The 72,089-nt window shown below is 43.3% G+C and overlaps 2 protein-coding genes across 8 annotated transcripts; one reads left to right on the forward strand and one right to left on the reverse strand.

The window, feature by feature from the left end:
* Window positions 1-4,022: 4,022 nt before the first annotated feature.
* On the reverse strand, window positions 4,023-34,596 carry LOC309857443 (mitochondrial ornithine transporter 1-like). Of its 7 annotated transcripts, none has more exons than XM_082750146.1 (8): window positions 33,942-34,594; window positions 31,665-31,789; window positions 14,704-15,080; window positions 11,656-11,825; window positions 10,547-10,705; window positions 9,321-9,476; window positions 4,693-4,760; window positions 4,027-4,194 (listed from the first exon to the last, which is right to left on the reverse strand). In XM_082750146.1, the coding sequence occupies exons 3-4, from the start codon at window positions 14,907-14,909 to the stop codon at window positions 11,705-11,707; spliced, it is 327 nt and encodes a 108-aa protein (XP_082606272.1). In that variant the 5' UTR covers window positions 14,910-15,080; window positions 31,665-31,789; window positions 33,942-34,594; the 3' UTR covers window positions 4,027-4,194; window positions 4,693-4,760; window positions 9,321-9,476; window positions 10,547-10,705; window positions 11,656-11,704. The 7 variants fall into 7 exon arrangements, 5 of the variants coding, with proteins under 5 accessions (XP_082606272.1, XP_082606274.1, XP_082606273.1 ...); XM_082750148.1 differs by having other exon boundaries at window positions 31,495-31,789; XR_014307718.1 differs by lacking the exons at window positions 4,027-4,194; window positions 4,693-4,760 and adding an exon at window positions 5,442-5,559 and having other exon boundaries at window positions 8,242-9,476; window positions 33,942-34,595.
* A 4,167-nt stretch (window positions 34,597-38,763) lies between these two features.
* Window positions 38,764-48,759, forward strand: LOC309857442 (thrombospondin type-1 domain-containing protein 1-like). The gene is given in 3 exon segments (XM_082750145.1): window positions 38,764-39,005; window positions 45,690-46,597; window positions 46,601-48,759. Coding segments are annotated over 3 exon segments (1,545 nt in total). The 5' UTR covers window positions 38,764-38,827; the 3' UTR covers window positions 47,060-48,759.
* The last annotated feature ends 23,330 nt before the right edge of the window (window positions 48,760-72,089 follow it).

Genomic DNA, 72,089 nt, shown 5'->3' on the forward strand with positions numbered 1-72,089 from the left:
GAAGTCATTCGGGCGCCGCACGTCAGCTGGGCGCCCCCCCCCCCCCCGGGGCCTTGAAGGGCATTGTGAGTGCCCGCACCCGATCGCCGCCAGGAGGCATTCCACAAATGGATTGCAGCGAGGACAACGCCCGTGGATCCTCGGCCTGCAGGGGTCCCATCCCTGGCGCTCTACCATGGGGCCAGGCCCATCACGAAGTCCGGTCTGGAACGCTCGCCTGCTTCCCCAACCTTCTGCCTCCGGGGTACTATCCCTCATGGCCTCCATATCGGAAACCCTTAGTCCCGCACCCACGCATCTCCCAACCACGCAGTCTCTATCGGCGCCACCTGGTGCTTCGGACAACGCTCAGAGTGAGATAAACCTGTATGACCAAAATGAGGTCATCCCCATTCTTGGCCGCCCCATCTACCTGAAAGACGTAGGCACACACCAGGCCACCTACCGTCCTTCAACTCTGATCCGGAAAAGCTTTCCTGCGCCGGGGATCCCGGGTGCCCCGTGTCTTTTCCGTGCCATTTCCGGCGGCAGCAACATGCCCTGGGCGAGAAAGGGCCCTGGGCCATGGAGAGCAGGGCGGTCCGCAGGGCTGCCCTACGCCGGCCAATTCTCACGAGCGTTCTGCCCAAACCAATCCTGGTTTGGGCAGAACGCTCGTGAGAATTGGCCGGAAAACGCCCGGCGAAGTCATTCGGGCGCCGCACGTGTGCTGGGCTGCCCCCCACCGGGGCCTTGAGGGCATTGTGAGTGTCCACACCCGATCGCCGCCAACAGGCACTCCACAAGATGGAATGCAGCAAGGACAACGCCCGTGGATCCTCGACCTGCGGGGGTCCCATCCCTGGCGCTCTACCATGGGGCCAGTCCCATCACGAAGTCCGACCTGGAACGCTCGCCTGCTTCCCAAACCTTCATCTTCTGGGGTCCTGTCCCTCATGGCCTCCATATCGGAAACCCTTAGTCCCACACCCACGCATCTCCTAACCACGCAGTCTCCATCGGCGCCTCCTGGTGCTTCGGACAACGCTTAGAGTGAGATAAACATGTATGACCAAAATGAGGTCATCCCCATCCTTGGTTGCCGGCTTACCTGAAAGATGGTGGCGCACACCAGGCCACCACCCGTCCTTCAAATCTGCTTTGGGAACGCTCCACTGCGCTGGCGTGTCCGGGTGCACCGTGTCTTTTCCGTGCCATTTCTTAGCGGCAGCAACATGCCCTGGGCGAGAAAGGGCCCTGGGCCATGGAGAGCAGGGCGTTCCGCAGGGCTGCCATACGCCGGCCAATTCTCACGCGCGTTCTGCCCAAACCAATCCTGGTTTGGGCAGAACGCGCGTGTGAATTGGCCGGAAAAGGCCCGGCGAAGTCATTCGGGCGCCGCACGTCAGCTGGGTGGCCACCCCCCCGGGCCCTTGAAAGGCATTGTGAGTGCCGGCACCCGATCGCCGACAGGAGGCACTCCACAAATGGATTGCAGCGAGGACAACGCCCGTGGATCCTCGGCCTGCAGGGGTCCCATCCCTGGCGCTCTACCATGGGGCCAGGCCCATCACAAAGTCCGGTCTGGAACGCTCGCCTGCTTCCCCAACTTTCTATCTCCGGGGTACTGTCCCTCATGGCCTCCAAATCGGAAACCCTTAGTCCCGCACCCACCCATCTCCCAACCACGCAGTCCTTATCGGCGCCACCTGGTGCTTCGGACAATGCTCAGAGTGAGATAAACCTGTATGACCAAAATGAGGTCATCCCCATTCTTGGCCGCCCCATCTACCCGAATGACGTAGGCACACACCAGGCCACCTACCGTCCTTCAACTCTGATCCAGAAAAGCTTTCCTGCGCCGGGGATCCCGGGTGCCCCGTGTCTTTTCCGTGCCATTTCTTGGCGGCAGCAACATGCCCTGGGCGAGAAAGGGCCCTGGGCCATGGAGAGCAGGGCGGTTCGCAGGGCTGCCCTACGCCGGCCAATTCTCACGAGCGTTCTGCCCAAACCAATCCTGGTTTGGGCAGAACGCTCGTGAGAATTGGCCGGAAAAGGCCCGGCGAAGTCATTCGGGCGCCGCACGTCAGCTGGGCGGCCACCCCCCCGGGGCCTTGAAGGGCATTGTGAGTGCCCGCACCCGATCGCCGCCAGGAGGCACTCCACAAATGGATTGCAGCGAGGACAACGCCCGTGGATCCTTGGCCTGCGGAGGTCCCATCCTTGGCGCTCTACCATTGGGCCAGGCCCATCACGAAGTCCGACCTGGAACGCTCGCCTGCTTCCCCAACCTTCAGCTTCTGGGGTCCTGTCCCTCATGGCCTCCATATCGGAAACCCTTAGTCCCACACCCACGCATCTCCTAACCACGCAGTCTCCATCGGCGCCTCCTGGTGCTTCGGACAACGCTCAGAGTGAGATAAACATGTATGACCAAAATGAGGTCATCCCCATCCTTGGTTGCCGGCTTACCTGAAAGATGGTGGCGCACACCAGGCCACCACCCGTCCTTCAACTCTGAATGGGAACGCTCCACTGCGCCGGCGTGTCCGGGTGCACCGTGTCTTTTCCGTGCCATTTCTTAGCGGGAGCAACATGCCCTGGGCGAGAAAGGGCCCTGGGCCATGGAGAGCAGGGCGGTCCGCAGGGCTGCCCTACGCCGGCCAATTCTCACGAGCATTCTGCCCAAACCAATCCTGGTTTGGGCAGAACGCTCGTGAGAATTGGCCGGAAAACGCCCGGCGAAGTCATTCGGGCGCCGCACGTGTGCTGGGCCGCCCCCCACCGGGGCCTTGAGGGCATTGTGAGTGTCCGCACCCGATCGCCGCCAACAAAATGTTGAAGTGCCTTGGACTATCCTAAAGCAGTAAGAAGCTTTACCAGGTCTTAAGAAATACAAACCCTCCAAATTCTCTCTCCAGGTTTGTGTCTCTTCTCCTATTACTTCCCCACCACCACCCCTTGCCCTTTGTCCCACGGAAGGCACGCACCCAGACCCGATCCTTGACTTCTGTTCTTATCTCTGCACATACTCTACTCTTGGTTCTGCTCATCCATTCCCCTGCCGCAAACTATTATTTTTTCTTCCATCCGCTCGCACAGACTTATGAGCAGCCCCCACGTGGTAGGTGCAGGACACCTACCTAGACAGCTTCTGCCCCAACGATGGAACTGTGTGTGTCAATCCAGATTTGTCAGATGAGCTTTCCCTCTGCTTCTGCAAGTGACACCAGAATTCTCTCACTGAGGCCTCACGATGTAGAATCCTGGAGTCTCTCCTGGCCGTGCCCCCAAATCCAGTCAGCACTTCCTATTGATTTTACCTTGGGAATCTCTCCCCCACTCTCTCCATTCCTTTCTGTTCCCATTGTCACGCCCAGTCCGGCACCTCATTTGCTCATGCCTGGATTTCTACAGTGGTCTCCCTACCTGTCCCTTCTCTTCATGCTATACAGTGTCGAGAGACCGGCAATATGCAGGTCTTCCTCTGCTCCTACTTGAAAAGCAGTAAGTGGAGCAGAAGAACAATGCACTCTGTGCCTCTAGTCAAAGCCAGTCAGTATCTTTGGCTCAGTATATCTGCAAAATAAAAACCACATCTCCCGGGTTGTGAGGATTAGGTTAGATAATGTATGTGAAGTTGCTTTGTGAGCTATAATCACTGTTATAGGTGATAACTGTCGGGCCACTTTGTCACATAGGAATTGCCCCACCCCCATGCTTCCACAATTTTTCTTATTTCCTGGCTCTTGAACCTTTTAAGATATTTTCCTATCATACCTGAGACCTGAGCTTATTTCCTTCAGTAACTTGACCTACCGACTCCATTCCAGGTAGACGGGGTGCCTTCTGGCCCTTGGGACTCAACACTCTCATTTCTGTTTCATGTGTTCCATGTCTTTCCTCTCCCTCCCCCACACCACCCAGTCTGCACAGCGTTCTCTTTCAGAGCTCCTCGTGTATACAAATCCTTGCACACACACTTGCACTACTGTGCAAGGGCCAATCAGTTACAAAGAAATACTCAGGATAGCCCCAAAGTCCTTCATTCCAGAAACATGGCCAATCTTTGGTCACTCCATCCAGTAGTTGGCTATGGACAAGGCCTATGAGACCATCAGCAAGCACCTTTTTAATAAAACATGACCAATCACATACTGTTTTTTGAATGTGAATGCCAACTTTAAAACTGAGCTTCGTAGTGTGTCCTGGCATCTGCAAATCAAATGACACACGTTCAACAGTGACATTTAAATTCTGAAGGAAAAGGGAATATTTCACTTTTCAGCAGTGCAGTACCATACCCTCCAAACATGTTGGCCTTTTAAAAATGTAAACAGTATTCCAACTTAATAGAAACAATGATTCACATTTATTTATATGTGTAATGGCTGCACTCTGAGACCAAGTGTAAATGATAAATCCAGGAAGCCGCAATAAGCAAACTAAACTTCTCCATTTATCCACCCATTAGCTAGGGTTACGGTTCTGAGTTCCGTGTGAACATTCAGAGATCATTCTTGATGCGGAAACAGCATGACAATCCATGGACTTTGAGGATAAGGCCACAGTGGTTCTCAACACTAACCCTATATTTTACATAATGAAGAATGGGGGACTTGAGGATTTCTTGGTTTCTATAAATTGAGGGCAGGAGTGCCATTCTGCCTTACACAGATCTTGGAGATTAAGCCATTTCTACTAGAGCCATACCTGTTATTTTGTACAAAAGATGTATGGAACCAAAAGAAAAATGGACAGTTGTCATATTTAGGAAGATCCTAAAATTAAAAAAAAAAAAAAGTTAACTTTCGTAGTAAAAATGATACTAAAAACTAATTCCAAAGAGATTAAAATTTCTCCTTTTTCCTCCTTTCTATATATGTTGAACAATTAGAGCCCTTAGACACACAGCACTTAACCTCTATAACCCTCCGCTCACGACACAAAGGAGACTTTAAGAAATGGCTTTTTCTTGCCATTCCTATCAAAATTTAAGGAAAGGTGTTTTTTTTTCTATATAAATTAGACAATAGTCCTCCAACCTAGTTTACATCATGCTGACCGGAGACCAATGCCACTTTATGTCCAAAGACCTCATCCATTTCTACAAGCAGCAGTTACACTGATAGTTGACTGTCAGTATTAATGACAAGAATACCCACACATGAGAGAGTTTTCATCTCATGGCCCTTGAAAATCACAAAATTAAGCAACACTGCTCAGGCCAGTACTACTTGTAGTGGAGCTCCTGCTTCAGACCACTGACTGAGCGAGTGTTCAGACCGGCTTCAGGGATCAAAGGGGAGCCATCTGGTATGGGAACCACCGAGGTCACTTGCTTCCACACACATACCATTTCACTATTGAACAGATTCTCCCATAACATGGAGCAAGCAGGGGATGGAGGGGGGCACAAACTTTAACTTGATCAATACTGTTAGTTGTTGGGAGTTTTCAGCTCAGGTCACGATCCCAGGGTCTGGGGATCCAGCCCCACATCTGGCTCTCTGCTCTCTGCTTGGCAGGGAGCCTGCTTCTCTCTCTCTCTCTGCATGCCTTTCTGCCTACTTGTGATCTCTGTCAAATAAATAAAATCTTTAAAAAACAAAATCAATAGTCTCCCATTTCAAAATAACTTTCTAGTGACTAAACTGGGAAATCTTTTTTTTTTTATTATTAACTAAAGATTATTATTCCAGAGAAACTTCTTCCCTATCTAAAAATTCGTTCCTGAGTCTGGAAGTTCTCTAGAATTCTAGTTCTCTAGTACTTGAAGGAGGACTGAGTTAGTGGGAATAGTAGAAATAGCCGCTGAGGACTATGGGTCTTGCTTGTGGGGGACAAGAGCTCTCTTGCAGACTCTGCAGGGAAAAGGATATCGGGTGTCAGCAATACAAACACAGCTCTGTCAGAGCCACGCCACTTATTTAGGCTTCGGTCTCCATGAGGGAGTTCCTTGGGACGGTGGGCTGCTGCAAGCTGTGGATACCGCGGTGCATGGAGATGGTGCGACCTCTCTGTGAACTGGCTAAGGGAGGACTCACTATGGTAGAGTGGACAGCTGAGGCAGAAGGAGCATTTCGGGAATTACAAACAGCCTTACTGACTGCCCCAACATTGGCCATCCCAGATGTTACCAAGCCCTTCCACTTGTATGTGCCAACGGAGGCACAGGAGAGGGACTAAGACTAACCCTGGTTGGCCTTCTGTGCTTGAAACATGTTTCTTCTTTCCTAGGCTTTACCTTCCACGAAATGAAATCGATAATCCCCATGAAAAAAAAAAAACATGGAAAATCTACCGTGAGGAGTTTGCAGTCGAGCTGTATTTTGATGAAGTGAGATACTAGAATCCTGTTCTCCACCATCCCTGCCACACATTTAGGTCTCCTAACCGTCCTTCCTTGCATGTATACTTACAGTACATTTACATACACATTTTTGACACCTTAAGTATATACATTATAAAAGGTTAGTGGTCCTTTTTCTTTCCTGAAGGATGTATGCCAGAGTTGAGAGAACTACTGTTCCTGGGGACTGTGTGCCAAAGTTAAGAGTTCAAAATAACATTTAAAATGATTCCTCACAATATTGCATGAGGTTTATTATGTATTTTTGGGTAAGTAGTCCCTGCTACTTAGTCATTTCTAAGCTATTTAACAAACCTCCGATTGGCAAAGTACGAGGCTTGAGCCCATAGGAACGTTCCCATAAACAGTCCCTGCTGAGCTTGTGATACAAGGTTCAATTACACAGGCAGTCCTTGGAGGACAAGAGAATCTGGGTAAACATAAGCAGACATTACAGCAGATTCTTTCTCTTTGTAACATCACCGTGAAGTCAAAGTAAATGTCTGCCTATTAAAGTACAGCCCCTGACACAGACTCTGCTCCCAGCCAACTTCACTTAAATGTAGGGAACTCTGTGAAGATCATCTTTTCACTATAAACACTGGTTAGTCCAGTGTCCACAGGGAATCCTATGCTCTACGTTGCTGTATGTTGTTTTATTCTAAGTACCTTAACGTCATTATGTATATGCTTATATATTTATATATTATATAAATAAAATATCCTTATTTATGAACATGCCTGGATGCAGGTGCTCTTTTTCCCTCCAAATAGCCCTCAAAGGGTCTCAGCTACCAGTGCAACAGCCCATGTAAAGGCTCTTTAGGAAAAGCTCTGACTACATTACTTGCTGTAATTCGTGTTACAGAAACACATGTTGCCGCTAAACAGTTTGTACTGTTCCCTTGAACATGCACGCAGCCATAAGCCAGAGGGGCAGACCAGGTGGCAGACTTATGGACAGGGGGCAGGGGTGGGGGGTAGATACTTAGCTGGCACTAAGGAGAAAACCCCAATTTTCAAGACTTGCTTTTTGAAAGAAGATTACAGTTAGGGTTCCTCTTCCCTAACCCTCCAAGATGCATCCAAATTCCTGGCCATTGAGTTGCTACACTCTTATGCTTTTGCTCACATAAGGACAATTTACAGGCTTGCCTCCTTACATCCTGACATAAATACTTCCTTGAACAACTCGAGAATCTTACATCATGGTACATCAGAATGATACTGTTTTGTTTTGTTTTGTTTTCAAATAGATCGGACTACCCTGGAATAGAATTATCCAAAACATAATAGGAAATATAGCTATTTTTAAAAAATAGAACAGTTTCCTGCTACATCAACCCCATCCACACAACCAGGCAGAAGAAGAATGCTGCTGGTGGGCCAACTTGCACAGCTGCAGTATACAGAAAGAGCAGCTGCTCACTGCCCCGACCCTCTGGCTTCTGGCACGTGGGCTAGAGTTAGCACAGAGCCTCTGCAGAGAACAAAAAGCTTCAGGAAACCAGAGGTTTCACTCGAGGGGGACACTGTGCCAACAAGGACAGACACACACGGGACAGATGTTAGCAGAGTCAGCCTGCTTAAGAACACTGGTTTCTGAGAGAGCCCTAGCTGGTCTTGGAGCAGCACAGTGTGACGAGGCTTGCCTAAGTGGGGACAAGAAGGGACCCTCTTCCACCAGGTGACCTGGAGTTTTGTGGTGGTGGTTAGTGCATTCGTATGGCATAGCTAAATAAAATTACTTGGCTTGTTTCATTGCTTTGTAAAGTCACCCCCTATATACAGTCCTGAAAATCCACGGACTGCCAGTACCAAATGTAAAAGGCTCCAACCCAATAAGAAACATGGCAGTTAGCGATCCTGAGATAAATGTAAACAAAGGGGTCACCCCAAACATCACTCACTGTGGAGGACAAGCCCTCGGTTCTGTCCAGTTCCATCTGAAAGAGAACCTTGCCCACGAGCACTCTCCTTCAGTCACCAGACAGGGAACAAGGGCTTCTCTTGGCTTTGGCACTCTGCTCCCGGGAAGGGTTTCTGGTCGGTGGAGGCAGTGAGTGAGTGAGTGGGCCAAAGTGCATCAGCAGGCCAAAAAAGGTCCAAAGAAATAATCTGCAATCCTACCCAGGCCAGGACCCAGAGACGGAAGAAGCAGGCCTGCTGGCGGTCAGGGGCCTTCACAAAACACAGCAGCAGGGCCCCCTCCCCTCAGCACCTCCCTCAACCTAAGGCCCAGCAGAGGGGGAGTTCTTTGGGAGAGAAGGGGAGCTGGCACAGGTGAGGGGCGTGCTGCTCTCACCACACCTCACAATGTGTCAGGGGTCAAGATGATCCCACCTAGGAAGTGAATGGCACTATTTTAACAGTACAACATCTTGGGAAAGTCCAAGAGGCTTACTCCTAACTTAAATCGTGAACATGGAAGCCACACCAGTTTGCGGATATGTTCTCCTCTACAAAATCTACACAGATATTTCAGTTGTCAAGCACCACAGAAAAACTGAACTTCAGCCACATAGCACACAGTGCATGTACTAAGGTTCTAAATGAGAGCCTACATCTAGAGTAAGGAATCACTCATAGTCATCTTCATGAAACATGGTTACCTCAGAGTTTTTCTGGTGAGATCTGAGAATTAAACATGGAACCAAATGACGCCTTACTAACATGTAACCATGCAAGCTGCACGGACACATACAGGTTTACGAAAAGTCCTGAACGAACTATATTTAGCCTTTCAGATCCTGTGCAAAGCCGGCGGCTCACCCTAAATGTCCCACCAAATCCAAGAGCAGCAACTGAGTTCAATTTCAGTACGATTATGGGCAGAAATTAATAGGATAAAATGGAGGCCCTTTTCACAAAGTTTAAGATTTAGAGTATAAGGGAAGACCAAAAAAATAGAACTCCTATGAAACCAAACTAATTCCCCATTGGTCTTGTACTCCATGAAACCCTGAGAGGAACTGTCATGGTCACGTGCCTAGACTTGGACCTCGTTTCGCCAGGACACTTCAGTAGGCTTCGAACTGGCTCATCATCAGCTTCCTGCTGTATTCGTAGGCCAAAAAGAGCGCCCCATTGGCAGGGAACGCTCGGATCATTGTGGGTTTCAGTCCAGAATATAAGGCCGTTATTCCTAGAAGACAAGAAGTGATCAAAGACTGAGATGCCCCTTCTCAGAGAGACCCTGTGAAGCCGCAGAGCCCAGGGCTGGACACCGACAGATCCAGACAACACACTGAATGCCGACAAGGGACGGAAGGCTTCTGTCCAGGTGTCCCTGGACGAACGGGAAGGATGGAGGCTCACGGCAACGAGGCCAGGCATCCAGTGTTCCAGCAAATCTTGGCGACGCTCAGGTACCACACACGAGTCCCGGACTCACTCCTGGTACATGGACCAGGCAGCACGAGGCCTCACCTGGGCAGAGAGAAGCAGCCCCAGAACACAGGAGGGCAGCAGCCTCACAGATTCATTCGGGAGGACAAGGATCACAAGACACTGGGCCAAAAGCACAGTCCTGTGTCCACAGCTGGCACTGCCCAGACTGTTATGAAGATCCAAGTGGATGAGGGAGGCATAAGGGCTCTGCACAACTTTGAGGCTTTATGCAACTCTGGAGTATGAACTGAACCGTTTCCACACCCTGTGACCGCTCTCTCGGAAAATCAAGCCCGAGAAGTTCACATCCTGAGGTGAAAGATGTAGAGCGGATGCTGAAAGGACAGGTCTCTACTCACCAGAGGCACGATCCGGGCATTATACAAACATCTCCTAGAAAATCTTGATACTCCTACGTTAACTCTCAAAATTCAGAGCCAATCACCTTCAGGAAGTCTGAGCATTATGGACTTGCAGCATGTTCTTTTAAGTCCTTTAGTGGTTCTGTTAGAGATCCTTTTCTGATACTATCTATACTCTATGGAACAAGGGGTGCTGAATTCCAAGCATTTGTCCCCTTAGGCACAATCTGGAGTTTTAAAGTTCCCTCCGGGCTATTTAGAACAAAGAATCCTGGCCCAGAAGTGAGGAACAAGGACAGCAAACATTCTTGAGGATGGAAGCAAGCGAAGGCAGGGGCGCTAGAAGAAGGACAGGGGGCAGGGGAAGAGAGCAACCACACACACGTGATCGACCTCCACGAGGGTTACAGCGAAATGACCGGTCTAGACATACCCACTCCATTTCTGCAATGAGCAGACTCACCTTCATTTTTCACAATGCTTATAAAGGTTCCGATAAATCCTGCCTGTTTTCCAGACACGGAAAGAACTTGAATTCTGGATTTGACGCAATCCATTGGGTATACAGCAAGCCAGAGGCAGATCCCACCAACTCCACCGCTTAACATCAAAGGGACAGGGCCTGGAGGAGGAAAGCAGCCAACAGCATTTTTGTCTCAAGGACAGCATTTCCAGAGGTCAAGGTGGTAGTGGGTGCAGGTAGATGCAAATAAAAATGCTGATACTTCGGGCACCTGTGGTTCAGTCAGTAAGGCATCTGCCTTCAGCTCAGGTCCTGATCTCAGGGATAGAGCCCCCTTTGGGCTCTCTGCTCAGAGGACACAAGGTTCCATGTGGCACTCTGGGTCTGCCCCTCATCACAGGACCAGATCAGTGCTGGTCACTGTGGCGCTGTGGCCCTGCTGGCCTGCCCTCCGAAGGACTGGCCCACACAGAACCAGCAGGCCCCCAGCAACATGGCAACCCGCCCCCCACCCCATGGGAATGAGAACAGTGGCCACTGAAACACGGGTCACGTTTTTTCCAACACTCTCAGTCTGCAGTATTTCATTATGTTAATGCCCCACAGCCCTGATTCTTCCTTTACCATGAAAGACAAAGTTGTCTTATTAAACACGACAGTTAAGCCTGGGAGCGTGCCTAACCCCAGAATAAGCCAAAAACACTGAAGTGATGTGTTTGAGAATTAACAAGTAATCATTCATGCAAGCCAAACATTGACATGATTGCGTCAAGCAGGTACACAGGACAAGCTAGAAAGAATGACACTTTTCAGTCCTCTGGAAACACACTCAAGATTTGTTACCAAGTTTTATGCTTATTGCAAAATGCTTTACAGGTGATTTCCAACAGGAAAGTAATTTCTATATTCTCCCCTAAAATGTTACTCCAGTAAAGAAGTCTGGGATGCACAGCTTCACCCTCGTAGCAAGGACATGAGTTCACCCAGAGGAAGGTGCCAAGGTCCTTTCCAAACCTCCAGAAACCTCCGTGCCTAGCAGACCCCCACAGCCTCTGCAATAAGCAGGCCAGTGTGGGGCCCGGCCCGGCCCAGCCCAGCCAAATGCTTACCTAGCTCATCCTTCCATCTTCCTGATGCAAAAAACGACCTGCTCAGCTCTCAGCCACCAAAGAAGAGGAAATAGCCAGGCACCTCTCGGAGTAAGGTGCTGGAGAGGCCGTGGTAGAAGCCCAAGGGGCAGTCCTTCCTGAGGACGCTCTTCCCCATGGACCAGACTGTGCTGCAGGGAGACAGGGAGCTGTGCTTAGGGCAGGGGAAATGGGGGGCTGGGGATGAGGCTGGCACTTCCACCCCTGTGGCAGGCTTGGCTAAACCCTGGGCAGGCAGGGAATGGCTGATTCTAGAAACTCAGGGGCCCAAATTCTGAAAATGAGGCTTCTGCAGGTAGGAAATCTCAGAGAAGCACAGATCCTATTACTTTAGGACAACTGTTCTCACCTGAACTATCCAACAGCTAGGAAATATCATTAAAGTGTGTATTGATAGAGACTTGTGTTCGGTCACAAGAGCCCTGCTGGCACCCGGGACTGGGCAGGAAGAGTGAGCTGCTCACAGGATGACTGGCTCCCTGACTCTCACCTATTAAGCCAGCAGCCTGCATCACCTAACCACCAGGACACCACACCCCCGTGAGGCAACCCTCTCCCCAGCTACGGAGATCCCCTCCCAAGCTTTCCCCAAACCGTGAGCAAAAGCCTTACAGACCGAGCACAAGCAACTGTCCGGGGTTCTTTTAAACCGTCACACAAACGGACATCAGACAGGAAGAGAAAATCAAGGGACGCCTCCAATCTCAGCCCCAACCTTCTGGTCCCCGGTGACCTGGCATCGGGGCCATGGGTAGACGGAGGGCAGGCCCAAGCCTGTCTGCTTCCAGAAGAGTTGGTGGGGAGCGAGGCTTTCTTCCAGGAGGGAGACCCTGCTTGTGTTCCAGACTTGCTTCTCATTTCAGAGAATCGGGTATGAGGCCATTACCCAGTGACATGCAACTCTGCTGGTGCTCAGGTTCTAGCGAATGGAAACTGTCCAACATGGTTCACACGTACCCAGCGGACTGTCAAGACCAAAGCTTCAGGTGGCTTCTGCAGTCTTTCAGCCAGCCTGCAGATCCAGGCTTCATTTCCCTCGGGCACCCTTCATCAATTTGCTGACCAGCAGCCAGAACGGCCAGGTTTGTGGGAACAAAGATGGCATCGATCGGTGTGGAAGCCCTTCAGCCTAAGAGTCGGGGGCCTGAGTATGAGCACGCTGTTCTAGTGCAACATCAAAGTCAAAGCACACCTGCAGTGGACTCTGAGTCCTTTCCCCTACCTGGGCGCCCAGTGAGGCACGTGGGGCCCCAGGCTGCACCTGCAGGAGAGGTGTTAGACCCAGAACAGAAACCACAGCGGACACAGGATGGGATTTGGTAAGAATCGGCTGCTTATCTCCCATTCAACAAACATGTAACTGAACCCTCCTGCTCTTAGGACCCCATGTGGACAAAGGTCAAAAGAGAACTGAACTCGAGGAGGCATTCAAGCCAAGGACATGCAAATATTTACGGTATCATTGCTGAAATTCATCGTAGGCTCTTCCAAGCAGGGCTTTCCTTTCATTGCCTCTACTGACCAGGTCTTCCTCTAGACCTGAATCCTAACACAGTCCAGATCCCCGACTCTGGTCTTACGGCAAGAGTACTGGACGGGGACTCGGTCTTGTGCTCAGTTATGAGCTCAAGTAATAGGGTCCTAAGCCAGTATCTGCAAATGGGAGTCCCCACCTTTAAACAGAACAGTAGGGGCTCTGCTGCTCTCACAGATCATGAGGAGGGATGAACAAAACAGAACAGGTGTGGGTGCTCCAGCTCCATCAACTCTAAGGTGGCCATTCCCTGCCAGGTAATAAGCAAACACTGTTCGTTCTGTGGGATGAAGACGCAGCTCCCTCCTGCCTCACCAGGACGGGAGAGGAGGGTACGGGGTGAGACCACATGAAACAGAATGGCTTCTTGGCTGGAGGACTTCCTCCAGGACCTCATGTGGCTGCTTCCTACCTCCATCTTCTCCATAAGGCATCCTCCTCTGGGAATGTCGCAGGGGACCTAAATGTCCCATCTTGTCCCAGAGAAAGTGTCCCCCTCTAGCAGGAAGAGTGACAGTCGCTACAGTGTTCTTTCTGTCAGTCTCTAGCATGAGATCCCACACTCTCCTGGTTTCTCTCCTGCTTATTTCTTTACTTCCTCCTCCTCTTCATGACCCCTTCTGTGTGGAAGGTCCTGGAATCCATGTGCAGCCCTCTATAGATGCTATCTCCCTGGGTCATTCCACCCAGTCCCAAGCTATTAAAAAACACGTTCCATCCATGAAGACAAAACTCCTGCGAACAAAAGGGCACGTCTTTGAGATCACTAGGCGTCTCCAGAGAACACTTCTGCACAAAAGGGGCCTACAGTCGGGTGGACCGGAGTTGCAAATGGGTTTCCAGTTCCTACCGAAACAACCCATACAGCTATCTGCCCAACCATGAACCTGATACAATTTTCAATGACTTAAAATAAATCAACGTTCAAAAAAGGAAGGGCTACACATGCCAGTGGTTCCTGAATCCTCTATGGTCTCTGTGTAAATAAATATGCAAGGGAGGACGCAGCACAAGCCGAAGTCTGATGTTTGGGCTGACTTGGCCAAAGAGTCAGTCCATCCGCATCTTCACAGATGCTTCCAGCTCCTCCTAAAATTCCAAGTTGCTCTCCAGCCTGTCTGGCTCAGGCAGCTTCTTCCAGTCCTCTGCACTCTGATGAAGGGGAACCCAAAGCTCGGCTCACAAGTTGCACCTGTGGCTCCCGTCCAGCCCTGGTGCCCACAAGAGAAGCAGTACCACCAGGGCATCTGAAAAGCATCTTCCTGAAGAACACCAGCACGTAAGGGCACCTCCTTATTCACGGTGCATTACTGACCAGCATTCTGCAAGTTTTACATGACAACTTCACAATCAGAAACAATGTGGTTATTTTAAAAAAGGAAACACTCTTCCCATAAGGTATCATACAAATTTTGACTGGGCAACAACGTTTTCTTTATAAACAAAGGAAGAAATTGTTAGTACCCACAAATCACCTCAGCCTGGCCTGCTTCTCCAATCCAACCACCTTCCGCACCACCTGTTGGCAGAAGCCGTAGCACATGAAGAGGACCGAGTTCTCAGCAATGTTGGCGATCAGCGCTGGGTTGGTCCCCTTGTAGAAGCCACGGAAGCCCACCTGGGAGCAGGTCTTCAGGCAGCAGTCGGTGAGGCCCCGGTACAGGTCAGGGAACGTCTGCATCTTCACTTTCAAGGTGTCAAAGAGGTGCCCCGTCAGGCACCTGGATAGTTCAGGTCCTGATCCCACGGTTGGGTCGAACCCCTCATTGGGCTGCTGCTCAGTGGGGAGACAGCTTCTCCCTCTCCCTCTGTCTGCTGATCCCCCTGCTTATGCTCAGTAAATAGATAAAATCTAAAGGAAAAATAAAGTAAAAGAAAAAAATTTGAAGAAACTAATTACTAGTAATGACATTGAATCAGTAATCAAAAAACAAAACAAAAACCTCCCAACAAACGAAATTGGACTAGATGGATTCACAAGTGAATTCTATCAAACACAAAGGAGAGTTAATCCCTATCTTTCAAACACCATTCCAAAAAAAATAGTAAACTTCCAAATTCATTCTAGGAGGCCAGCACTACCCTGACCTCAAAAGTGAAGATAGTAGAAAAAAAATTACAAGCTAACTTGTCTGATGAACACAGCTGCAAAAATTCCCCTCAATAAAATAACAGCGAATGGCATTCAACAATACAGGAAAAAAAATCCTTCAGCAAGATCAAGCAGGCTTTATTCCAAGGATGCAAGGGTGGTTTCAATATTCTGAAATTGATCAGTGGAATGCACCAATTAGCAAGAGGACAAAAGCCATATGATCATTTCAAATACAGAGAAGCATCTGACAAAGTACACCATGAAATGGATGGATTTCAGCAGAGTAGGTTTAGAGGGAACACAACTCAGCATAATAAACCCACAGCTAACATCATACTCAATGGTGAAAAGCTGACAGTTCTCCCTCTATGATTAGAGACAAGACAGAGATGTCCATATTCACCACTTATTTAACATGGTACTAGAAGTCCTAGCCACAGGAATCACACGAGAAATACAAGGCATTCATGCTGCTGCCCCTCAGAACAATTTGTTACTTAAACTGTAACCCCTGGAGGATTTTACTAGTTACCAAGCACATTTAGATATGGCCTTAAGAAATACATATACTGACAACAGGTCTTTGGGGAGAAGGACGATATACGACCATGAAGCTGGGCAGCTGGGATGCCCGGCTCGCTCAGGGTGGAAGGCCGCCCCTTCACCAAAGCCGGGCAGCTGGAAACGCCCGGCCCGCCCAGGGCTGAATGCCGCCTGCTTCAGGGAAGCCTAGTATCCGGGAACGCCCAGTCAGCTCAGGGTGGCACGAAAACGCCTGCTTCCCTTATCCCTTGTCGCTCCTTTCTCTTCCCAGAAGCGCCCGTTGTTAGTTAGAGGAGTCCTATGAATGTGCTTGGTTAACTATAAACTTTACCCTCCTTCTTGCTTGTCTGCAAGACAAGATTAACGTTTGACCTTCATCAATCCTATTGGCTATTGTTTTCTATCCAATAAAAGTGAGACTGTGGAGTTGCTCGGGGCAGCAGTCCTTTTCCACTGCTGTCCCCTGCTCCCAATCTTTTGCAGTGACTTGTTTGTGCCTAATTCTTCTCTTGTCGCCAACTGGAAGCGGCACATTCAAATTGGTGAGGAAGAAGTTATGCTGTCACTATCTGCACAGGACATGATAGTACATACAGAAAACCTTAGGGGCACCAGGTGGCTCAGCTGGTTAAGCATCCAACTCTTGATATCAGCTCAGGTCTTACGCTCATGGTCATGAATTCAAGCACCTCATTGTGCACCACAGTGAACATGAAGTCTACTTTAAATAAAACTTCACAAAAAAGAACTTCACAAAAAGAAGACTTCACAAACAACAACAACAAAAACAAAAACTATTAGAGCTGATAAATGAAGAGGGTGCCTGGGTGCCTCAGTCATTAAGCATCTGACTTCGGCTCAGGTCATGACCCCAGGGTCCTGGGATCCAGCCCCATATCAGGCTCTCTGCTCAGCAGGGAAGCCTGCTTCTTCCCCTCCCATTCCCCCTGCTGTGTTACCTCTCTTGCCACGTGTCTCTCTCTGTCAAATAAATAAATACTGATAAATGAAGTAATTTGGAGGATACAAAATATACAGAAATCTGCTGCATTCTTTTACACTAATAACAAAGTAGCAGAAAAAGACATTAAGAAGACAATCCCACTTATAATTGCAACAAAAAGAATAAAAGACTTAGGAATAAACTTAACCAAGGAGGTAAAGACCTGTTCTCTGCAAGTTATACAGCAATGAGAAAGAGATTGAAGACAGCACAAATGGAACATTGTACCATGATTATGAATTAGAAGAACAAACATTGTTAAAATGTCCATGCTACCCAAAGCAAATCAATGGATTCAGTGCAATCCCTACCAAAATACCAGCAGCATTTTTCAAAGAATAGACAAATAATCCTAAAATTTGTATGGAAGCACAAATGTTGTTGAGTAGCCAAAGCAATCTCGAGAAAGAACAACAAAGATAGAGCTATTGCAATCCCAGATTTCTAGATATACTACAAAGCCTTTGGCGCAGGGACACGCGTGCGTGTGTATGTGTCCTCAGGCTGGATCCCTTTTTGAGGCACTGAGACACAGTTGTGCTGAAGACAAATACTGCTCTGCAAATAACTTCCTTGAAGATGAAGACTCTCACTGGATGATATGTATATATAGATGTATATAATATTTTTTAGTTTGGGAGAGTTGAGCGGGCCGGAAAAAACAAAAATTACTCTTCAGAAAAATAAAATACTTCTGTTTTGAATACTTATCAACAATGTCTCATGTGCAGTCAGAAATTGCTAGACTTGGCATGCCTGGTTGGCTGTCAAAAGAGCATGCAACTCTGGATCCCAGGGTTGTGAGTTCGAGCCCTACATTGGGAAAAAAGATTGCTTAAAAGTAAAATGTTGAGAGGAAGGAAGGAATTACTAGACTTTCACAAAGAAATAGGAAAATATCACCATAGGGAAAGAATTCGGTTGACAGAAAGTGACCAAAAGATGGCTCAGGTATTAGACTGAAAATGCAGAGACACGTCAGTAGTTGTCATGAAGAAGTTTAAAGGCTTGATAGAAAACCTGGACTTAGTGGTTGAAAAGATAAGACAATTTCTTAAAAATGACATGAAGGAGGGGAGACTAGGTGACTCAGTTAAGCATCTGCCTTCAGCTCAGGTCATGACCTCAGGGTCCTGGGATTGAAGCCCACATCGGACTCCCTGCTCAGCAGATAGCCTGCTTCTCCCTCTCTCTCTCTGCCCCTCTTGCCTCTCCCCCCACTGTTTGCACTTACACTTGTGCTCATTCACTTTTTCAAGTAAATAACTTAAAATCCTTTTTAAAATAGGACCTGAAGGAAATTTTAGAATGAAAAATCCAAAGAATTCTTGTACCAAAAAGGAGTAGTAACAAATAAAAGATATAGTCACATAAAAAACAGGATTAAGAAAACAGAAGCAGCACACTCTAAAATAGTTGAGGATATTGAAAATTTGATTTTTAGAAGAAAAAAAGTAACTAGCAAATTAGATGAAGCTAAAGCATACAAGACAAACCAAGGCAAGGAATTACCCCATGATGGATCACAAAAACACAAACTCATGGGAAGTGGGGAAGAAGCCATAAGCAATACAGTTGATGGACGCAGAGACAGAGCATCCTACAGAAGAAACAGGAGAGAAGAGAGACATTGCAGAGGATGAACTGGTCAAAGCAAAGATGGGAAAAATATCCCTCTCAGTTTAAAGAATAAAGCAAATATTCTACAAACCTCCAGAGAAGCTGAAGGAGCAAGACTTGCATTGGCAGCAGACTTTTCATCAGCAACACTGAATATTAGTAAGCAATGGAGTTAATGTCTTCAACATTCTAAGGGAAAGTGATTTTGAATTTAAATTCTATATCCAGTTAAATGAGAATTTAGGCCTTAAGGGTGGTGAAGGACCTTTTCAGATATGTAAAGCCGCATCAAATTTACCAGCCAGAAATCATTTATGAAAGAATTACTGAAAGATACACTCCCACAAAATGAAAAAAGGAAGGAGGAAGATACAAATTCAAGAAAAAGTAGATAAAACTAATAAGCTCAAAGCATGGAACTGAGGAGGAAACTGGTGATGGCTTGAGCTATTTGTTAAAGAGGTAAAGGTTGCTGAGCCAGAGGAGCTGAAGATCTTAGAGACTCAGGAGGAAGGATCTTCAGTTGGAAGGAAAAACAAACCCTCAATAGGAAGACGGCTCAGAGTTAGAAGAGGAGGGAGGAAGGAGGCTTGAAGGCACGGAAGAAGGGAGAAGAGGTGGCTTTGGAATAATGTGAGGAAAGGATTCCATCTTCCAATGCCATACTGTGGTAAATATGAAGCATGGAGTTGAGGGAATGACCAAAGATGTCTTGGAGGTTATTGTAACTAAAGAAGTAGAAGATTCTGAGCCAGAGGAGGAAGAAAGTTCAGGGTCGGAAATGGAAGTAGGTTTATAGGGGGATGAAGGAGAGGACTCTGAAGTAGAACATGTAAAGACTTGCCTTCCAGACTGAGAAAAGAGAGGCCTCCAATGGACTTAAAGAAATTGCAAAAATTATGTGGCTTGGGACTCAGATGAAAATTAGTGAAACCTTGGATGGAACAAAAACTCCAGAATAAAGAGGAAACAGATATGCTCATAAATCAAGGAATTGGGACAGTCTGTCTAACCTTGTGTTTGGCTTCTCCCTCAAAGTCACTAGAGATACGTTCTGGTAAGCAGAATAGGCATTTATGTACAAATTTCAGTACTCCCATGAGGAATCACCTGACTCCCATCAGGAATTACCATAGTTTGAAGGAAAACAGACACAAAATTCTGCAAACAAAGGTGCCAACACCTAAAGAAACAGATAATATAAGAGAAGAAAATTTTAGAAGAAGTGGATTAATAACTTCAAAGAGATAAAAGAGATTAGAAATATTAAAAATTATCATCCAGATGTCTTCGAAATAACTCCATAGATGCTCTGAATAGCAGAAGAGACATACTTGAAGAGACAAGGAATGATCTAGAAGATCAACATGAAGAATGTTCTAAGGTTACAATGCAAAGGGCCAAAGAGATAATAAAGAAAGATCCAGAGATAGAGGAGAGATCCAGAAGCTCCAACATCCATTTGACAGGAATTCCCGGAAAAGATAATAAAGGGAATGAAGCAGAGGAAATAATTAAGAATGGAATAAAACTTCCCAGAGCTAAAGAAAGATTCAAGTCTTTTTTTCTAAGGTTTTATTTATTTAAGAGAGAGAGAGTGCATGAGAGGGGGGAGGGTCAGAGGGAGAAACAGACCCCCTCTGAGCAGGGAGCGGGACGTGGGACTGGATCCCAGGACTCCAGGATCATGATTTGAGCCAAAGGCAGTTGCTTAACCAACTGAGCCACTCAGGTGCCAAGAAAAATTCAAGTCTTGAGACTGTCAGTGCTTATCAAATACTCAGTAAGATTGATGAATAGAGACTCCTAGATATCTGGGAATTCCAGGGATAAAAAAAATCATAAATCCCTTCTTGGCCATCAGCTCCAGACTTACCCCATCTAACCTCACCTATATTCCCAAACCCCATCACTTTCACAGTCAGTCTTACTGGAGTTACAAAGAGCCAAAGAGAAAGGGCCTGTTTTATATCTTCTAGATCTCTGTAAAAATTGAATATGCTAATGCCTGGAAAGATGATAGTTGAGGAATTTGCACTGTCATGTTCCTGAACACTGCATACACGACCTACAAATAAGGGAAAGTCATATTGTTAAAAGTTCATTTCTTGGAGGAGGAGTCAAGATGGCGGAGAAGTAGCAAGCTGAGACTGCTTCAGAGCCGGAGATCAGCTAGATAGCTTATCTAAAGATTGGAAACACCTGAAAATCCATCGGCAGATCGAAGAGAAGAAGAACAGCAATTCTGGAAACAGAAAAACAACCACTTTCTGAAAGGTAGGACCGGCGGAGAAGTGAATCCAAAGCGACGGCAAGATAGACCCCGGGGGGAGGGGCCGGCTCCTGGCAAGCGGCGGAGCAACCGCGCACAAAATCAGGACTTTTAAAAGTCTGTTCCGCTGAGGGACATCGCTCCAGAGGCTAAACAGGGGCGAAGCCCACGCGGGGTCAGCGTGGCCTCAGGTCCCACAGGGTCACAGAAGGATCGGGGGTGTCTAAGTGTCGCAGAGCTTGCGGGTATTGGAACGGGAAAGCCAACTGCAGAGACGGAGCCGACAGTAAGCTCACAGCTTGGTGTTACCTTGAACCGATCGCAGGCTTGGTGAGCTCGGAGCGCGGCCGGAGGTCAGGCAGACGGGAGTAACTGGGCGCTGTTCTCTGAGGGCGCACTGAGGAGTGGGGCCCTGGGCTCTCGGCTCCTCTGGGCCGGAGACCAGGAGACCGCCATTTGTGTTCCCGTCCTCCGGAACTCTACTGAAAGCGCTCAGGGAACAAAAGCTCCTGAAAGCAAACCCGAGCGGATTACTCACCCCGGCCCCGGGTAAGGGAGGTATAATTCCGCCTGGGGCAAAGACACTTGATAATCACTACACCAGGCCCCTCTCCAGAAGATCAACAAGAAATCCAGCCGAGACCAAGTTCACCTACCAAGGAGTGCGGTTTCAATACCAAGGAGAGCAGCAGAATTCCAGAGGAGGAGAAAGCCAAGCACGGAACTCATGGCTTTTTTCCTGTGATTTTTTTTTTAGTCTTGCAGTTAATTTAATTTTTTCTTTTTCATTTTTTTTTTCTTTCTTTTTCTTCTCGCCTTCGGGTAAAATTTTTTTTTTTTAACTGTTACCTTTTTCTTTTTTAAAGATTTTTTACTAGTTTATCTAATATATATATTTTTTCTTTTTTACATTTTTCTCAGGTGTTTTCTTTTTTTAAAAATTTTTTTTTCTTTTCTTTTTTTTTTCTTTTCTTTTTTCTTTTTTTTTTTCTTTCTTTCTTTTTGAACCTCTTTTTATCCCCTTTATCCCTACTCACAATTTTGGATCTCTTCTAATTTGGTTAAAGCATATTTTCCTGGGGTTGTTGCCACCCTTTTAGTATTTTACTTGCTCCTTCATATACTCTTATCTGGCCAAAATGACAAGACGTAAAAATTCAACGCAAAAAAAAGAACAAGAGGCAGTACCGAAGGCTAGGGACCTAATCAATACAGACATTGGTAATATGTCAGATCTAGAGTTCAGAATGACAATTCTCAAGGTTCTAGCCGGGCTCGAAAAAGGCATGGAAGATATTAGAGAAACCCTCTCGAGAGATATAAAAGCCCTTTCTGGAGAAATAAAAGAACTAAAATCTAACCAAGTTGAAATCAAAAAAGCTATTAATGAGGTGCAATCAAAAATGGAGGCTCTCACTGCTAGGATAAATGAGGCAGAAGAAAGAATTAGTGATATAGAAGACCAAATGACAGAGAATAAAGAAGCTGAGCAAAAGAGGGACAAACAGCTACTGGACCACGAGGGGAGAATTCGAGAATTAAGTGACACCATAAGACGAAACAACATTAGAATAATTGGGATTCCAGAAGAAGAAGAAAGAGAGAGGGGAGCAGAAGGTATACTGGAGAGAATTATTGGGGAGAATTTCCCCAATATGGCAAAGGGAACGAGCATCAAAATTCAGGAGGTTCAGAGAACGCCCCTCAAAATCAATAAGAATAGGCCCACACCCCGTCACCTAATAGTAAAATTTACAAGTCTCAGTGACAAAGAGAAAATCCTGAAAGCAGCCCGGGAAAAGAAGTCTGTAACATACAATGGTAAAAATATTAGATTGGCAGCTGACTTATCCACAGAGACCTGGCAGGCCAGAAAGAGCTGGCATGATATTTTTAGAGCACTAAACGAGAAAAACATGCAGCCCAGAATACTATATCCAGCTAGGCTATCATTGAAAATAGAAGGAGAGATTAAAAGCTTCCAGGACAAACAACAACTGAAAGAATTTGCAAATACCAAACCAGCTCTACAGGAAATATTGAAAGGGGTCCTCTAAGCAAAGAGAGAGCCTACAAGTGGTAGATCAGAAAGGAACAGAGACCATATACAGAAACAGTCACCTTACAGGCAATACAATGGCACTAAATTCATATCTCTCAATAGTTACCCTGAATGTGAATGGGCTAAATGCCCCTGTCAAAAGACACAGGGTATCAGAATGGATAAAAAAACAAAACCCATCTATATGTTGCCTCCAAGAAACTCATTTTAAGACCGAAGACACCTCCAGATTTAAAGTGAGGGGGTGGAAAAGAATTTACCATGCTAATGGACATCAGAAGAAAGCAGGAGTGGCAATCCTTATATCAGATCAATTAGATTTTAAGCCAAAGACTATAATAAGAGATGAGGAAGGACACTATATCATACTCAAAGGGTCTGTCCAACAAGAAGATTTAACAATTTTAAATATCTATGCCCCCAACGTGGGAGCAGCCAACTATATAAACCAATTAATAACAAAATCAAAGAAACACATCAACAACAATACAATAATAGTAGGGGACTTTAACACTCCCCTCACTGAAATGGACAGGTCATCCAAGCAAAAGATCAGCAAGGAAATAAAGGCCTTAAACGACACACTGGACCAGATGGACATCACAGATATATTCAGAACATTTCATCCCAAAGCAACAGAATACACATTCTTCTCTAGTGCACATGGAACATTCTCCAGAATAGATCACATCCTCGGTCCTAAATCAGGACTCAACCGGTATCAAAAGATTGGGATCATTCCCTGCATATTTTCAGACCACAATGCTCTAAAGCTAGAACTCAACCACATAAGGAAGTTTGGAAAGAACCCAAATACATGGAGACTAAACAGTATCCTTCTAAAGAATGAATGGGTCAACCGGGAAATTAAAGAAGAATTGAAAAAAATCATGGAAACAAATGATAATGAAAATACCACGGTTCAAAATCTGTGGGACACAATAAAGGCAGTCCTGAGAGGAAAATATATAGCAGTACAGCCCTTCTCAAGAAACAAGAAAGGTCTCAGGTACACAACCTAACACTACACCTAAAGGAGCTGGAGAGAGAACAAGAAAGAAACCCTAAGCCCAGCAGGAGAAGAGAAATCATAAAGATCAGAGCAGAAATCAATGAAATAGAAACCAAAAAAACAATAGAACAAATCAACGAAACTAGGAGCTGGTTCTTTGAAAGAATTAATAAAATTGATAAACCCCTGGCCCAACTTATCAAAAAGAAAAGAGAAAGGACCCAAATAAATAAAATCATGAATGAAAGAGGAGAGATCACAACGAACACCAAAGAAATACAAACTATTATAAGAACATACTATGAGCAACACTACGGCAATAAATTTGACAATCTGGAAGAAATGGATGCATTCCTAGAAACATATAAACTACCACAACTGAACCAGGAAGAAATAGAAAGCCTGAACAGACCCTTAACCAGTAAGGAGATTGAAACAGTCATTAAAAATCTCCAAACAAACAAAAGCCCAGGGCCAGATGGCTTCCCGGGGGAATTCTACCAAACATTTAAAGAAGAACTAATTCCTATTCTCCTGAAACTGTTCCAAAAAATAGAAATGGAAGGAAAACTTCCAAACTCATTTTATGAGGCCAGCATCACCTTGATCCCAAAACCAGACAAGGATCCCACCAAAAAAGAGAGCTATAGACCGATATCCTTGATGAACACAGATGCGAAAATACTCAACAAAATACTAGCCAATAGGATTCAACAGTACATTAAAAAGATTATTCACCACGACCAAGTGGGATTTATTCCAGGGCTGCAAGGTTGGTTCAACATCCGCAAATCAGTCAATGTGATACAACACATCAATAAAAGAAAGAACAAGAACCATATGATACTCTCAATAGATGCTGAAAAAGCATTTGACAAAGTACAGCATCCCTTCCTGATCAAAACTCCTCAAAGTGTAGGGATAGAGGGCACATACCTCAATATCATCAAAGCCATCTATGAAAAACCCACTGCAAATATCATTCTCAATGGAGAAAAACTGAAAGCTTTTCCACTAAGGTCAGGAACACGGCAGGGATGTCCTTTATCACCACTGCTATTCAACATAGTACTAGAGGTCCTAGCCTCAGCAATCAGACAACAAAAGGAAATTAAAGGCATCCAAATCAGCAAAGAAGAAGTCAAATTATCACTCTTCGCAGATGATATGATACTATATGTGGAAAACCCAAAAGACTCCACTCCAAAACTGCTAGAACTTATACAGGAATTCAGTAAAGTGTCAGGATATAAAATCAATGTACAGAAATCAGTTGCATTTCTCTACACCAACAGCAAGACAGAATAAAGAGATATTAAGGAGTCAATCCCATTTACAATTGCATCCAAAACCATAAGATACCTAGGAATAAACCTAACCAAAGAGACACAGAATCTATACTCAGAAAACTATAAAGTACTCATGAAAGAAATTGAGGAAGACACAAAGAAATGGAAAAATGTTCCATGCTCCTGGATTGGAAGAATAAATATTGTGAAAATGTCTATGCTACCTAAAGCAATCTACACATTTAATGCAATTCCTATCAAAGTACCATCCATCTTTTTCAAAGAAATGGAACAAATAATGCTAAAATTTATATGGAACCAGAAAAGACCTCGAATAGCCAAAGGGATATTGAAAAAGAAGCCAACGTTGGTGGCATCACAATTCCGGACTTCAAGCTCTGTTACAAAGCTGTCATCATCAAGACAGCATGGTACTGGCACAAAAACAGACACATAGATCAATGGAACAGAATAGAGAGCCCAGAAATAGACCCTCAAATCTATGGTCAACTCATCTTCGACAAAGCAGGAAAGAATGTCCAATGGAAAAAAGACAGCCTCTTCAATAAATGGTGCTGGGAAAATTGGACAGCCACATGCAGAAAAATGAAATTGGACCATTTCCTTACACCACACACAAAAATAGACTCAAAATGGATGAAGGACCTCAATGTGCGAAAGGAATCCATCAAAATCCTTGAGGAGAACACAGGCAGCAACCTCTTCGACCTCTGCCGCAGCAACATCTTCCTAGGAACAACGCAAAAGGCAAGGGAAGCAAGGGAAAAAATGAACTATTGGGATTTCATCAAGATCAAAAGCTTTTGCACAGCAAAGGAAACAGTTAACAAAATCAAAAGACAACTGACAGAATGGGAGAAGATATTTGCAAATGACATATCAGATAAAGGACTAGTGTCCAGAATCTATAAAGAACTTAGCAAACTCAACACCCAAAGAACAAATAATCCAATCAAGAAATGGGCAGAGGACATGAACAGACATTTCTGCAAAGAAGACATCCAGAGGGCCAACAGACACATGACAAAGTGCTCCATATCACTCGGCATCAGGGAAATACAAATCAAAACCACAATGAGATATCACCTCACACCAGTCAGAATGGCTAAAATCAACAAGTCAGGAAATGACAGATGCTGGCGAGGATGCGGAGAAAGGGGAACCCTCCTACACTGTTGGTGGGAATGCAAGCTGGTGCAGCCACTCTGGAAAACAGCATGGAGGTTCCTCAAAATGTTGAAAATAGAACTGCCCTATGACCCAGCAATTGCACTATTGGGTATTTACCCTAAAGATACAAATGTAGTGATCCAAAGGGGCACGTGCACCCGAATGTTTATAGCAGCAATGTCCACAGTAGCCAAACTATGGAAAGAACCTAGATGTCCATCCACAGATGAATGGATCAAGAAGATGTGGTATATATACACAATGGAATACTATGCAGCCATCAAAAGAAATGAAATCTTGCCATTTGCGACAACATGGATGGAACTAGAGCGTATCATGCTTAGCGAAATAAGTCAAGCAGAGAAAGACAACTATCATATGATCTCCCTGATATGAGGAAGTGGTGATGCAACATGGAGGCTTAAGTGGGTAGGAGAAGAATAAATGAAACAAGATGGGATTGGGAGGGAGACAAACCATAAGTGACTCTTAATCTCACAAAACAAACTGAGGGTTGCTGGGGGGAGGGGGTTTGGGAGAAGGGGGTGGGATTATGGACATTGGGGAGGGTATGTGCTTTGGTGAGTGCTGTGAAGTGTGTAAACCTGGTGATTCACAGACCTGTACCCCTGGGGATAAAAATATATGTTTATAAAAAATAAAAAGTTAAAAAAAAAATCATAAAGTCTTCCAGAAAGAGGAGCGTGAACCTACAAAGGAACAAGAATCAGACTGACAGCAGACTTACTGGACACTCTGGATGCTAGAAGGAAATGGGGCAGTAACATAAAATTTCTGCAGGGGAAAACATGTAAACCTCGAATACTACATCCATCCAAAGTGGCATTTTATTTTGAAGGAAAACAAAGACATTTTTGGATATGAAAGAATTCAGTTTGTTTCTTGCATACCCTCTTTGAAAGAATCACTGGAGGATATACTTTAGCAATCTAGGGTGACTATAAACACATACACAAAATGTAGATTATCTTTCTCCCACATCAAAAAAGGAAAACAGGAAAATAAAATGCCACATTTCTACTCAGGAAGATGAACAGCTAACAGTGCTCTTGGGGAATATAGGAAAAGAAGGTTACGGATACTACCTAGATGTTAGTAAAGTTAAAGAGTGTGTTAAAATGAATTTAATCATTGTAGCTTATGTACAAGTCTAGTTTCTAAACTACTGGGGATCACCTCTTGGCCTTTTGCTAAAGATTGAGTGTAAACTACTGCGGAGATGGAGGGAATCCGTCAATACGATCATAGACAGGAGGAGATGGGGTGAAAGTAACAGAAAAACACAGGGAAAAATATGGCAAGAAACGTTAAAACGAGAAAGGCAAAAGTTGAGCTCTTATCAAGAGAAAGGTAACTTTATCATTTATATTGATGTGAATCTTAAATCTTTATATTAAACCTTTTCCTTCTCCCCCCCCCAAAAAAAACCACCACGAAGCAGTAGTAATCAAAATAGTACAGTACTGCCACAGAAAGAGACACATAAATCAAAAGAACAGGATTGAGGCCCAGAAATAAACTCACACTGGGCACTGGGTATCTCAGTTTGTTGGGTGATTGCAGATTATGGTCCCGGGATCCTGGGATCCAGTCCCATATCAGGCTTCCTATGTTCTGTGAGGAGCCTGCCTCTACTCTCCCTCTGCCTGCCACTCCCCACTGCTTGTGTTCTCTCTCTCTCTCTCTCTATCAAATAAATAAAATCTTTTAAAAAAATTTTTCAGGGATGCCTGGGTGGCTCAGTGGGTTAAGCCTCTGCCTTTGGCTCAGGTCATGATCCCAGGGTCCCAGGATCAAGCCCCGCATCGGGCTCTCGGCTCAGCAGGGAGCCTGTTTCCCTCTCTCTCTACCTGCTTTTCTGCCTACTTGTGATCTCTGTCAAATAAATAAATAAAATCTTTAAAAACAAATAACTAAAAAGTTTCAGAAATAAACCCACACTTATAGAGTCAATTATTCCACAAGAGAAGCAGCAGCCATATGCAATGATGGAAAAGAAAGTCTCCTCTATAAATGGTATTGGGAAAACAGCACAGCTACACTCAAAAGAATGAAACTTTTTTCCACCATCCACAAAAATAAACTCAAAATGGATTGAAGATCTAAATGTGAGATCTGAAACCATAAAACTGCATAAAACTGATCATAACACAAACATTAAACCATAAAACTGAAGAAAACATAGGCAGTAAGACTTCTGACACTGGCCTAGCAACGGTTTTCTAGATAGGTCTCCTGAAGTGAGGGGGGAAAAAAAGCAAACTATTGGGACTACACTAAAATAAAACTCTTCTGCAGAGTGAATGAAACCATCAACAAAACAAAAAGACAACCTACTGAATGGGAGGGGATATTTCCAAATGATGCATCAGGAGACGATATTTGCAGATGATGCATCTGACCAGGGGTTAATATTCAATACATATAAGGAACTTCTGTAAGTCAACACCACAATACAACAATAACAACAAATAACTCAACATTGTGATTTAAAAATGGGCAGAAAACCTGAATAGACATTTTTCCAAAGAAGACATCCAGATGGCCAAGAGAATCATGAATTTTGGCACGAGAGAATAAACATCAATGGTCTAGGTCACATTGAGAAGCTAGGCTAGTTAAGGCATACAGCAACAAAGTCAAAACGGGGAGCGAGTTATAGTGGTCAAAATACTACTGTATTTAAAAAATTTTTTAAAAAAGAAAGAAGAAAAAAAACCTACCATATTTTAAAGGGAGACCAAGATTCCTCATGAAGAAATTTAACTTTTGAGCTCCACACTGTCTCATTTCAACATTATACAGTGACCTATCTTCTTCAAATCCTCCCCCATTCTAGCTGCTTGGAATTTCTGGAATTTCTCCTACACTAGCAGACAGGCAGTGCCAGCTTCCCAGCATTTTATAGCAGATGAACTGGACCTAAAACCTGCTGGACAGGGGAAGTCTATTTCAAAGAAAAGGAGGGACACGGAAAATAACATGTGTATACTACACCGAGATCACCTCAGTCCACGATGGCCCAATGTCCCAATCCAGACAGCTGGCAGCAGAGGCTTGAGATTAATTAACCTCCACCCCCAGGAGGGCCATTGCCCATTATGGAGTTTTACGAGACCAGTGCTCTAACCCCTGAGCAACGGAGCCACCATTATGGAGTTTTAAAACAAAGACCCAAACAACAGCACCAGTCAAGGAACCAAGGAACCAACGTCCTAGCCCTGTCTCTGGACACCATCTAGCTGCACAATCATGGGCAAATACACTCGGCCTCTCAGGGTGTCCTTTACACTATACAGTGAGCATCAGAGCCAAAGGTCTCTGCAGGCCCTCCTAGCTCCACACTGGGGGACTGCCACCCATCCAAAGGGGGCTCTGGCTTCCCGTTTGCATGCCAAGCGCCTCCCAGTAGAAGTTCTCAGGTCACGAACACAAGCCTCCCCTGCCAGCCAACGAGTCCCTCACCTCTCACCCCTCACCTGCCAGGTCCACCTGGCACGGACCCCTGCCAAGGAGCCTGTTGTCCCCCAAAGTCAGATGCTGCAGGGCCATGCTACATCAGTGACGGGTGACCCCCTGAGACCAGGGCAGGAAGAAATCCCAACTACTTATCAGGAGAATTAAAGGCCATATGTAGATGGGCCCAAAACATGGTAATATTTTAAAAAAACATGCCCCAATGCCTTACACACCAGACTCCCAACAATACAACTGCTATCTGTATCTTTAAAATTTACTATAAAGCACATAAGTCACACCCAAATACCTGTCCACACAGAAATGCCTTTCCAGGAAAAAGAAAATTCGATCACATCAGATTCTACGTCTTTGGCAGACTGACAGACACTTAATTCCAAAAGCTAAGGATCTCTCCTGTGGTTAAATACCACCCTAAGGTGGAGACAAAAACTGAGCCCAGAGCATTTGCAGGACCGTTAAGAGGGTGCCAGAGGCAGGCAAATGGGTCCACTGTTCCCATGGTCAGGGTCATCCTAATGTGGCCTGGGGGTTGGCATGGGGGTGGGAGTGGTGAATGGGGCCATTGGTTGGACCATGGGTTACCAGCTGCAGCTGGTACGGACTGACCCAAGGCCTTCAGCAGGCAAGAAGCCAGTGGACACCTAGGCCACGCTTAGTTTCCCCTCCTCCTGTGCCAGGACACTCCTGTGGTCTCTAAACCGGGAGCTGGTGCCTGTACTTCTTATCAGTCTGTAATGCTCGGTCTATAGCCTTTCTCAATTAGCCTACCTCCATCGACCTTTGGTTCAGGAGAAAATACTTTGTTCTCTAAACTGTAACTTCTTTTTCACAGTTAAGGGAATGATGGGATGACCAGGGTGGCCCTTGGCTGCACCTGATCTGTTGACCCGGGAGGACCCACTGGATAAGAGGAGAAAAGGCAACTCACCCCTCTGGCCTCTCCACTCCCAGGAGCTGAGGCCCTTATAAGAATCAGTGTAAGAACCTGGCGATTCACAGACCTGTACCCCTGGGGCTGATAATGCATTATATGTTAATAAAAAAATTTTTTTCTTCTTAAAAAAGGGAATCAGTGTAAGGGGCAAGGGTAAACCAGGGGTTTCATCTGGGAAATAGGAGCATCCCAGCACTCCTCTGGCGCTAAAATAACACAGGAACCTAGAGAACCAAGTCACCACGCACAGACTTCCAATTACTGCTCTCAGGCTGAGTAAAGGTGATATTTCTAAAGACTGGCCTGTGTGTTGCAAGCACTGCCCAGGAGTATTTACCTGTGCCTTTTGAGGCCATAGTCTGCCCTGGGGCTCAACCCCTGCCCAGCCCACTCTTCTCTGGCAAATCTGAGGGCCTCTCTTTTCTTTTTAGGGCTTTAGAAACCATCAAAAATCAGCCTCAGTTACCAAAGACATTTCTAAAGAGTGTCCTCCTTTCTTTCCTTGGCAGCAATAAGGATAGTAAGTAGGACTTCCCTGGACAGACGGCATAGTAGGATTCTGGACTACAAGGGCTCTGAAGACTGCCAGGCTTAGAGTGAAATCCCACGTCACCTGCACATGCCAGCTGTGTGACAATGGACAAAGGACTTCAACTCTGAGCTGTGAGGTTTTCCAGCTGTGAACTGAGGACATTCCCACCCTGCACCCACACTCAGAGTTTTATTGTAAGGGAACTGCTCTACCTTCTGCCGTTCTTAGAAGACGATATTACTCTTCGATTACATGGATTCCCTCCAAGGAGAAAGCATGTTGCTTCTGGGAGTTGCAAAAGCAGTATTTTCACCACCCCTTCATTGGATCCCACTTGTAGCAGGTACTCCAAGACTAGAGGATGGGTTTCCCCTGGAATTACCTGCAGCCCCCGCTGTGAGGTCAATGGCAGCTTGGATGGCAGGACTGGACTTCATGTTGGCCCACTCCTCTGCTGGTCTCTGTGGAAGGCAACTCTCCAGAGCTTATGACAGGTGTCTCATATCCCTGAAAGGAGACCAGAGCTCACCATCAGTGAAGCCTCTGCAGTCTTTCTCTAGAACTGCTGCCTGCTTACTGGGACCTCAACCTCTGAGAGCTGGGAGATCAGTTCTCCCTTTTGAAAAAAAAAAAAAAAAGAAAGAAAAGAAAAAAAAAAAGGAAGGAAGGAAGGAAGGAAGGAAGGAAGAAAGAAAAAGGCAGTCAAGGTATCAGTGCAGCTTAGCAATTGGCCTGCCTTCTACTCGCCCACCATGTCCCCATGAAATTTTCATGCATGTTTCAGCATGTTTGGGCTAGAGCTTAAAAAGTTTGGCAAAACTAGAGTCTACTCCTCTTGTTAGACAAAAATCAACTAACAGAGAAATTGGCTTTAAAAATATAAAAATACAGATTTTTATTAAAAAGGAAAGGTGGCTCATTAACACTAATATCAAGATAATCAATTCAGCAACCTATTCTGTGTGGTTTTCAAACTAAATAAGTGACTTATCCGTCAATACCAAAGAACAATTTTTATTCATCACACTAAAGACCTTTGTGCTCCCACCAGGCCACCTCTTGGAGGGTGGTGGGCCAGCTGAGTTATTAATGAATGCCAACGTGGACCTAAACAACAGCGGAAAATCATTTTATCCACTAAGAAGTCTTTTTTAACCACTTGACGCCTGTTGTGAATGATCAGACACCAAGAATCTTCCTTCTTTGCAAAAAAAAAAAAAAATTTAAAACCAGCAACCACAAAAGCATAGTACTGGACTTGAAAAAGCAACTAAGTGAAACAGACAAGACATGCATTTTACGGTATTGATAGGACAGGAGAGGCAGTATCAGTAACTACAGTTGACGAGGTTGTGGCCATCCTGTACCTAGAGAAGGCTATGAGGGTCTTAATCCAATCTCTTCCTTTTCCAGATGGAAAACTGAGGCCACAAAGCAAAAGCTTTTCCAAGGTCATACAAGTAGTCAGAGGACTCAAGTCTTGCCTTTTGGGTCTGTGCCTACCGAGCAATGCTTAATTCCAGAGTATTCCAACCTGACCAAAAAGAAATGCAAAAAACAAGCACCGAACCCTGCATTTTCAAGGAAAATTGAAGGCAAGCGGGGAGAGTCACACAGGGCCTAACCCATGTGGCTTCTCTGTCGGTTGAATTCTTGGGGTGCCAACATTTCTTAGTTTATAAGAAAGGCACAGATCCTACTATGTGTCATCGCTGTGAATTTAACCCCCTCTGGTAAGTCAAACTTAAACGCATCAAATCCCACAAGTAGAGACTCATAGAATTGCTAAAACACTAAATAAACAGTGATGTGAACTAACAGATTAACTCAGCAACTGACTCAAATTATTGTGTGTTTAAGAAGGTGGCTTCAAGAAGTCTGGAAAAATACATTCGGTTTGGGGGAGGCAAGACTGGTCAGCAAACGTTAAAACTCAGTCTTGAGCCAGTTAAAAAGCTGAATCCTTTTCGCGCCCCTTTACCTCTCCTGCAAGCACAGGTGGGTCCGACTCCAGGAGAGAGAAACAACATCGCCAGCCACACAGCCTTCTGTTCTGGGGGGAAATGAGTCTCTCGCCTGGGAGAACGCTCTGAGGCCCCCTGCTCCACCGCCCAACACCAAGCGTGAGAAGACTGCAGCACAGGCTCAAGCGAGCCCGGCCGCCCTCCGCCCAGGACTAGAGCCGGACCCAAGGCGCTGCGATGCCGGCCCGTCTGCCCGCTAACACGCCGGCCAGGCAATCGCGCTCCGAGGCTCCGGATCCCGGGGGCACAGGACCCGCGAGGGAGACTGCTTCCCGCTTTCTCGTCCTCGGACTCCAGCCCAACAACCTGCAAGAGTCTCCCATTCATAACCGCCCCCACTCGGGCCCGGGCACGGGCGGCGCGGTGCCCAGAGGCCTGATGACACTCCGCGGGGCAAAGAGGACACCCTTCCCGGCAGGTGACTCTACGGAAAGGAGGCCGCGGAGCCCCGGAGTGTCCGGCGAGCCCCGGCCCTCGGCGCCCCTAACGACCTGGGCGCGTGGACGGCGCGCGGGCCGCGGACCCCAGAAGCCCGCCGGCTGCCCGGTAAGGTTGCCCCGCCCCCCCGCATAGGCCCGCTCGCGCCCCGCTCCCTCCGGCCGCCCCCGGAGCGGCGGTTGTGGTGCTGCGCTCACCGCCAGGACAGTTGGCCGCGCGTGCTGCTCTGGCTGCGCCGCCGGGGCAGCCGCTTAACACCCGCGTCCGCCGCGGGCCGGCCCTCCGCCCCGCCCACCCGCGGGGGAGCGCAAAGGGCGGCGGCCCCCGGGGCCCGGAGCTCCCCTGCGGCCGGGGGCTGGCAGCGCGGGGCCGGCGCGGGGAAGCGGAAGTCCTCGGCTTAGGCGGCGCACTCGGCCCCGCGCAGGTCACGGGACCCCCGGCCCGCGCGCCCGCGAGCTGGAGGACCTGGAGGACAGGGAGCCCGGGCCCCCGGAGTTGCTTCCCTTCGTCCAGGTTCCCGGAGGACTCCGGAGAGGCTCGACCCCAGCTGGAACTCAGGGCGGGGTTGGGGGTGTTGGAAGGACCTACTGAAGTCTTTGGGCTGGTGAACCGTGCTGGGACTCAAGGTCTCTATTTTATATTTGGCTACAGAAGTACGGGAGGCGTGGTGATGAAAAATATATTCGCTTATTGCCAGAGAAAAAACCCCACAAAACAAACGTTCCCTATTTTGCCTACCTCAAGGAAATCCATCCTCGCCTAGGACATTGGAGAAGGTCCCACCCACCGATGAAAACTGGCTCTAAATCGGGCTTCTCTGATCTTTCAGTTCCTAATGAGTTATAGGCTACCTCTGTGGCTCTCAAAGCACTATTCAAAGAATCTTGTATATGGCCAGTAAAGGAATTTTCTCCAGTTCGCTAAGACAGAGAGCTAACACCCACTCAACTGGAAAGCTCTGAGTCTGTTACTGACAGCTAGCTGCTCCATATAACTCAGTCGTGGCCTTCGGATTTCTTTGGCTCAGTCTTCATGCATTTATTTTCATTTTCTATATTGCATTTTCTTCCTTAAACTGTGCAATCTTTTCCTTTTACAATTTGTTTTTGCCCTGTTTGATTGCGGTGTTGGATGACTGACAATATCACTTAAGTGATGGGGGGAGGGGAGACTTAAATATACCCCGTGACTTGTGTTAGTGCAAGTGCTTAACTTGAAGGTACAACTGAACAGACTTTCCATAGGTAGGAGGCGCTGTGAAGCCATCAGCGCTCCTGGTAAATGGGGACACTCAGAAAAACAGCACAAACTGACTTTTCACAAAATCAGAACTTTATTTTTTTTTTTTAAGATTTTGTTTGTTTATTTGACACATCGAGAGAGATCACAAGTAGGGAGAGGCAGGGACAGGCTCCCTGCTGAGTGGAGAGCTGGATGTGGGACTCTATCCCAGGACCCTGAGACCATGACCTGAGCCAAAGGCAGAGGCTTAACCCACTGAGCCACCCAGGTTCCCAAAATCAGCACTTTAGAAGTCAAATTTCTGAAACTTAATTACAGAAAACAAGCCAGGGAGTTTGAAATACTTGCCCAAGGGGACTTGTGACCTAACTGGTGGGAAGCAGACTCAGGAGCAAAATCTACCATTACAACATTCTAGAGGACTCAAGGACTTTCAGTATCCCCTGGTCCAGTGGCTTTAGCAAGCTAGAAACTTGAGACTAAAGGAAACCTTATTAAGGACAGAGCCAGTCTGCAGGTACAGACTGGAAAGAGCACAGGAGTTGGAGCCAGGATGCTTATGTAAAAATCTGGGTGACCTTTAGTGAACCATTTAACCTTTTCAAACCCCAGCCTTCCCGCAACTGCATCACGGCCTCTGATCTCCGTGATCCTGCTGGGGCAATCCACACCAAGGGCCACTGCTGCTCTGGGAGCCAGCTGGCGCCATCCACCACCATCGGGAGGGCAGGCTCTACTCCAGGTCACTGTCACGCCCTCATAGGGCAGCCAGCCAACCCTATTCTTTGTGTTGTCTCCCTTGAGTCCCTTCTCCTACTCTCACAAAAGCTGCTCCAGACTCTCACCACTCCTGCTACGTTTCTTTTTTCCCTCACATTTCCTCAACAACCTTAGCCTCAGTTTATGTGTAAACTCACAAATAACCAGGAAACATTTGTGCAAATTTTTAACACCGTCTGTCACCATACAATCCTATTACAATATATTATTGACTATCTGGGTAGTTTTATGTCTATTTCATCTGTTCTTTGTTTCTTTTTCCTCTTGTTTCTGCCTTCTTTAGTAATAATTGAATATTCAATTTTAAGGTTTATACCTTATATATTTTTTAGTGGCTTATACCTTAAAATATTTTTAGGTGGTTGTCCTAGAGTTTGCAGTATATATCTTTGACTTTTCTTGATCAGCCTTTGAATAATCTACCTTTTCTTGATCTATCTAAGCAATAATATTTTGCTTCACATGTCATATAAAGACCTTATTAACAGTATATTTCTAACTCATTAATCCCATTCTTTGTGTGATTGTTCTCATAAATTTTACTTTATATATGCTGTGAACACATAATACTAGTTTTCTTTAGCAATTCTATTTTAGAGCATTTAAAAATAAGAAAAAAATGAATTTTACCTTTACCTTCATAAATGCCATTTCCAGCACTTTTCAGTTCTTTGTACAGATGCAGGGTTTTTGTTCTGGTATCATCTTCCTTCTGCCTGTAGGATTTTCTTTTAACATTTCTTCTGGTGAACATCTCCAGTAATTAATTTTATTCATTTTTGTTTCTCTAAAAAGTCAATTTCTCCTTAATTTTTGGAAGATACTTTCACTAGATATAGAATTCTGGTTTGGTCATTATTTTCTTTCATTACTTTAGAGTTATTACTCCATCATCCTTGGCTTGCATGACAAGAAGCCTACTGGATTTCTAATCTTTATTCTTTTGCATGCAATGTATTTCCACCTTCCATCTTCCTTCCCTGCCACAGCCTTCAACGTTTTCTGGGTTTGGTTTTTAACTATTTAAATATAGTATGATTAATTTTTTGTTTATTTGTTTTTTTTTTTTTATCCTACCCGATGTTTTCTGAGCATCTTGATTTAACTTACTATCTTTCATTAATTTAGGAGAATTCTTGGTCATTATTTGATTCTCTTTTTTTCTTCTGGGATTCTAATGACATGGATGATAGCCTCTTTGATATTGCCCCTCAGCTCTTGGGTAATCTTTTCTATTCACTCTTTCTTTTTGAGTTCTGTGTCTCTGTCTGAGTCATTTCTACGGATCTATATTCAAATTTACTCTTTATTTCCTCAGCTGCATTGAGTCTACTGATGAACATTCTCTGAGAAAGCATTCTTCAGCCTTGTTACCATGTTTTTCACTTCTAGCATTCCATATCCTCTTCTCAATTTACAAATCTCTAGTGAAATTTTTTTTAAAGATTTTATTTATTTATTTGACAGACAGAGATCACAAGTAGGCAGAGAAGCAGGCAGAGAGAGAGAGAGATAGGAGGAAGCAGGCTCTCTGCTGAGCAGAGAGCCCAATGTGGGGCTCGATCCCAGGACCCTGGGATCATGACCTGAGCCGAAGGCAGAGGTCACTGAGCCACCCAGGCGCCCCTCTAGTGAAATTTTTCATCTGTTCATCTTGCCAACCTTTTCCACTAAAGTCTTTAATATTAATCATAGCTATCAGAACTTCTCTCTCTGATAGTTCCAATGTCTGGGTCACATTAGAGCCAGGTTTCTTGATTACTTTATCTCTTGATAGCTTTTATTTCTTGCTTCTTTGTCTCATAATTTTTGGTTGAAATTGGATGTTTTAATTTAGAACTGTAGACACCAATAAATAGTATTTGTGTGAGGAAATGGGCATACACCTGTTTTTGCTAGGCATTTAGTGTGGGGATTGGGTCAATGTACTAAGGAATTAAGCTGTGTTGGGGTTTTGCTGTTGCTCTGTCATCCTTGGGGAATGACAGAGTTTAGAATTTTCTAATGTTGCTTTGCAGTCAGAGTAGGAGTTGGCTTACCAGAGGATTTTCCTCCATGCTTCTGTTGCACCCTCAGTTTAGGCTTGAGCCTGCACATAAGAGAGGTTTTCACCTGTCACTCTTGCCCTTGCCCTAGCAGTAGGTTGTTGTTATTGATACTTGGAAATTACTAGCATGCTGCAGGCTAGGGGTTGGGTGATGGGAGCTAGAGAGCCTTTTCTTGTTCCAGTTCATTCTTAGTTCATCTTAGACAAATGCTGTGCCCCTGAGTCTCAGAGATGGGGCCTTCTTGATGATCTTGCCCCTCTCCAGTGATAGAAGCTCTCTAAAAGTCTGGCCCCAGTATATTTTTTTGCTCCTTCCAGGGGTGAAGGATTTCCTTCTTTTTCCATTCCTTAGAAGTACTATATCTCAACTGGTGCTCTCAGAATGACGGGGCTTCTGCTTTGTTCCCAGTGGTTGAGGCTCTTGCTGGGAGAGCAGATGGGGAGAAGGATCCAGGTAAGGTTTGTGTGTTTTCCACAGTTCCACTCCTTCCAGCCTCAGACCTCCACCACAAGAGAGGCTTTCTCTGGTCTTGGACCTACCCTCAGTCCTTCTTGTGAGCATTTGGTGAGATCCATGAAGAAGAGCCTGCAAGTGGGTACAAATTCCCATTGGGTTTGTGGCTCCCAGGGCTTTTGTTTCTCATGCTAGCCCACACCAGGATTCTAGCAGTTCATTATATTTTTAGATGACTTCTCACCAGCTTGTATGAGGCCTGGTGTCCACCCAAAGAAGCTGGGTTTGCATCCTGTCTTTCCTTAGAGGAGCCTGACTTTCCTAACATTTCAGGCCATTTGGTTGCCCTGTGAGCTTTACTCTAGGATAGGTTCCAAAAAGGTTAACATTTTGTAAATTATATAGCTTTCTTTTGTTTTAAGGCTTATTAAACACTCTTTCCAGCTTTCCACATCTTTGGGCATGTTTTTATTTACTGACTTCAAGGCCTGAGATTTAAGTTTGCTGCTTCATTTGAGTGCAGTTAAATCCTGATTCTCAAATGAACTAGCATTAAAAGCATGGCTAATGTCCTTGCAGAAACTTGGGGACTGTGGCAGCCGTGGAGCCAATGTAGTACCACGTGTGGGGATGGTGTCAGAGAGCGACGCCACGTGTGCCTGACTTCCTTCCCCTCCAGACCTGGCTGCCCTGGAATGTCCTCGGAGACCTACCTGTGTTCCCTGGAGGAGTGTGCTGGTAGGTACCTTCTTTCTTTGGGATTCTTTCCCCAGAGGGACTGTTGAATCTATGCCCGCCTGAAAATCAGCAACCTGAATTCACTGACACTCTCTTAGTACTCCTGGCTTTACTAAGACTGTGTTCATTAGTGTGTCTCTGACTGGGAGTATCTCGTCAGTGAGATGACAGGGGATTGACCAATGTGGAAGATAAGGCAATGAGAGGCAAATTCTCTAAATTAAAGATTCAGACATCTGAAAACATTTTTAAAAATACAAGCAGGGGGATGATCATTTCTTCCTAAGATATTTTTGGTTTTCTTTTTGTTTTCTTATTTATCCTTCATTTACTTCTCCCCACCAAAGTTGCAGAAGAACATATCATCTCAGAGAAGCCTGAGGGGACTACGTAGACCGTTATTTGTCAAAATGGGGCAAGTCACGCCATCTTATCTTCTGAAGGCCCTATGTTTACTACCCCTACCTAGGGAGGAGAAGGTGCGGAGATTTCTTCTTGTCATCACCTAGAAAGTGGCCTTCCCTTCATCCTTTCAACATCTTGAAGGCACTCAGTAGGTGCTCCATGAGGATTTGATGTAAATGGTTTATAGATGTGATGCTGACATGGCTTCGTTTGGTTTGCTTCAGCTTATGGAGTTGAATTCCATTCATCTGCTACAGGTCACAGTAATAAGAATCCTTGCTCTTCCCACATACCATCTCACCAACTGATCTATAGCCAGTCCCTGCAGTTAATTTGCTGGCCTTTGCTCTGTTCCTGACCCTTAGATAAAGTCCTCTGTCACTTCTTCTGCTCTCCAATTCGAGGTTAGAAAACCGTCCCTAGTTCCTTGTCCGTTGGGGTCTGAGGAGTCAGATGTTTTTTTGTGTTTGGATCTCAGACCATCTTTTAGCCAAAACTACCTGGCAGCAACATCTTGGCCAGTGTCCCTGCCTGTGGCCTAGGAAGTGCATTCTTTCTAGCTCATTTTTCCAGCCAGTGCTGTAGGCCTTGTTCCCTTCATTCCAGCATCCCGAGGGTGTTCCTTCTTCTGTTTTTCATCAGACTTGGGCTCTTCTGCTAGCCCTCACTCTGTCCTGCTTCTTTCATAATCCCTTGACCACACCCTGAATCTCTTGTTCCTCTGGTTATATGTCATATTATTTTCTAAGGCTCTTTTCTCCATCTACTCTTCATTCAGAAGTCTCCCTCACTTTCACAGCTCCTTTCTTGGGTATAACTACCTTCAAATACACCCATTCCTCTCAATTCTGGGATGTCATGTTGTGTTAAGGTATTCCATCTAGGGCACCTGAGTGGCTCAGTTGGTTAACTGTCTGCCTTCAGCTCCAGTTCTGATCTCAGGGTCCTGGGATCGAGTCCCACATTGGGCTCCCTGGTCAGCAGGGAGTTTGCTTCTCCCTCTGTATCCCCTGCCCCAATTTGAGCTCTCTCTCTCTCAAAAATGAATAAAATCTTTTTAAAAAGGTATTCCATCTAGAGTTCCATAATGAATGAATGAACGAATGCAATCGAATTTGGTCAATCGTCACTGACTTCTACTGTATCTTTAGAAATGACAATGATATCAACCTTTTATTGACCATCTGCTATGTGCTAACACTTTAAATACATTATCTCACTTATTTGGGACACTGTAGCATAGAGAGGGTAACTGACCTGCCCAATATCAACAAGCTAGAAAGCAGAAGACTAGATCTGACCCATACTAAGCTACCTATCTTAAATATCTTGCCTTTCTACACAGGCCAGTTTAATTTTCTGGAAGCATCCACACCCTAGAATTAGTAATAATTTTTGAGGATATGTGAAATTATTTCATGTTCTGATGTCCTAATTCTTTAATACTCAATGGGAACTAGAAAGTTATATATTATAAATTAGCAAAAGGTTAAGTGCTATAGGCATGCCTACTTCTAATGTAAGTGGTTCTTAGAGTTATGTTTACGTGGATAAAAATGATCATTTCTTCCAAGTGTTCTTCTCCCTATTTAAAATATTTCACACTTTTTGGAAATGTTAAAATCTGTTCTCAGGCTGCTTAGCATCAAGAAATCTCCTTTACTTCAGGTGAAGGAGGGAGTCGATGAAGCAGAGAGGGCTAAGGTCAGCAGCTCTCAGTCTTTTCTCCAGCCATGTTTTTGAGGAGCCAGCCACAGTGAAGGCTAACAGCTGAGTAAAGAGGTCCACCATGCACAGGTACATTGCTGCTTCCCATGGACATAAGACACCACTGCACATGGAAGAAGTGACAAGTCAGGAAACAAATCTTTCACCATCCAATGGTGTTCACTTAGTTGCAAGTTGGGAGTTTTGTTTGTCTTTGAAAGAATGTCTGCATCGAGTTTTATGTTAGTTTGACCACCTTATTCAAACAGGAGTGGGAGAATCCATCGCCATTACACCCACATTCCATCCGGTGGGATATTGACCATTTTGCCATTCCCTTTTTCATACATTTTTTTAATTTAATTTTTTATTTTTTATAAACATATATTTTTATCCCCAGTGCGGCCATTCCCTTTTTCAATGAGTTAACCTAACATTTATTGGATACCAACTGTGTATAAGTTATTGTGACTGGGGCTAGGAATATCTAGATAAGACATATTCCTGTCTGGAAGGTGCTTATGACATAGTTGCTCAGCAGGCATGTAAAAAGGCATAATATACAGTACAATGTAGAGCCTGCAGTGAGAAAGGTATCCACAGCTTGCTCGGGAAACTTGCAGGGGTGAAAATTCATGCTGGGAACACCTCCTTTCTTGGAGGTGGTGATATTTGAGCTTAAGTGTGAAAGCAGAATAGGTGCCACCTAAGTGAGCTAAGTGAGAAAGGGAACTTCAGCAAAGGGAGCCATGGATAAAAGCACAGAAGAAGATGGCACATTAAGAGACCCAGAGAAATGAAATTAATGTGTCTAGAGCATAGTGTGCCAGGAGGTAGTGGTAAGAAATGAACTCCTGCAGGTGGCAGGAGTCAGATCCTGAGGGGCCTTGAAGGTTTGGCCTGTATTTAAGAGGGATGTCTCTCATGGGTAGTGTGGAGAATACATCGGAAGGGCTAGGAGTGGCAGCAGCAAGGCCATTAAGTTTTTCAGCAACCCAGGTGAAAAATGAATGGCCGTAGGGATGCAGAGGAGACAAGGACTCAAAGACTCTGGATATGTTGAGTGATGAAGAGGGAAGAATTACAGGTGAAAACCAGGATTCTAGTACTGGCAACTGCATGGACACTTGTGCCATTTTCTTGAGATTGGATATATTGGATGAGGCACAGATTCTGGGGGAAAATTGATGAGTCTTGGGCATGTGGAGGTGAAGGTGTTGTTAGGACATCAGTGGAGAGAGCAGAGCTAATGGGCCGAGGTTGAGATCTAGATCTCCTTGCTCCAAAATTCCTGTTCTTCTCTCTGAAGGAGCAGTATAATTGAAACCAAGAAGAGAAAAGGTCAGAGAAAGTGTTGGGCAGTAGCCTATACTGCAGAGGTCAAGGAATGCCCAGACAAAACTTCTTTGAATTTAGCTATTAGGTGATTACTGACATTGGCAGAAGCCATTTCACTGGAATCCTGGAGGCAGGTTGCAGGAATCAGAGGTGATGTGGAAGCAGTAAGTCAGCAAATGCAGACTCCTTTTTCTGTAAGCTTGGCTAGGAAGACCAGGAACAAGATATGAGAGTTCTAGAAAGTTCTTTTTAAAGTAAGAAGAGCTTGAACATGTTTCTCTGGAGCTGCATAGAGGAGAAGCTGGAGATCATTGGTACAGAGCATTGATCCCCTGGAGAAGGGTGACCTAGAGAGCACTTGGTAGACTTGCCTTTGTAGGAAGATACTTCTCCCACTAATTCCATAGAGAAAGAAGTGAATAGAAGTGTGGCTGATCCTAAGTTTATTGGGGAGAAGACAGCAGAAGGAGCTAGGAGAGGGGTACACTTGCCTGAGAGCTTCTGTTTTTTTTTTTTTTTTTTTTTTTTGTGATCCAGTGGAATTCTGAGAAAGAGGGTAGGTAGAGTGCTTGGGGAAAGTGGTAAAACGTGTAGGGGATGGAAGCGAGTTGCTTAGGAACCCATTTAAAGATTTGCAGGTGGTCAGGTTTGGGGGCTGTCAGTATATAGAGGTCCTGGCCTGCATGGGTGTATTATTTTCTGCACCAGGTCTCAGGGCCTGGGTGCAGCAGCTAATAATTCACATGTCTTGTTAATCTAGGGATGGACTTTTGGTGTAGAGCAGGGAAAGGGGTATGTCTCAGTACTAGAGGTCAGACGGTTGAGCTTATTGGCAGGAGAATGGTTTGCGTGATGGATCATGAGTGTGGGGTGAGTGTAAGAAGGATGAGTAAGTGAGAGAGGAGGATACTGCTCAAAAGTGAGCTATGAAGTTTAAGATTTTGGAAGAGGAGCAGTTGCAAACAATGGGAAGGTATGATATGTTGGATGGACAGGTAGGCCCGGCTAGGGGATGATGAGGAAGACTGAGACCCGGGTGCTAGAGACTGATGGCTGCCATGAGGTTGGGAGATGACAGTATTGAGAGGGGAGTAGGTGGCTGGTTTGAGTAGATGGCACGGGTATCAAAAGAGTAGAAGACACCTTGGATATTACCCTTAGTGACATATTTATGGATATATTTTTCCTCAGGCAAGGGAAACGAATGTAAAAATAAACAATTGGGACTGCACCCAAATAAAAAGTTTTTGCATAGCAGAGGAAACCGCCAACAACACAAAAGGGCAACCTACTGATTGGAAGAAGATACTTGCAAATGATATGTCCAGTAAGGGGTTAATATCCAAAAAATATAAAGAGCTTTTCCAACTCAACACCACACAAGCAATCCAATTAAAAAATGGGTGGAGGATATGAATAGATGGTTTTCCAGAGAAGACATAGAGATGGCCAACAGGCCGATGCAAAGGTGTTCAGCATCACTAACCATCAGGGAAGTGCAAATAAAAATGGCGATGAGATATCAACCTCACAGTAGTCAGAATGGCTAGTATGAAAAAGGCAGGAAATTATAAGTGTTGGTGAGGATGTAGAGAAAGGAGAACCCTTGTGCACTGTTGGTGGGAATGTAAATTGGTGCAAACGCTGCAGAAAAGAGTATGGAAGCTCTTCAGAAAGTTAAAAATGGAAATACCATATGATCTAGTAATCTGCAACTGGGTGTTTACCTCCAAAATGAAAACACTAATCCTAAAAGATATATGCACCCCTATGCTTATTGCAGCATCATTTACAATAGCCAAGATATGGAAGCAACCCAAGTGCCCATCAATAGCTGAATGGATAAAGAAGAGATGGTGTAAATAGACAATGGAATATTGCCCAGCCATAGAAAGGATGAGACCTTGTCATATGCAACAACATAGATGGACCTAGAGGGTATTATGTGAAGTGAAGTAAGTCAGAAAGAGAAAGACAAATACCATATAATTTCATTTATTTGTGAAATCTAAAAACAGAGCAAAACAAATAAGAAACAGACTCTTAAACACAGAGAATAAACTGGTGGTTGCCTGAACGAAGTAGGTGGGTAGGATGGGCAAAATAAAGAAGATTAGGAAGGACAAACTTATAGTTACAAAATAAGTAAGTCATGGAGATGCAGTCAGTATATATAGACAGGTAGATAGATTTTTAAAGAATTAATTAAAATTAAGAGTGATTAATTAAAAGAGTTTTTATATGGAGGTGAAAGAGTTAGTTGAAAATGGCAATCAGGACTGGGGAGAGTGAGGAACTGTCCCAGCTGCTGGTCCTGTTTGCTTAGAAACAAAGTATGTGTCACAGCTTCCACCCAAGAGGGTAGGCAATGGGAGGTCATGGTCATGGACATGACACAGAGAACTGGTGCTGGTAAAACTGTGCAGGCAGGTGACTGGAAGGGCTTGCAAGGTGGACAGTGACAAGGAGGAAAGAGGAGAGGGTGGTAGCATCAGCTGGTCTCAGGTTCCCAGGTGTTTCAGTGGCAGGACAGGCTGGATCCCGGGTGGCATCTTGAGGCTTAATGAGACATTTTGATGACCCTGGACAAGCCAGTTGGAGAAAGCAGGGAAGAAAAAAAACAAATCAACGGTCCCATAGAAGGAAGCAAGGGGACTGGACAGCTGGAAACAGACTGGGAAACAGACGCTTCAACCCTCAGGAAATACAGTTCCTGGTTATTAAATGTGAGTTGCATTACATTACCTAAAGACTGATTTTCACCTATTAATTTCCCAAGATATAAAATTTAGGTACAACCTATCTGAATTACTTTGCATGTCAAGTTTTATACTTGGTAGAATTTCCCGCTGTGCATCTCAAAGTACATTGAACTAAAGCTATCCAGGTTTACCTTATCTTAGGCAAAAACCTTGATTTTACCAGGAAACTTTCCTTATGCTGCTGCTTGGTGGAACATTTGGGACACGTTGTCAGCAGGAGCTGGAGAGCCCAGGGGTCCCCCCCCGACCCCGCCCCGATGGTGGTTTACCTGCTCACCTCCTCTCTGTGGGTCCTGTGTTCTGGTCTGCTTTAAGCTGCCAGCAGGGACGCCTGCATAAGGCCAGAAATCCCAGTCCCTGTTTATTCTTTCTAGAACTGCCAGAGCATCAGAGCCAGCCTCTCCCAGCCATAAAACCACGCAGGGGAGCCCTACTAGAGAATACCCATCTGTTCTTTCTTTCCTCGTCGTAGCCCTCCAGCCATCCAGCGCATCTCCTCTTCAGCCCCAGGGCCCCGGGAAGTCCAACAACGTCGTGACGGTCACGGGCATTTCCCTGTGCTTGTTCATCATCGTCGCCACGGTGCTCATCACGCTGTGGCGGAAGTTCGGCCGTGCCCCCAAATGCAGCACCCCGGCTCGCCACAGCTCCATCCACTCCCCCAGCTTCCGGAAGAACTCGGACGAGGAGAACATCTGCGAGCTGAGCGAGCAGCGCGGGAGCTTCTCGGACGCGGGCGACGGGCCGGCGGGGGGCCCCGGGGACGCGGGCATCCCCCTGACCTACAGGCGCGGCGGGCCGCTGTCCGCGGAGGACGACGCCTCGGGCAGTGAGAGCGTGCAGTCCAGCGCGCAGAAGATCATCCCGCCGCTGTTCAGCTACCGCCTCGCCCAGCAGCAGCTCAAGGAGATGAAGAAGAAGGGCCTGACGGAAACCACCAAGGTGTACCACGTGTCTCAGAGTCCCCTGACCGACACGGCCATCGACGCGGCCACCGGCCCCGCTTTGGACCTGGAGGGCCCCGAGGAGGCCGCGGCCAACAAGTTCCGGCTCAAATCCCCGTTTGTGGAGCAGCAGGCGGCGGCCAGGCCCCCCTCCAGGCTGGACCTCCGGGTCTGTGCCGCCAGCTGCGCGGTCAGCCCCAGCCAGACCGTGATCCGCAAGTCGGCCCTGAGGCACGCGGGCGGCAGAGGGGCGCTGCCCGAGAGGAGCCACCCCAGGGGCTCCCACTTCAGGAGGACCGCGAGCTTCCACGAAGCCAGGCAGGCCCGGCCGTTCCGGGAGCGGAGCATGTCCACCCTGACCCCCCGGCAGGCCCCGGCCTACGGTTCCAGGACGCGGACCTGGGACCAGGCGGAGGAGCGATCTCGGCCTCAGAGTTGAGGAGCCGCCCCGTCCCCTGAGAAACCGGACCATTTCCACGGGGCAGGTGCAACCAGAAGTCCATTAAGTCCTCCCCCTAAATCCTACAGCCTGGGGCAGCCCGCAAGGAAACCAGACCTGGGGGATTGCCAGGCAGGATTGACGGCCAGCGGTGAGAGAACGGAGCCGCACAGAGCCCGGAGGGGCCCGTCCCCCAGTCACAGGAGTGTCTCGAGGAAGCAGCCTTCTCCCACGGCCCCCAAAGAGAGCTACCAGAGGGTGAGCCCTCTGAGCCCTTCTCAGTGTAGGAAAGACAAGTGTCAGAGCTTCCCAGCCCAGCCTGAGTTCGCCTTCTATGACAATACGTCATTCGGCCTTACCGAGGCAGAGCAGAGGATGCTGGACCTCCCGGGCTATTTTGGGTCGAACGAAGAGGATGAAACCACAAGTACACTCAGCGTGGAGAAGCTGGTCATCTAGACCCAGATCAGCCTGAGACTTCACACAACTGGGGGCCTTTGCCTGGCTCCTGGTATCAGTGGCTCACAGTGTTCTATGGACTATATTATGTAGCTATTTGTACATGGGGGGGGGGTAACTCAAGTGTGCATATGTGTTTTAATTCATAAAGAAGAAGTTACTTAGCCTGAACTTTTCCCTTTGTTATCCCAGTTCCCTTGGTTTATTACTAATAAGTACAATAATAAAATTTAAACAAGAGTGAAATAGGGCTCGGTCTCTCATGTGGGTATGAAAGAGGGCAAAGGTGACTTTAAGCATGAAGTGCTTTGAACACTTTCTTGGCAGTGTCCAACATGAAGTAAATTTGGGAGTCTCCACAACAGTAAGGGCTGGAACAAAGTTAACTTGCCAACAGAGCTCTGGATTATAATTTACTAAGTTATAAATACTTAAGAATTTAACTCCTACATGGGCAGTACTGAATGGCTTTCATGTTTAGCTGAAAGGCTGATTATATTCCAGGAGAACTTTTATGCCAGAGTTGGGTGATATCTTCTAATTTTTTTATGCAACAAGGAGTTCTGATGCCTTGACACAAAATTATGTGAGTTAATTCAGTTTTGGAGAAATAATAAGAAGCTGATTGTTCAGGTAGTGAGTCATCTGAAGACCTAGCCCTATACTCATAATTGTTTGGTGCAAAAAGTGTACATTTTAGAAAGGAAAGTATTATCTCCTGAGAGAATCAAATAGAACACGGACAGTGGATGCTGGCAAAGACACTGCCTGGTATTAGGATGCTGACTATGCATTCCTGGATCAGACTGGCAGCCAAGACCCTAGAGGGTGTCATATTGAAACCAGTGTGTTTATGTTTCTAAAGATGACTTTATCTTGTTACTCAGAAAGTATGGAAAGCAGGTAGACCAGATTGTGATTTTAGAGCTAAGTTTTTAAATTGGAAGAATGAAGTAAAGAAGGAACAGAGAAAATAATTCCTTTAGAAACAAATCTTTTGCTTTCCTTTGTGCCTACCACATTTTCCAGGTGAAGAATTTAACACTCAGGGAGGGGAATTAACTCCTGCAGGGATATCTGGATGAACATGGACTCACATTTTTATTCTAATAACCTCTTCCTCTGTACAATGCCATCGCAGCCTTTACAAGTCTTCTCTAACAGCAGGGACTTCAGGAGAAAGCTGGCCCTTTTAGCAAGAAGTCACAGAAAGATGCCTTTACTGGATTTTCCTGAAGGAAGGAAGCTTTCTGCTGCTGGATGTTAGGACTGGTCTTGCAACTTGCTTTATTTGGAAGTGAGGGCTAAACAAGGACCTAAAGCCTGGGATCTTTCCTTGCAGTCTGGTGTCAGGTACCCTGTGAGCACTCTTCAATCTGGTATACTTCCTTTCAGCTCTTGAACCTAATGCCTTATCTGCCTGTGCTTGGGTAGCTGCCCTTTCCTTCTTTGTTCACCGTGACCTCTCTAGCTGCCACACCCACCTTGCCTTTTACATTGTTTTTCTTCTTCCTTTTAGAGTTTATCAGGATGTGAGCCTGCTAGTGAGGTTTCAGAGACCACTGGAGAGAGTGGAATTAAGCGGGACAAAAAAGAATCATAAATGCAAATACTATACCTATTAAAGTTTCTCTTATATTGTTGTATTACCACTTCATTTGTGCCATTGTTCAAAATTAAAACATACTTCCTTTGGGAAATGCCTTAATTATAACTATCTACCTTTCAGGAACAGGAGGAGTAGATTATTCAGTGGTATCTGACAGCTGTTATGTGCTGATGTGAAGAAGAGGAAACCAGACTTCTTAATCTACACTTTCTTGGTTTACCATATTAGAAAGCTTTGTTCTCTTTCCAAGTTCACAAGCTTGCATGCGAACTTTTGAGGACAGAGGATACATGCTCACTTGTTCCACACTTCACAGTGAATTTCCCTACAGTGTCAGACTAAGACCAAAACAGCTGCAAGGAAGGTGAAAATTAGAGAAAAATGCTACAAATGGAAAGATTTTCTATTAAATCATGTTCTTCCCCAGTATATCATGCATCTAAATTAGTATAACAGTGAATTAATATCAGTGTACAACCTGTTCACCATCTACCTAGCAGTTTTCTGTGGCTCTCATCAACAGGCAATCACTACAATTCAGTTATTCTAATTTGTCTCTGAGAACAAGAAAGGTAGTTGCTCCAGCCTTCTCCTTGGTGGATAAGTGATAAGCTTCATTAGAAATAATATCCTACAGAGTAAAGTGTTCCAAATGAAAGAACAAGAAAAAACCTCAGGAAAGACCTTAATGAAATGGATATAAGTAATCACCTGATAAATATTTCAAAGTAAGAGTCATAAAGATACTATCTGAAAATGGGATAAACATGGATGAACACGGTGTTCATGAAAATACCAAACAGACTTCAGGGAAGGTGGTAGAGTAGAAGGGTCCTGAGTTCACCTCATCCCACAGAAACACCTAGATAACTGTCATATCAGTGCAATTAACCTAGAAAATAACCCCAAAGACTGGTAGAATAGACTTTCCATGGTTAATGGTAGGGGGGAGACCTCACTGAAAAGAGTGGGAGAGGCAGAGATGTGGTTGGGAACAAAACTCCCGGCAAGACCACAAATGGGAGGGACACAACAAGCAGCAAGAAGGGAGAGGAGCAGATCCCACAACAGGCAACCTAGACAAGGTGGACCTGCACTGGGAAGATGAAGCCCCATAATATTTGGCTTTGAAAACCAGTGGGGCTTAATTACATGACCTTTTATATCAGCAGGGTTTAACGCCCGGTTCTTTAAAAATTAGGAGGCAAAAAAAAAAAGTTTAAAAATCAGTAGGCTTAGCTCTTTGAGAGCGAGAGGGCCACAAGAAACCGAGTCCCTGTCCTTTAAGCGCCAGAATAACAATCTCACTGACAAAGCATAGAAGCAGGAGTTTGAAAGTATCTAGGGTATATCTGAGGATTTTTTTTTTTTTACTCATCTCAGAATGTGTGCTGGGAAGCAGGGATCTTTAAGCAACTTCTCCCAGAACAAATGTCTAGTAGACAAACGTTTCTTTCCCCTGCACCCCAGCATAGATACCTGGATACCTGCAGACACCAGTATGAGCATTCAGCCTACTCTGCGAACACCACATTTCCCACGCCCACATTCTTCTGAAGATCTCCTGAAGCCAACCTGCTGCACTCAGCAAAAGTCCCACCAAAGTCCCTCTGCCTCATCTTATCCTGCAAACAGCTATGGGAGGAATTGGTGGCACTCCAAAGTGCCACTTCTGCCCTGGGGAGTGCACTCACAGTCCCAGCAGTCAGACCTTATACCTGGCAGTGCAGAGTGTCCTGCTGATCTGCACATCTGCAGCCCCAACAGTAAACAGAAGAAGTCCTGCAGTTTGGGCCTCTGCAGCCCTGGAAGAGTGGGGACAGGCATCTGGTCTGTCTATCAGCTCCATCCACCAATAAAATCCTCTCAGAGGATTAGGCAGGGAGAATATCCTACAGGTTGGTGCTACTGCAGCCCCAACAGACAGACGGGGGGCAGGCATCTGGCTTGAGAGCAGGCCCTATCCAACAAGGAAAGCCATTCAACGATGAGGAAGGGAGAGTGTTCTGTGGCTTGGTGTGACAGCAGTGACAGCAAATGTGCTGGGGGCAGTCATCCTGTCTGACTACTGACACTGCCCAACTACAAACCCACGGCAACCCCAAGCTGGTTCCCTAACAGTATAGGGTCCAAACCAACAGGCAAAATGGGTCACTGTAGATGACTAGACTGAAGGCAAACTAGATTCAGCCACAATTAGGTGCACACAACTCATACAGGAAACACCAGGATTCCCTGGCTCTGGTGAGCAGGGGCATTGCACTACAGGGCACCACAGGACCTCTTTTTCATAAGGATACTACTTTCCAAATAAGGAGACATAACTGGCTTTTCTAATACATAGACAAACACAGAAAGTTAGAAAAATGAGACAGAAGAAAATGTCCCAAGTGAAAGAATAGGACAAAACCACAACAAAAGAGCTAAATGAAAGATAAGTGATATGCCTGATACAGAATATAAAGTAATGGTCATAAATATACTTACTGGATTTGGAAAAAGAGAGTGGAGGACCTCAGGGAGATGTTAAAAAATGATAGAAAATATTAAAAAGAATCAAATAGAGATGAAGAACTGAATAACTGAAATTGAAAAAATACACTAGAGGGACTCATTAGCAGGTTAGAGTAGGCAGAAGAATGGAGCAGTGAGCTGGAACAGAGTAATGGAAAACAATCAAACTGAATAGCAAGAGGTAAAAAGAATAAAAAAAGAGAATAGGTTAAGGGAATTCAGTGACATCATCAAGCATAATATTTGTATTATAGTGCTATCAGAAGGACAAGCGAGAGAAAAGGGGGCAAAAAATTTACTTGAAAAAATAATAGCTGAAAACTCCCCAAATCTGGGGAAGGAAACAGACATCTAAATCCTGGAGAAAAAAAGATTCCCCCAAAAAATCAACCCAAGGAGGTTCATACCAAGACACAATAATTAAAATTACAAAAAGTAGTCTTAAAGACAAAATTTTAAAAGCAGCAAGAGAAAAGAAAATAGTTACATATAAGGGAAACCCCACAAGCCTATTAGCTGATTTTTCCTCAGAAACTCTTTAGGCCAGAAGAGAGTAGCATGATATATTCAAAGCACTGAAATGCTAAACCTGCAATCAGAATATTATATCCACAAAGGCTATCATTCAGAATAGAAGGAGACATCTTGAGTTTCCCAGACAAACAAAAGTAAGACATGTTCATCACCAATGAGCCAGACTCACAAGCAACATTAAAGGGAATTCTTTGAGGAAAAGAGAAGGCAATTATCAAGAGTAAGAAAATTATGAAAGGAAAAAATTTCACAGGCAAACATAAATATAATAAAGTAAATAAAAAGTAGATTAACACTTACAAGTCAGTACAAAGGTTAAAGTACAAAAGCAGTAAAATCAATTATAGCTATAAAAATCAGTCAAGGAACTCACAAAATAAAAGGATATAGAGTATGACATCATGTACATAAAATGTTGGTGAGGATTGAGAAAATGATTAGTTTTTCTAGAAAGAGATCAAACTTCAGTGACCATCAACTTAATATAGATTGCTATATGTATAAAATATTACAAGTGAACCTAATGGTAACCACAAATCAAAAACCTAAATAAGGGCACCTGGGTGGCTCAGTCGTTTAAGCATCTAACTCTTGATTTCAGCTTAGATCAGATTCTCGGGGTTGTGAAATTGAGCCCCACATCAGGCTTAAGCTGATATGGAGCCTGCTTAAGATTCTCTCTCTTTCTCCCTCTGCCCTTTCACCCCCTCATCCCTTTATAAAATAAAAATAAACCTATAATATATATGCAGAAAATAAAAAGAATCCAAGAATATCACTAAATAAGGGAAGGGAATATCACCACAAGGGAAGAGAGAAAGAGAAGAAAGGAACAGAAAAGAACTATAAAAAAAACCCATGAAACAAATAAAATGTCAGTAATTACCTACCTGTCAATAATTACTTTGGATATAAATGGACTAAATGCTCAATTCAAAAGATATAAAATGATTGAATGGATAAGAAAGCAAGACCCATCCATATGCTGTCTGCAGGAGACTCACTGCAGACCTAAATACACATTGCAAGTGAGGGGATAGAAAAACATTTACCATGCAAATGAAAGTGAAAAGAAAGCAGAGGTAACAATACTTATATTGGAGGAAATAGACTTGCAAAAAAAGACTGTAACAAAAGACAATGGTCAAACCAACAAGAAGATGAAACAATGGTAAATATTTATGAACCTAACCTGGGAACACCTAAATACATAAAGCAACTATTAGACCTGTACCTCTGGGGCTAATAATACATTATATGTTAATAAAAAAATGAAAAAAATATAAAAGTTTTTAGAAAAGCAACCATTAACAGACATAAGGGAAAAAATGGATAGTAATGCAATAATAGTAGGAAACTTTTTAGCACGCCACTTACATCAATAAATAGGTCATCTGGATAGGATCAGCAACAAAAGAGTAGCTTTGAATAACACATTGGACCAGATGGGCCTAACAGATATATTCAGAACATTCCATTGAAAAACAGCAGAATACACATTATTCTCAAGTGCACATGGAATATTCTCCAAATAGTTCATGTTTTAGGCCACAAAACAAGACCCAATAGAATTTAAAAAGATTATCATATCATCTATCTTTTTTGACCACAATAGTATGAAACTAGTTACCAGTCACAAGACAGGATCTGGAAAGAACACAAATACATGGAAGCTAAATAACATGCTACTAGAAAATGAATGAGTCATCCAAGAAATAAGAGAGGTAATTTCAAAAATGGAGACAAGAGAAAATTTAAACACAGTGGTCTAAAATTTTGGGGATGCAACAAAAACTGTTCTAAGAGGAAAGTTCTTAGCAATATAGGTCTACCTCAAGATGCAAGAAAACTTGCAAATAAACAACTTAACCTTATACCTAAAGGAGCTAGAAAAGAAAAACAAAGGCCAAAGCCAGCAGAATGAAGGAAATAATAAAGATGAGAACAGAAATAAATAAAATTGAGACCCCCCCAAAAAAACCAATACAACCAAATAGAACAGATCAATGAAACCAGCAGCTGGTTCTCTGAAAAGAACAACAAAATTGATAAACCTTTAGCCAGACACATGAAAAAAGAAGAACAAGAAATCAAATAAATAAAATCAGAAATGAACAGGAGAAATAATAGACCCCACAGAAATACAAAAGATTGTAGAAGAATATTATTAAAAACTATGTATCAACACATTAGACAACCTAGAGGAAAAGATATATTCCTAGGAACATATAACCTTCCAAAACCAAATAAGGGAAAACTAGGAAATTTGAACAGATTGATTACTAGCAAAAAAGTTCAATCAGTTATCAAAAAACTCCCAGTATACAGAAGGCTAGGAGCAGATGGATGAACAGGTGAATACTACCAAACATTTAAAGAAAAGTTAATTTCTGTTCTTCTCAATCTATTCCAAAAAATAGAGAAAGGAAGCTCCAAATTCATTCCCTAAGTCCACTATTACCCTGATACCAAAATTAGATAAAGACATTACGAAAAAAAAAAAAAAGGAGAGAGAGAGAACTATAGGCCAAGAGCTCTGATAAACTCAGATGCAAAAATCCTCAGCAAAATATTAGTAAATCAAACCCAATAATACATTAAAAAATCACTCCTAATAATCAAGTAGGATTTATTGCAAGGAAGCAAGGATACTTAACTATTCACAAATCCATCAGTGTGATGCATCACCTTAATAAAAGAAAGGACATTCTCATGATCATCTCAATAGATGCAAAAAAAAAAAAAAGGCATTAGACAAAGTACAACATCCATTCATAATAAAAACTCTCAAAAACGGTTTAGAAGGAACATACCTCAACATAATAAAGGCTATATATAAAAAATTATATAAAAAATTCACAACTAACATCATACCCAATAGTGAAAAACTAAGAGTTTTTACTCTAAGATCAGGAAAAAAATAAGATTGTCCACTCTGACCACATTTCTTCATAATAGTATTGGAAGTCCTAGTCGCAGTGATCAGACAAGAAAAAGAAATACAAAACAACCAAATTGTCAAGGCTGAAGTAAAATTTCACTATTGGCATGTGCCGCAATACTATATATACAAAACACTTATGACCTCACCAAATAATTACTAGAACTGATAAATGAATTCAGTAACATTGCAGGATACACAATTAATATACAGAAATCTATTTCACTTCTATGCACTAATAATGAGGTAGCAGAAAGAGAAATTAAGAAAACACTCCTGTTTACAATTCCACCAAAAATGAAAAATACACATAGGCCTAAACATATCCAAAGAGGTGAAATACCTGTTCTTTGAAAACTTTAAGAGAAATTAAAGACACAAATGGAAAGATAAAACAATGTTATATTCATGAATTGAAAGAATTAATCTTGTAAAAATACCCACACTACCCAAAGCCATCAACAGATTCAATGCAATTTCTATCAAAATACCAACAGTGTTTTTCACTAAACTGGAGCAAATAATCCTAAAATTTGCATGGAACCATAAAAGACTCCGAATAGCCAAAGCAATCTTGAGAAAGAAGAATTAAGCTGGAGTTATCACAATCCCAGATTTCAAGATATACTACAAAGCTGTAGTAATAAAAGAAGTATGGTACAGGCACGAAAATGGATATATAGATCAATGGAAAAAAGTAAAGATTTAAAAAATAAACTTACACTTGTATGGTCACTTAATCTATAATAAAGGAGGCATGAATATCCAATGGGAAAAAGAGTCTTTTCAACAAATGCTGATGGAAAAACTGGACAGCTACATATAAAAGAATAGAAGTGGGCCACTTTCTTACACCTTATTCACAAATAAAATCACAATGGACTAAAGACCTAATGTGAGACATAAAACCATAAAATTCCTAGAAGACAACATCGGAGGTAATTTCTTTGACATTGGCTGGAGAAACATTTTACTAGATACATCTCTTCTGGCAAGGGAAACAAAAACAACATTAAATCATTAGGAGTATACAAAAATAAAGATTTTTCCCAGTTAAGGAAACCATCAACAGAACAAAAAGGCAACCTACTGAATAGGAAAAGATATTTGCAAATGATATCTGATAAAGGTTTAATATCCAAAATGTATAAAGAACTTATACAAATAAACACTACTTCCACAATAACCCAATTAAAAATGGGCAAAGGACTTGAGTAGACATTTTTCCAAAGAGACATATAGATTGTCAACAGATGCTCTTCATCACTAATCATGAGGGAAATGCAAATGGAAACCACCATGGGATATCACTTTACATCTATCAGAATGTCTAAAGTCAAGTAGACAAGAAATAAGTGTTAGTGGATGTGGAGAAAAAGAAACCCTCAGGCTCTGCTGGTCATAATGCAAATTAGTGAAGCCATTGTGGGAAACAGTCTGATCCTTCAAAAAATTAAAAGAAGAATTAACATATGATCAGGTTATTCCATTTTGGGGTGTTTACCCAAAGAAAACACAAACACTAATTTGAAAAGATATACACATCCAACGTTTATTGTAGCATTATTTATAATATCCAAGATATTAAAGCAATCCAATTATCCATCAGTAGATGAATGGATAAAGAATAAATGACACACACACACACACACACACACACACACACACACTCACACAGGAATATTATTCAGCCATTAAAAATGAAATCTTGCCATTTGCAACAATATGGATGAATTGAGAATATAATGCTAAGTGAAATGGGTTAGTCAGAGAAAGACAAATACCATATAATTTCATTCACATGTGGAATTTAAGAAAAAAACAAATGAATAAATAAAGAGAAAGAGATAAATAAACAACAACAAAAAAATCAGACTCTTAAACAGAGAGAACAAACTGGTGGTTGCCAAAGACGTGGGTGAGGAAATTGGTGAAATAATAAAGGAGATTAAGAGTACACTTATCCTGAAGAGCATTGAGCAAATGTACAGAGCTGTTGAATCATCACATTGTACACCTGAAAGTAATATAACACTGTAAGTTAATTATATTTGATTTTTTTTAAAGGAAGACACCAGACAATTCATAGAGCCAAAGAGTACAATAACTGATCTGAAAAATGCCCTAGAGGGGTGCAACAGCAGATTAATGAAGTAGAACATTTCGGTGACTAGAAGACATGACAATAGAACTCACCCAAACAGAACAACAACAACAACAACAAAGAATTTAAAAGGAGAATATCACTTAAAGGAACTGTGGGACAACATTAAGCAGAATAACCTATACAATATGGATCTCAGAGAGGGAAGAATGGGACAAAGGAGCAGAAACTTACTTGAAGAAATAATGGCTGAAACATTTCCCAACTTGTGGAAGGAAACAGACCCTCCATGACCCTCCAGACCCTGGACAAGGACGTACAAATTTCCAAGCAAGGTGAACCCAAAGAGATCCACACCAAGGCAGCATATTATAATTAAAATGTCAGAAGTTAAGTAATTTTTTAAATATTAAGAGAATGACAACTTATTGTGTATAAGAGAACCCCTTTAAGATAACCAGGTGATGTTTCATCAGAAGCTTTTCGGGCCAGAATGGAGTGGCACAAAACAGTCAATGTGCTTAAAGGAAGAAAAAAAATTACAACCGAGAATACTTTACCAGGCAAGGTTATTGTTCAGAATTGAATATTAAATAAAGAGTTTTCTAGACAAGTAAAAGCAAAAATTTCTCACCACTAGACTAGTCTTACAAAAAATGTTAAAGGGTCTTCTTTAGCAGAAAAGAAACTGTATTATCTAGTAACAAGAAAATATATGCAAGTAAAAATCTCACTAGTAAAGGCAAAACTATAGTGAGTTTAGTGGATTAACTACTTTTAAAGCTAATATAAAAATTAAAAGACAAAAGCAGTAAAATTAACTATAACTACAATAATTAGTTAAGGGATACGCAAAATAAAAAGATATAAAATATGACATCAAAAACATAAAATGGGGGAGTGAAAATATAGAGTTTTCAGAATGTGTTCAAATTTAAGTTACTACCAGCTTGAAACAGACGGATATATACAGAGACTGTTATATGTGATCCTAATGGTAACCATAAAACAAAAACCTACTGCATACACTGAGAAGGTAATGAGAAATGAATCAAAACATAACACTAGAGAAATTCACCATCTCACAAAGGAAGAGAGTAAAAGAAAGGAACAGAGAGGAATGACAAAACAGCTAGAAAACAATTAGCAATGGCAACAAGTACACACCTATTAATAATCGCTTTAAATACATGGACTAAATTCTCCAATCAAAAGACTGGAATGGCTAAATGGGTAAACAAAAGAAGACTCAACTACATGTTTCCTGGAAGAGACCCATTTCAGATCTCAGAACATACACAGACTAAAAGTGAAAAGAGGCAAAAAAATTTTTCATGCAAATGGAAATTAAAAGAAAGCTGGAATAGCTATACTAATATCAGACAAAATAAAATTTAAAATGAAGACTGTGATAAAAGACAAAGAAGGACATTACATAGCTAGAGGTTTCAATCCAATAAGAGGATATAATATTTATAAATATTTACTCACCCAACACAGGAACACCTGAATAAACAAGTATCAACAAGTATCAACAGACCTAAAAAGAGAAATTGACAGTAATACAATAATTGTAAGGGACTCTAAAATCCCACTTACAACAATACACACATCATTCAGACAGGAAATCAATAAGGAAACCTCAACCTTAAATGACTCATTAGACCAGATTGACTTAATAGAAATAGATAGAATATTTCATCAAAAAGCATCAGAATACACATTCATCTCAAGAGTACCATCACATGGCATATTCTCCAGGATATCTTAGATAAGACTTGCATACAACAAATCTCAATAAACATATGAAGACTGAAATTATATCAGACATGTTTTCTGACCACAATGATATGAAATGATATTAATTACAAGAAGAAAACCGGAAAAATTACAGAGATGTGAAGATTAAACACCACACTAATGAACAACCAATGTATCAATAAAGTAATCAAAGGAGGGATCAAAAAGTACAAAAGGCAAGAGAAAATGGAAACAAAGCCCCCCAAAATCTTTGCAGAAAAAGCAGTTCTTTTGGGGAAGGGAGGGAAGTTCATAGTGATGCAGGCCTAACTCAAGACACAAGAAAAAAAATGTCAAATAAATAATTTATCTTCACACCTAAAGGAACTAGAGAAAAAAAAAAGAGAACAAACCCCAAAGTTACCAGAAGGAAATAATAAAGATCAGAGCAAAAAATAAATGAAATAGAGACTAAAAAATAATAGAAAAGATTAATAAAACTAAGACCTCGTTCTTTAAAAAGGAGAAACAAAATTGACAAACTTTCAGCTAGATTCAATAAGAAACAAAGATAGAAGGCTCAAATAAATCAGAAATGAAAGAGGAGTTACAATTGATACCAGATATACAAAAGGTAATGAGAGACTACAATTATATGCCAACAAACTGGACAACTTAGAAGAAATGAATAAATTCCTAGAAACAAAGAGTCTTTCAAGATCTAATTGTAAAGAAATAGAAAATCTGAATAGACTAATTACTAGTAAGAAGAGTGAATCAGTAATCAGAAACCTCCCAACACACAAAAGCTCAGGACTGGATAGCTTCACTGATGAATACTACCAAATATTCAAAAAAGACTTAATAGCTATCCTCAAAATTTTCCGAAATATTGAAGAGGAGAGAATGTTTCTATACTCATTTTATGAGACCAGCATTACCTTGAAACCAAATCAAGCCTCTTACTAGTCACCCCAGATTGAAGCCTGCCACTCAGCAGGTTCCACACATGGGCTTAGATCCCCTGGTCAGCCTTGCTCCTGTCTCATCCCTAAGAACAACCTGACAACTAAGAATCACCAACAGTTGAGAAAAGTCTATGGTATGTTGAAAAAAAGATAAAGAGACAAGAACCAATCCCAAAGGAAACATACAATTCAGGGAAGATAAGAAGAGTCAAATAACACCCCCCCTGCAATTAATTATTTGTCACTAAAGAGATGGGAAATGACATTCTCTCTATGAAGCAAAAACGTGATGCCATAAAAAGGAAGAATCAGAAAATGGGACAGATGGAGTGCCTGGCTGGCTCAGTCATTAGAGCATGTGACTCTTGATCTCGGGGTTGTGAGTTCAAGCCCCAGACGGGGTGTAGAGATAACTTAAAAAAGAGAAAATCTTAAAAAAAAAAAGGGACAGAACCCTTGGAAATTAAATATTTAAGGAAGATGGTAAGATAAATTAGAGGAAATCTTCCAAAATCTGGAGCAAGAAAATATAAAATATGAGAGTATAAACACACAGAAGATTGATCCAAAAGGGGATCCAATAAAAGAGTAGTAGTAATTACAGGAAGAACAGAGAAACTAAGGGAGAAATATACCAAACAATGAGGGGCACCTAGGTGGCTCCAGTGGTTAAGCATCCACCTTTGGCTCGAGTCATGATCCCAGAGTTCTGGGATTGAGTCCCTCATCAGGTTCCCTGCTCAGTGGGGAGTCTGCTTCTCCCTCGGGCAGGTGCTCCCCCTACTTGTGCGCGCGCTCTCTCTCTCTTTCTCTCTGGCAAATAAATTAACAAACTCTTTTAAAAAAAGAAATAATACAGTGAAAATTTCTACAACTAAAGATACGAGCTTTTAATTAAAAAGGGCCTCCTGGGTTTTGATCAGGAGGAGTGGAAAAGACCACACATTGTTTGGAAGTTTTAGAACAAGTTATACAGAGAGGATCCTAAGAGTTCTCCCTGGGTGGAGGAAGAGCACGGAAACAGGAATCCTACTGGCATGGCATTTTCCAGTAGCTCCACTGGAAACAGTTGTGTAACAGCATCAACATCCAGGAGAAAAATTATATTCGACTTGAGAAACCTATACCCAGTCAGATTCGTTGTGAGGACAAAATAACGAAGACTTTGTTAGACATGAAAAGTCTTGGAAAACTTACTGACCATCTACCTTTCTTGAGAAGTTATTTGAACCCGCAGTCCAATGAAAGAGCCAAGTAACAGGAGGAAGACACGGAACCGGAAATCGCAGATGTAAACAAGGGTATCGGCTGTGTGATGTTTTGTATGTGAACAAGAGTAGGACTGTAGGAAAGGAAGGAATTTTATAGAACATAGATTGGAGGATTCCAAGGAATAGAATGGGCAAGATGGCAAAGATTTTCCTTGAAAAGAAAACACTAGGGAAAGAAAAAGAAGAAAACTAACTATGGTTTTGAGCAATTGAGCAGTACAGGGCTGTGACACTGAGTACAGACAAGGAATCACACACGTCTCTGTGGTGAAGAGAAGTGTTAATGCCACTTATTGCTTACCGTCTAAGTGACTCTGAATTTACCCTAAGGACAAACTATAGAAGACAATATGGTTACAGAATGGAATGTAAATACTCCGTCATGGAAATCTAAGTCAGAGCCCACCTTAATATAAGGGTTCGAGGGAGAAGTGGAGGGAGTGTGTACCTGGCTGACTCAATTGGAAGAACATGTGACTTTTGTTGTTCTCGGAGTTGTGAGTTCAAGCTCCATGTTGGCTGGAGAGATTACTTCAATAAATAAGTTAAAAAGAAAGAAAGAAAGAAAGGAAGGAAGGAAGAAAGAAAGAAAGAAAGAGTGAGTAGGAGGCCCTACAAATACTATCCTCTCACAAAAACCCTCCTCTACAGCACAAGAGAGGCTGTCTCAATTTAAAAGAAGAGAAAGCAAAATTTAAGGAAATTAAAGTCGCAAATGTAAACAATAGAACTAAAAATTGTGGTGTGTGTGTGTGTGTGTGTGTGTGTGTGTGTGTGCTGGGGAGGTGGGTGGGGATGTTCAGTGCTCTGTGTTTATCTGTCATGGCAGGAGTCAGTAAATGGTGTCAGTGGCTCAGTCCTATCTGCGTGGTTGGGAGCATCAGCACGGGAATGAAAAGCCAGGAATGTAAAAGTGGTTGTACTTACGACATAGGACTGAGGCTGGAAGTGAAATCAAGGAACTTCTTGCTGTAATTACTCCTGTACCATTGTCCCCTCCCCACTTTAACTCTAACAAAAAAACAACGCAGTATAACAACCTACCTTACAGGGTTGTGTGAGAGTCAGGGGTAACCTATGGCTGATGGCCGGAAATTTAATTCAGCAGCCACCTTGTGGCTGTGATTAGCAGAAGTAGCTCCTGGTGTTGGTGCTGGACCTCTGCCCTCCCCACCCTGGGTTGTGGGTGTGTTTGTTTTTTTTCTCCCTTCCTGGGAGAACCTGGATGGTTTCTACCTCCAGCTGTCCTGTCCTTGTCTACTGTGTCTGCTGGCCCCAGCTGTGGGACTTGTCTCTCACAGCCCGCCCCGGCTCCGGATGCCACCCCCTGCCTGCACTGCCGGTGACCCAGATGGTGGAATTACTGCTGTTGTCAGTTGCTCCTCGATGGCTGCCAAAACCCATCAAGCAGCATCATTCCTAATTTTTCTTAATTGATTAACATAAGTGTATTTTATATGTTAAAATGCATGCACTTAAAATTTGATACTTAGTTAATAATCCTATAATTACTCAATTAAAAATATAGTTCAAAATATACAAAACCTTGTATCAGTGTTTGGTGTTTCTGAGCTTTACAGTGCAGAAATGCTCATCATATAAGCTCAACATAGAAGCCTTGAAAAGTAGAATTGTCCCATTCCTCTTCATCAGCTCAGGGTCAAAACAAATCCCATTTTGTTAAAATGAGGTTACTCTGAGTCCTCATACCACTTCTGAAGAGAAGAGTCCCTTTTGCCTCTAGGAGTCCCTTGGTCTGCAATTCTTCCCCAACCCCAGGGATGCCTACACCTCTTCTTCCTGTGGTGTCACTCTGGCCAGAAATCTGGAAGTCATCCTAAACTTTTCCTTCCTCTTCATTCTTCAGATCTACTCAGTTTTAAGTCCTTGGGGAAGTGAAGTACGCTGCCCAGGTCACTGATCTTCTCGCTGGTGGGCTTTAAGAGTCAAAATCTACTGTTTAGGAGGCTTATGGGAAAGCAGGCTGCTCTAAGGACTGTGCTTACTGGCGTGGTGTGGGTGTGGGCTCCATGGAGCGTATGGATAGACTAGAGCCTCTCCCCGTGCCCCTTCCCTTCCCTTCCCAAGAACCTTCTCAGCATCATTGCTGGCATATGGCTACTAAGTGGCAAAGGCAGAATTCACTTCCTCTATGACTTTTCATTCAAACGGTGATCTTTTTTCTTATTTGGTTGGTTCCCTCCCCCCCCCCAAGATTTTATAAATGAAGTGTTCAAAGGGGAAGAATGGAAAGAGTGTACAGTAGAGGTCGTCTATCCACCACTGGACTTCAAAACTGTTAACATTTGCCACATGCATGTTTTATTTATCTGTTAGGTTGAACCATATGAAACTGTAATACAAAATGGTTGAATAGAAACAATTTCCTATAGTTCAATCTTGTGTGCGTGTGTATGTGTGTGTGTGTGTGTGTGTGTGTGTGTATGTGTTGCCGATTTGAAACTATGTTGCACGCCCCTTCAAAGTGTATCTTCCAAAAATGACTTTCTTTTAAAAAGCCCATATTATTCCCTAAAATTATCTAGTATCCAGTCCATATTCAGATTTCTCCACTTGTTCCTAAAATGTCTATTTCTGATTCAGAATCCAGTCAAAATTCATATGTCTCATTTGATTATGTCTTCTTTTATATTAGATTATCCCTCCACATAATCTTTTTAATTTTTTTAAAAAATTATTTAAAAGATTTATTTATTTATTTGACAGACCGTGATTACAAGTAGGCCGAGAGACAGGCAGAAAGAGGGGGAAGCAGGCTCCTCACTGAGCAGGGAGCCCCATGAGGGACTCGATTCCAGGACCCCGAGATCATGACCTGAGCCGAAGGCAGAGGCTTAACCACTGAGACACTGGGCGCCCCGCACATACACTTTTTTAAAAAATGACATTGCCTTGGGGCGCCTGGGTGGCTCAGTCAATTAAGATTCTGACTCTTGATTTCCGCTCAGGTCATGATCTCAGAGTCTTGATCCCTCAGTGTGGAGCCTACTTAAGATTCTCTCCCTCTCCATCTGCCTCTTTCCACCACTTGCATACATTCTTTCTCTCTCTCTCTCTCTCAAAAAAAAAATATATATATATATATATATTTTTATATATAATCCTAATTTGTTTGTAAGTAGGGTTTACTCAGAAACTTCACAGTTCTTGATATTTCCCTTTGCAATTAGTAAGTAATGTGTGGTTGATGCCCTGACACTGTGTCGACATCTTGTTCCCCCAAATCATTTTACCTAGTGGTTTTAGATTCCTTTCATAATCTGTCCAAATCAACCAATTTGTTGAAGGTGGCAAAATAGTGAATTTCTGTTTCTATTACTTTTTCCTCATTTTTTAATTGTGTTTTTAGTAGCATTTCCCCTCACCCACTGAGAATGAACTAGAATTCTTTACAAAAAGTAGGATAAATACCTAATTTTCCCCACTTAATTATCAAATTTTAAAGTAAGTCATTAATATAATAATTTTTGTATCTATGAACTCATAAAGTTTAAAAAATAGTTTATAATCAGTTATTGTTTGATGTCCAAATTGTTTGATCTGTGCAGTGGGAGCCTGTTCTTACTGGATCCTGTGTCCTTTTGGCACATCCTTGTTAGTCTTTCTAGTTTAGAACATCCTTGCTTTTTGGCACATTAAGATTGTCTGGGTTTAACTTGTGTTTCTCTGCCCAGGGCTGAAATTGCCATTTCTTTAAAAAGTTCTGGTTCCTTTTGGTGGGAAATAGTATTTAACAAAACAAGGTCTGGGAGCCCCTTGCTTCTGACCCTTTCAAGGGACAGCACTGAGAAATACATTTTTAAAAATCATGAGGTCATAATGCTATCTTGATTCAGATTTTTAAAAACTACGGTAAAACAGCTATAACATAAAATTCACCATCTTAACCATTTTTAACTGTGCAGTTCACTAGTGTTAAATATATTCACATTATGGTGCAATCAATCTCCAGATTTTTTCCTCTAATAAAACTGAAACTCTATACCTGTAAACAACTCCTTGTTCCTCTCTTTCCCCCCTCGTAGGCCCTGACAACTACCATTCTATATTCTGCCTTATGAATTTACCTACTCTTGTGCCTCAGAGAAGTGGAACCATACAGTATTTGTTTTTAACTGGCTTATTTTACTTAAATAATGTCTTCAAGTTTCATCCATGTTGCAGCATGTGTCAAAACTTCTTTTTAAGGTTGGATTATATTCCATTATATGTATATACCACATTTTGTTGATCCATTCTTCTGTTGATGGACATTTAAATTGCTTGACTATTTTGAATAATACTGCGGTGAACATAGGTGTGCAAATATCTTTTCAAAAACCTGCTTTTGATTCCTTTCAGCATATACCCAGAAGTGGAATCGCAGAATTATATGATAATTCTATGTTTAATTTTTGTGAGAATTACCATGCTGTTTTTCATGCTGGCTACGCTATTTAGTTTGTCTACCAGCAGCGCATGCAGGAGTTCCAATTTCTTTACATCTTCACCAACATTTCTTATTTTCTTTCTTTCTTCTTTTTTCTTAACAGTATCTATCCTAGTGGGTGTGAGGTGATACTTCAATGTAGTTTTGGACTTGCATTTCCCTAATGATCAGTGATATTGAACATCTTTTCAATATGCTTATTGGCCATTCATATATACTTTTTAGAAAAATGTCTATTCAAGAACTTTGCCCATTTTTAAATAAGGTTATTTTTGCTTTATTGTTGTTGAGTTGTAGGAGTTCTTCCTATATTCTGGATATTAATCCCTTATCAGATATATAATTTATAAATATTTACTTCCATTCTGTAAGTTATCTTTTGACCTGTTGATTGTGTCCTTTGATGAAAAGATCAATTTTTAAGATTATTACATTTTAAACTCCTATAATATGATATTTGTAGACCATTTTTCTTAAACCAAACCCCTTGGTTCCTAAGAATATCAAAATATTTGTTTGCTTTATACACTTAATATACACAAAATCATCTTGAAATTTTATAATTGCAATTCAAAATAAAAGTACATAGATGAAGTTTATGATCTCTTCAAAATTCCTTTTGCCCTTGGAATACATTGCAGTTAGGTAGATAAATAGAGTATTGTGTTTAAAAAATTCATTCGAAATTCTTATCTCTATGTGGTTATCTTCCCAATTTGACATATAGTTTGGTTGATTTCTTTCAGTCTGTTTTTTAAAAAATTTTCAAAAGTTATTTTTATTTATTTGAGAGGAAATGAGAAGGAGAGAGAGGGAGAGTATGAGCAAGGGGAAGGACAGAAGGAGAAGCAGACTCCCTGCTCAATGCGGGCTGGATCCCAGGACCCTGGGATCATGACCTGAGCTGAAGGCAGAAGCTTAAATGTCTGAACCACCCAAGTGGCCCTGTTTCAGTCTGTTTTTAATTTTTTGATTCTCTTGTTCCTTTTTTTTTTAAATTTATTTATTTGACAGACAGATCACAAGTGGGCAGAGAGGCAGGCAGAGACAGAGGAGAAAGCAGGCTCCCCACTGAGCAGAGAGCCCGATGCAGGGCTCGATCCCAGAACCCTGGGATCATGACCTGAGCTGAAGGCAGAGGCTTTAACCCACTGAGCCACCCAGGTGCCCCTGTTTCTTTTTTAAATCTATAAAACATTTATATGGATCACAAATAAAACTAGAAAAATATATACTCAGGAAAGTCTCACTTCTATTCGTATTCCTTTTAACCCATTCCTCATACCCCTACCTGAGAGGTTTCTGTTTGTCCTTTCTTTGTTTCTTTATGCAAAAATAAGATCTATATGTATATCTATGCATGTATATTCTTATCTCCATCATTCTTTAGCCAGAATGTGAAAGTTTTGATATACTGAATCACTTCATTTTCAAGGTATGAGTCTTAAACTGTCTGTTTTAAACATCTACATGTAAGGATCATAGTAACTAACCACATATAAATCTTAAGAAATTGCTGATTCTGGGTGCCTTGGTGGCTCAGTCGATTAAGTGTCTGCCTTCGGCTCAGGTCATGATCTCAGAGTCCTGGGATTGAGCCCCATGTCAGGCTCCCTGCTCAGTGGGGTGCCTGCTTCTCCCTCTCCTCCCTCTCATGCTCTCTCGTTATCTTTTTCTCTCAAATAAATAAATAAAAACTTAAAAGAGAAAGATTGTTGATTCTAGGGCCCTAGGTGGCTCAGTCGGTTAAGCATCCAACACTTGATTGCTGATCAGGTCATCATCTCAGGGTTGTGAGATTGAGCCCAGCATCTGCACTCAGCGGGGAGTCTACTGTGGTTTCTCTCTCCCTCTCCCTATGGACCTCCCTCTCAAATAAATAAGTAAATCTTTAAAAAAGAAGAGAAACTGCCGATTCTAAATAATAAATATTGGACACACATTTTAACATAAAGTGGCATTGAAGGATAGTCATTGTATCATCACAAGAATTTATTAATATTTTGCCTTTGTCATTCCTGGTCTCCTCCTGGCTAACCATAAACATACAGCTGCCTGGGAGAATTTACAAGCCTGTATTCCCACAGCACGGGCCTCATAAACCAGTTTTGCATTCATCTCATTGTTTTATAGTTATTAAATATTTTTATTCCCAATAGAGTGTGAGAGCTGAGAGCAGGGATCGCATCCCTTTCCTCTTTGTATCTCCAGCAGTATGTTGCAGGGGAAAGCTGAGTGTCTCTGGAATCTTGGCACTGTCACCTCCCAGCTGTGTGAAGTTGTGTGTGCTACCTCAGGGCTGTGGGCTTAAGTTTTCTCATCCATAAAGCAAGAATAATCTCTTCTTGCCAGACTGTTGGTAACATCAAGTGAGATGATATGAGGGAAGGATCCAGTGACCCAACTGTCCTCCAAGCTCTCAATGCCACTTGGCCACCATTTTTGGTCCCTAGATTCAAATTTCATTTCTATGGACATCAGCTCTTTTTGACATATTTTGCATTTTTGTTTCTTTACAATCTATGTCCCAACCAGTTGCAACCTTCCAGGATACCCCAGTGCTCTCTCTTTTGAAAACAGGTGTTCTTAGACCCTAATTCAGAGAAAAATTAAAGTTAATGGAGGAGGTGAGGTGGAACACCCCATTTCATAACACAAGGGAGTGATAGTCCTACAGACAGTCCTACAAAGTGAACGGTGTCCCCAGGAGTTGTGCAACTTTGCAGCCCCCCTTCCTCACCTCCAACCTATAAAACTCTCCATTTCCAGACCCTTCTTTGTCTATGTTTTTCCTGTCCCTTCTACCTGTGCTTAGCAGCTCATCTCTACCCTGTAGCAGCAGACTTCTTGAAAGACCTATTCACTCCATTTCCTACTCTATCATCAACTCTTTCTTTCCTTCCTTCCTGTTCACTCTTTAATTTGTTGCTGGCCGGTATTTTCCTTCATGAGAGTGAAACCAATTGCAAAAAAAAATCACTTTGCTGACAAGGCCTTTGCATTTGTTCCCCAAACCATTTTAACCACTCTCTCTCCAGACCTCTCCCACACCTCTACCAGATCCAACCCTGGAACCCCCTTACCTGTTTTACTTTTCTGCATAGTACTTGTACAAACTATTAAAATTTCACACACTTATTCTTGCATTGTCTGTGTCCCTCACTAGAAACAAGACTAAATGCAGAGATTTTTATTTTCTCTTTGTTCACATCAATGCCTTGAATAGCATGTGTATCTAATAGGTGCTTACTGCATATTCACCAATTTGAACAAATACGTGACTTTCTTGCTCTAAACTCATTCTCTCCTTTTCAGGTGGTGTCCCACTTGGTCCTTTGTGACATTTGACACTTGTTTCCTTGTGTTCCATGATCACATGCACTCCTGGGTGGCCTCCTATTTTCAGACCACTTCTTATTTCCTTTCATCAGCTTCTTTTCTTCTTCATACTCTTAAATATTGGTCCTCCTGGTATTGCCCTTGCTACTTTACTCTTGTCACTCTCCACACTTTTCCAGAGAGCTTTTCCCATTCTCAGGGCTTCAACCACCACCCAGAAGATGAAAATTCTCAAACGTGTGTTTCCAGTTCTTGGCTACTTCTACCTCTAGAATGGTCATCCCATCTGGGTGCCAACATCCATTTTTCTCCCCAAACTGCTCTACCACCCAACTTACTCCTCCTTTCAGGTCAGAAATGTAGGAATGACTGAACTTCTTTCCTTCTCCAGGTTCTTGCATGCAGAAGGTCATCAAAAACTATATCAATGTTGTCCCTGCTTGTTCGAGCTCTATTGCACTGCCTTATAATTTCTTTTAAATTATAAAAATATTTGTACCATTTCATTAATTTCATAAATGTCTCCTACCTCTGTCTTGCCCTCCTCTAATTCATGTGACACATGGCAGCCAGAACTTTCTTTTTAAAATGCAAATCTGACCATGACACTCCCCTTAGGGAGTCGTCTCTAGTGACTTCTGTCTGAAGAAATCACCCAAGCTTCTTAGCATGGTCTGGAAGACCCTTCAAGACCTGGCACAGATTTCCTACATTCACCCAAATATGCTCTATGTTGTTTGCAATTTCTTAAAGAAGCCACAACTCTCATTTCCTAGACTTTGCAATGCTATTCTTGATGCATAGATGACTTTCCGTACTTCGTCCATCTGGTAAACTCCTACTTAGGTCCTCCCTGATACTCCTTGGCAGAGACTCCCAGGAACTTCCCCTGTGCCACTAACCCCCCTCCCCACCCCCACCTCCTGCCCCAGAGCTCTGATAATATAGTGGGATTTGTTTCTCACCTGTTCGTCTTCCTCAAGAAAATCGACTATTACCCGAGAGCTAGGATTAGTGGTTGGCTCACAGATTTCGCTCAAATTTATTAAATTGAACAAAAAGAATATTCATCATCATCTCACATTTAGCATGATATTCTTAAATTTGCATGTTCTCGAAACAGTCTCTGGATGGTCCAGAGTTGGTTGCTTGTTACTAAATGAAGAAAGAAGGAAGCCATCTGTGTGCACTGCAGAGAACAACCTATGGGCCAGGAGCCAGAGTTCTGTCTTGGTTCCGGGGGGACTTTGCAGAGTAGCTAATGGGTCAGGCTTCAGTTTCCTCATCTATGAAAGGAGGAGAGGAATGACTTGAATTCAAACAAGAGATGTAAGTGTAACTAAAGTAACAGCCACAGCTCTGCTATAACAACCCAGCTTTACCATTCCAAACTCAGCTCTGTGTATTTCATGCTTTTGTGTTACAGTTACAGTTCTGTGTCTTCATTTTATGTCTATCAGAGTAACAGGTGGTCATTTTAGATTGCAAACCCCATAAGGAAGAAAAGCCTTATAATCCTCTGTGTATGGTTGGACAGAGTATCTGGGGCTTCATGTATGTTGGCTGAGGCAACTTGAACAGAATTCAGAACAACTTCAGAGCAGGATCAGAAATGGCAAGATTACAAACAGATTTGCTCTTATCTTACTTATAAGTAAAGAGGAAAAAATGTTTTGCTTCTGGTAAATAGGAAGGCAGCCGTTTATCTAAAAGAAATAAGAAAGGAAAGTGATAGCATGATTTGCTAAATCCCAATCATTTTAGTAAAATAGGGGCTGAAAAATAGAAAAATCTGCCTGGCTGCCTTTGTGATGTTTGGTTATGCTTAGAGTAGGCACTCCGTAAGTACCGGTTAAATGAATGTTGAGTGACTCCAGTTATGCCACTGGGCAGAGTTTTAATTAGCTCTTAGGAGCAGTTAGGAGCATATCCCTGAATACTGTCTCACTTGAGACAGCTACAAGATATGTGTGGTGTTGGCATTGTTCTTAGTGCAGGAGGAGGAAGGCCAATCTTGAATAAATATCTTGGGGATTTCTGGGAAGATGGTGGAGTACGAGTGTTACTGGTGGGAGAGCCTGCATTTTGCGTGAATGAAGGTCTCAGTCCTTGGATTCCCTGTGGAAAGATCTACATGGGGATCCATGCTCCCATAAAGACAGCCAGAAGGAAAGTAGCAGGCACGAAACAGTTTATTAAGGCAAAAGGATACTCTCAAGGTGGGAGGATGGGCAGGTTCCTCCCAGGTTTGGAACAGGCTCTAGGTTGTTTGGGGATTGGATATTTGTTGTGTCTCTTTGGGCTGGCGGAGCTGTGACCATACAGTGGGGTAGTCTCTAAAGGTGCTTCCAGTCATCTGGGGGACTCCTCCCATAGGAAGGGGAGCTTTTTTTTTTCATGGTAGATGGATTTTTTATTCATAGTTTCAGATGAAATACTGGGCTTTCCAAAAATGTTTTAATTAAAATATTTCCAGGTCTCTTAAAGAAAAAATGAGAAAGTATGCACAGGAAAACTAATTAATTTTTCAGAAAAATGTCGTATAACATCATGATAAAAAGCTGAAAGAACTACAAAAATGATCAGTGTAATGGACATATCTATAATCAGTCAAGTTCTCTGTAAATCAGCAAAAACATTTGTTGTTTTTCCACTTCCCTGTGTCCACAGATCCTACCTAAATGTTTTTTTTTAATTTTTTAAAAATTTCTTTTTAGTGTACCAGAATTCATTGTTTATGCACCACACCCAGTGCTCCATGCCATACGTGCCCTCCATAATAACCACCACCAGGCTCACCCACCTTTCCACCCCCTGCCCCTTCAAAGCCCTCAGGTTGTTTTTCAGAGTCCATAGTCTCTCATGGTTCACCTCCCCTTCCAATTTCCCCCAACTCCCTTCTCCTCTCCATCTCCCCATGTCCTCCGTGTTATTTCTTACGCTCCACAAATAAATGGAATCATATGATTATTGACTCTCTCTGCTTGACTTATTTCACTCAGCATAATCTCTTCCAGTCTCGTCCATGTTGCTACAAAAGTTGGGTATTCATCCTTTCTGATGGAGGCATAATACTCCATAGTGTATACGGACCACATCTTCCTTATCAATTTGTCTGTTGAAGGGCATCTTTGTTCTTTCCACAGTTTGGCAACCATGGCCATTGCTGCTATGAACATTGGGGTACAGATGGCCTGGAAGCGGAGTTTTTGACCCCAAAATGTTTGTATCAGAACTGTCATAGCAGGCTTTCTCTGTAGGGTGGGGCTGTACTTATAACACAAATGTATTTTAATGAGTCTATGGGTTACGCTGGGACAGAGGCGGAAGAGGAGAGTGCATGCTCCATACCTGAGGCTCTTGATCTGTCAGCGCCAAGATCTTGGAAGCCACAAGGTCAGGATGTTGTGTCCTCTGCCATCTAATGTTTAGCTTATTTATCACTGTTCTTGTCTCCAGCTCCTGTCCCTAGCATTTCCCTTCAAGGATTTGGGACTCTGCCTTCGGGCATTCTTTCTGCTGCCCAGGTCTAGCTTCTACCTAACAGGAGGATCCTGAGC

Source organism: Mustela nivalis (assembly GCF_964662115.1).
Source record: "Mustela nivalis genome assembly, contig: HAP1_SCAFFOLD_712, whole genome shotgun sequence".
In the NCBI taxonomy this organism is placed as follows: domain Eukaryota; kingdom Metazoa; phylum Chordata; class Mammalia; order Carnivora; family Mustelidae; genus Mustela; species Mustela nivalis.

Bases quoted from the DNA above. Each gene is read 5' to 3' on its own strand.
- LOC309857443 (XM_082750146.1), bottom strand. From the start codon at position 14,909: ATGCAGACGTTCCCTGACCTGTACCGGGGCCTCACCGACTGCTGCCTG. The intron at 11,826-14,703 runs GTGATTTGTGGG...GTCTCCCTGCAG, and splicing joins GAGAAGCAGGCCAGGCTGAG to CACAGTCTGGTCCATGGGGA.